Here is a 72089-nt window from a genome sequence, read left to right as displayed (position 1 = left end):
ATCTTAACTGTGATTTTTGCCTCTATATGTTCCACTTGCTCAGTCTAACTGCCTTTGATGCCTGTGAACTTAATAGTTCTTTATTTGACTCTTGTTATGTTCAAAAAAATGTATGTTTGAAGGAAATACAAATGGCTTTCCTGGCTTAGCTGCCTCCCACAGTGACTCTTCTATTTAATGAGACCAAGAACTCCTCCATCAACAGATATTTCCCATAGACCTGGGAGCCACATGGCAACCAACAGGACCTGAGGTACAGAAGGTGAACTGAAAAGCCATTTTAAAATACATAACGGATGGCTATCTTTGTTTCTCTTGCTCTCTTCTCAAGTAATTGTTGCTGTATTGTGTAACTGATCTTCAAGAAAGAAACACATAGGATTCACAAATATAGAGAGAATATTATTCAGTCTGCTATATGTTGTGTTACACTGCTATATATTGTACTACACTGTAGAATGTTTTGGCGCTTTATAGACATTGTTTTATAATAGCTTTTGTGTGCTTTGTTATGCGAGTAAATGCTTGTGTATGTCCTGTCAAACTAATTATAGTTCTTTGAATTTTGCTTTGTTTGCTCTACTTTCCCAGGCTTTTAGGGCCCTAAAGGTGGCCATACACGTGGCGATCCGACGATGTTTCGTACGACCATCGGTCGCACGAAACATCGTAAGATCCGCCACACACCATTCAGGGCTGAATCGGCAGGTAAGGAGGTAGAAACAATAGGATTTCTACCTCCTTCTGCCGATTCAGCTCTGAAGGGAGAATTTTGGTCAGGCGCCTTCTATGGCGCCCGATCAAAATTTTCAAACTTGTCCGATCGGCGAGTCGTCCGATATCGGCAGCTTCCTGCGATATCGGTCGACTCGCCGACATGCCATACACGCACCGATTATCGTACGAAACGAGGTTTCGTATGATAATATCGGTGCGTGTATGGCCACCTTAAGAGTTTCTCTGAACATAACCTTTGTTGCGTGCAGTAGCCCTTACATTAGGATTTTGAATGTTAATAATTCAAAGCCAACAAATATATCTCATAATGTTTAGCTGCCCGCCAGCCATAGCATAATCCTCTGGAAAAACAATCATTTTATAACAGCAAAACTTCTAAAGAAGCTGGGAACTGTGGCTGCAAATAGTGTTTCTGGACACTTTCCAAATATTTACATTAGATCCTACTGCAGGGAATCTTCATTTCTGTTCTCCAAAAAAATAGCTGATCTTTCAAAGCAAAAGTATAGAGCAGATTTATTCAAATTGGTAGATTTAAAGGTTCCCAGCAGGTTCAATTTTATCCCACTTTTTAACACTTTCCTGTCTGTCAGGTAAATTCTTCATTACTCTCAAGAAAGTGATTTAACCAGCTGACACATATAGCAATGCTGTCTTGACCAATTTGTCAGAATTGATTTGATTACTTTGAACAGCCAAATGCAATACTTTTTGAGAGTTCAGTGCTTATGTGGAACTTTAGCACCTGACCGATCAGTTAAATCCCTGAAGAAAGACAAAGCGTGTGCTTATTTCAACAGCGTGCTCGTGCATCAGGACTTTATGCATCAGTAGTATAATCACAACCACTTAGATTTTTTTAATCATACATAAAAAGAAAATTTTATGACTTTGGGATTTTAACCACCACTTAGGAATTAATCAACTACTAATTATCTTTTACACATTTAAAATTCAAATGTATGAAGATCAAATATTCATTTCATTTTTACTCATGGTGATGTTATCTCTACATAAATTTGCTTCCTTTCAGCATCATATAATGTGTTGCCTGTGGTGTTATCAACAAATATGAATGTTTGCATTATCCTACTTTGATTTTAATATATTTCATTTTAGGGATGCACCAAATCCAGTAATTGATTCATTATTCAGTGAATTCAGGCATATTCAGAAGGATTCTGATCCTTCCAAATCATCAAATCCAATCTCTTTTATGTGACTCAGGACAACTGAAAGTTACAATTTCTTTGTCAGCATATGATGCCATTATTTTATTTTCCTAATATTTTAATAGGCTAAATAGGGTTTATATCTGGTTTGAACTATGGATAATGCTTAGTCAAAGAGCTTTACTTTGTCTCAGTCAATTGCATAGGTTAGTTTTAGAGATTTCCAGGCTCTGCTACCAGCCATCTTCTATGTGATTCAGTATCAAATCATGTGATCTTGTCTCCTGCCCTTTATAGCTTGCAAGACACAAACCAATCAGTATTTATGAGCCTCAGCATTATTAGTCCCAGCTGATCTAGTAACGTTTCTGGGACAGGTTAGATAACCCCCTGCTTGAAGGCTCATGAGGGCAACAACCAAGTTAACCCATTTAAAATCTCTGTGTGAATAGCCTTGTAAATGGGATGTAAGGGCTCTGGTACACGGGGAGATTAGTCGCCCGCGAGCAGGGAGTTTTGCCGCGGGCGACTAATCTCCCCGTGTACCAGAGCCCTAAAGGAGGAGTCAGGATAATGATCATAAAATGAAGTACAATACTAAACTGAAGCCCAATCTGTATAAAACTGCTCCTGTAGTAGAGCTTGTTAAAGCCTTAATCCATTGGCAGAAAGCCAGTGCATAGCCATTAGGAAGTATTATTTTTAAATGTAAATTTGAATATATCTATGAAACTACTTTCTGGACTGTTTGTAGACCAAGCATTGATTAGTAATCCAATATCAGTTATATACTCACTCAGAATTCAGTTATGTTCTGCTTCATGTTTCTGTTGTAATTATGTATTTGTAAGATGTTATGTATCTGCGAGGGACAAATGGAGGTGGTTTAGGCATTATGATTAAGTCCTGTTTGGTTGAAATGCTTTAATTACAACAGGGGATTTGTGAGTCTCTAAACTTTTTAAAAAATAAAAATCTGAGTTTTTTCCAGCATCAAATATATTTTAGGCTATTAATAATTTAAAATATAATTTCTGCCTTATATATATATATGAATTATTTCCTGCTACCATACTGAAAGCAAGAACCACTCAAATCCTTCTCAAACATTTCTTAAGTAAATTACAAGCTATTTTAGGTTCATATTTATTATTTTTTTCAAGGAGAAAAAAATAAAATTTGGTCTGTAAGTTTTCACTGCAGGACAAGCTAAATGCATATCTGATCTGGCAATCATTTGCAAAGCACATATTCATTAAGCCTATTTCCCTATATCCAGCTGTTCTCACACTGTTCTTTTAGATCAGTCACTTTATGTTCAGGAGTCACTAATGCAGGGGTTCAGCAGGGTGCACTTGAAAATCTTTAAATGACACCACTGAAAAGAAAAATAAATTTTGTTTGTCAGCCCTCTATTGATTTTGCATGGATTAGTGCCAGAATTCTGTTTCTGGTGCTTTTAAATAGCAGAACGGGGTAGCAGAAAAAAACCTATAAATCCCCTAAATCAAGTGTAATAAGCTAAGAAATATTGTAGAGCAGGCATCTGCAAAAACAAAATGTTAGCCATAATTTATGTACACAGCTTCCAAAATACAAATCCCACATCCTATTACTAAAAACCCTTAGCATACACCAGCTATTATTAAATACAAATAATACGAGTAGTGGGAGTACTGCTACAGTGTTTACTGCACCTATGGGCAACAACTGCCCTTTTCATTATTGTGTAAATATTTAATTCAGAGAGTACAGAGATGCTTTCAACACTAAGGCAATAAAACAAAAAAAAATCTAATATAAGAAAATATAAGAAAATTACAGATAACTTTTCAATGGATGTGACCCCCTTTTACCATAAGGCAGTGGTACAGGTATGGGATCTGTTATTTGGAATGCTTAGGATAATGGGTATGTAATAGAAAATAAGCTTTTGTACTCAGCAACTGCTGGTTAGAGTGTAGTTCTTACTGGGTGATATTAAAGGACATGTAAAGCCTACATTTTCCTACAATGTATATCAGTTGGGCACATCACCCCCACCCAAACGGCATAATTTGTACTGCATAAATCCCCTCCATTTGCCAGCACCATCACACTTTCCTAAAATAAATAGTACCTTTTACCTGGTGCCCATTTTACCTGTGACATGTCAACAGTGACTGCAAATGGCACATTTGTGCTGTAAAATTTGGAGAAAAAAAGTTTGGAGAAAAAAACATGTTTCTTCAGCATAGTGCACAGCTAGATCAGAGTTTCTGTGGGAACCAGCAAGTCTCTTCATTGGCTACTAGACTGGAGGGAACGCCCGGAGTCTTCCCGGTGGGGGCGCCCACCTTCTGGTGCTGTTATGTGCCAAACCCAGGGGCGTGCGTCAAGCGCGGGTGTCCCTTTATTTTTGACACGCAATCACATATTTTCTTCACCCAGTGTAGGTTGAGTTTATCTAGTTCCTGGGTGCGTTTTCCTGTTTGATTTCTGTGTTTTGACTCCCTGACCTCAACCCTGACAATTTCTGCCTGTACTAACCCTTTTGCCTGCTCTTCGACTACATTTTCGGGATACTGATTTTGTACCTCACTGCTACTACCGTTTTGACCTTGGAATGTTTGTGTCTCCTTTCCCTGTACTCCTATTTATGCTTGGGTTTCCTGCCCAGAACGATTGCCTTGGTACTCTCACAGTGCTGGTGGCATTTGAGTAGCGGAGGGCTCCTCCCAAAGTGAAAGGTGGCTGTTATAGGCAGAAGAGTGAGATCAGACTGTTGGCGTTTGTTCTGGGTTTTGGGATACCGTACGTGACCTACACTGAGAAGAACTGAGCATGGGGCCAAGTTATTGTTCACCTTTTAACAACTAGAGTGGCAGTTATTTAAAGATTGAAGTAATTTTTTGTGTGTGGGTGGTTTAATGGAGAAGGGAAGGTCTATGTCTATGTAGGTCTATGTGAATACAGCCATAAGCACTCACAGAAAAGCTGCACTGAGTCCTGTATCAAAAGAAACACAGGATTTCTTGTCTCCTTTTTTGTAAACATGTTCTTAGGTATCTGACTTCCTCTGTCAGAAAAATCCTTTGTTTCTGGGGCGAGAGTCTGTGCAGCTCTCTCCTTTCTCCCTTCTCCTGCTCCCCCCTCCCATAAGAATTCATAAAACTCACTCCCCCCACCCTTAGGAATGTGATCTGAGCTTAAACAGCTAGAGCTGCAAGCAGGAAGCTATGAAGGCCAAGCTAAAATGGCAGCTGTAATCTTAAACAAACAGAGAAGGCTTCTAGGGCTCTTTACTCTGGTATGATAAAGCTTTCTGCAGAATAAATATAGTGTTCTAATTGGCAAAGCTATTGGCAGTAAAATGCCAAAATGACTTTCCTTCTCATTTAAAACCCTTTCAGGAGCCCCTTGAAACAATGCACATGTATAAAGCAATAATATATTGTAACAGAAGGTTTTTGAACTCCAGTTCAAGTCAAGTTTTATATACATACATATATATATATATATATATATATATATATATATATATATATATATAAAAATAAATAGATGCCGCACTCACAGGTCTTAATGAAAAATAAAGAAAAATGTATTATGTCAAACTAGAGTTTATTATTTATTTTTTGTACTACACTATTTTATATACTGCACCCAGGCATCTGTGACCTTTTGTGACGCGAGTGCCTGCTTCTCCTCTTCTTTATATATATATATCCAAAAAAAGACCAGCAACACCAAGTTATATTACAAAAAGATCAATCGTGTATTAAAAATGCATGAACAGCCAACGTTAAGTTTCGGTCCCAATCGGGACCTTTCTCAAGGCAACCATGCTAACCAACCCGATGTTCTATTTATCCATAGTGAACAAGCAAATAGGAAGTGACATCAGTGCACACATGCCATAAAGTGACTGTTGCAGTAAAGCATGTAACTAATGTTGCAAAGTGATCTGTGCCATAAATTATCATTAAAGCATCACACGCCATAAAGTGACCATTGCAGTAAAGTGTGCAACAAATCTGTGCCATAAATTATCATTAAAGTATCACATTCCATAAAGTGACCATTGCAGTAAAGTGTGCAGCAAATACTGTAAAGTGATCAGTGCCATAAATTATCATTAAAATATCACAAGTGCAGATCTGGTGCTATTTAAATTAATACCCCTTTAAAATTATCATTAAGGTTCAGTGAAGTAATTCGGCAAAGCAATTATTAAAAATCTGTGAAACAGTACAATACATCATGTTAAAATATACACATTACAGTGTCGTGCTTGCATAGTGTATAATATAAGATTAAAAACAACATAACATTGTATGTACGCTGCGCCAACCAATTCAAACCAAATACTATCCTAATTAGTGGGGGCCCCCAATCTAATTTAAGATCTATTATTACATTCACATGCACATATCAATTCCACAGCAAGATATACCAACTTGAGGATCCCATTTACCTATATTATATAATAATACAGTATATATGCAATTGTTATTCTTGCTCTTCTTTAATTCGTGTTATGATTAGAAACATTTTATAAATAAATATTGTATTCTTATGCATTTATATTGAACTACCATTGAATGAGAATACAACTATTAAATATGCATTAGATTTCCTTTAAGATTCTTTAATTAGTGACCTAGATTGGAAAGTATCTGTGAATAACCCAAGGCAAACACAGGGAGAAAAACAATGGTGAACAGCAAATTAAAGAGAATTTCTATGTGTTTTCTTATGCAAATAGATCTTGTGAACTGAAGCATTACTAAGGAACAATTAGGGTGTTCACAGAAATACCAAGAGTGATTTAAATAAATCATGGTTATGGGTCACAAAAACAATTGGGAATAATATGCACATAGGAACATTTAGATTTAGAATAATGATTTTTGAAATGCAAGTGCATTATATGTAAATTGAAATCATTTGGTTTGATTTATGCCAACCTAAAAATTGTATATTAAAATACTGGGAAACTAATATAATCATGAAAAAGTTGATTTATTGGATGGTTGAATCCGGAATGCTTTATTTGCATAAACATAAAAGAGAAGGGCACTGCTAATAATTATAATCGAAGGAAAAAACTGTGCTTGTGTATATCCTGCCAGTCTATTCCCATGCCAAAGGGTCAGATACATATACAGTAAAAAAACAGACTCCACCAGTCCATGGTAAAAAGGATATATATTTTATATATATGGTATACACAACATACAATGAATAAAGAAATAATTTCAATATAATAATATATGGTACAGGTATAGGACCCATTATCCAGAATGCTCGGGACCAAGGGTATTCCGGATAAGGGGTCTTTCCGTAATTTGGATCTCCATACCTTAAGTCTACTAAAAAATTAATAAAACATTAATTAAACCCAATAGGATTGTTTTGCATCCAATAAGGATTATTTATATCTTAGTTGGGATCAATTACAAGGTACTGTTTTATTTCTACATAAAAAAAGGAAATCAGTTTTAAAATTCTGAATTATTTGCTTATAATGGAGTCTATGGGAGACGGGCTTTCCGTAATTCGGAGCTTTCTGGATAACGGGTTTCTGGATAAGGGGTCCGATACCTGTATAACAGATACAGACTAAGGGCTAAGGGCTAATTTACCAGGTATGAGGTTAGACCAGGTGAAATCTGACACTCTGTAACTTAAAGCATGAGGGATTTAGTTGCAACCAGGAAACTATGTTAGGTTGAGGAAATATAACGGTTGTGGGAAAAACACATAATAAAGGTTATATGTAAAACAAGATTATTTAGAGGCATATTTACTCATTTTCGAGGTTGGGAGAAAACACACACAAAAAAAAGTTTTTCATGAGTATTTGAATATTCTTTAATAAATACAGAATATTCAAGGCTCCAGGGATTTCCATTTTTTTGCACATTTTTACTTGAATGGTAAAAAAAACCCTGCAAACTTGAATTTTGAAAAATAGGCCCCTATGTATCCACTACCATTTAGTGGATTCTTATAAAAGTGACAGTTTTCCTTAAAATTTAAGCATGGGGTACACATTAATATTCTAAGATAATGTGCAGTTAGTCTTCTTTTTGTGCTGGCTTTGAAATACTTTTACATTTGTGGTCTGTAGCTGTCACACTTGCAATTAAACATGCTGTCTGGTTGCTGGGGCAAACTGCCCTAACAGCCAGGCAGCACCTAGTAAGTCAGAAGGGAAAAATAAATAGCAGTCAGCGACCCTGACAACCAGGAAGCATGTTTGGTTGCATTCTGTAAAAAGGCTGTATGTTATTGGTACTTATTTTTTTAATATTTCACTTTTTTTTTGCAGGTACATAGTTTGGAAGTAAAATTACAAAAAATCCTATACCAATATCCCAATTTATCCCAATTTATAAGTAGAAACTGACCTGCAGGATATTTATTTCCCTGTGATATAAGCAATAGGAAAGCACAGAGCATAGACACTATTTTTCTATCTTTGTAAGAGAGTTTCCTAGTGTTTCTAAGGAAGGCAGTGATCTAGATCAGTCTCTTGGATCTTGAACCTGAAATGGGTGGTTGTGAATCCAGGAGCTATTGCAAACCCCAGCATCTGAGTAGCTTATTCAGGGACAGACACCTAGAAAAATTTCTATAGGAGCAAGAGGCACAAAGGAAAAGGTAGCCAAAAGCTTGTTATGGGCTTACTGTCCAAGTGTCAGTATAGTGGTATAGCAACAGTATAGCACTGTATTCTTGTTCTGTAAATAACTATTACCTGTCTGAGAACCACTGGCACTTATATATATATAGCTTTTATAGCTGTTAAACTGTACAACATGGCCTAAGGGCCCTACTGACCCCAACCACCAGAATGCATTATACATTTTGGTTACAGAAAAATGCAGAATATAAAGGCAAAGTAATAACACACCAAGAAATTACCTATTTAAAACATATAAGAAGAATATTGGTTCATTCTGTATCTGCACTCCAAAACCAAATTCTCTTATTTTTCAGTGTCACTTTCATTTTGAGTTATGTACTTTTTGTAGAGAAGACTTAAAAACAAAGCAGTAGGAACGGAAATATTGCAGTAAAACCCGCTACTTAAAGGATTACAAGATAAGCTGCAATGGATTTGGTCATTTAAATCCCAAATATATTAAATGGTTTTCTTTTTTTTGTTGTTAGACTTACACATCTATGCCCCATCCTTTGTAATCTTCCAGCATCATTATATTTCAAATTATATGATTGAAAGTATGCATTTAGATTATATGCAAAACACAAAGCCTAATGTTTCAAATAATGTTTGTAGCAAACACAAGCTACAGTATGATTAAATGCAATGCACTATTCAACTTCAGATATAAATATATGCACCAGTACATTGTGAAGCTCATAGTGCCTTCTATCTGTTATTTATTCTAAGGTCAAGGCTCCCTTATGGGCAATAACATATGCGGTATCCTGGCTTGTATTTTATATACAGATGTTAAAAATACAACCCAAGCAGCACTCTGCTGGACAAAAGTCCAAAACTACTCATGAAACTACCCCGCTAAGGGTCACCAGGGTCCTCACTAGGGAACCGGCAACAATTACAACTGCCCTTTATTCAGACTCATAGACATTCACATTATCTGATACAAGAGTGAGGAACAGATGGACCGGGAGGAGTAAAGGAGGAACCGTAAGTTAAGTTTTGAAAATAGTCTTCTTTTCTTTTTTTCTCAATCTTCCTAACTTTATTCAGTTAAATATCTTGTTGTTTATTATATACTAATTTTAAGCAAACAAAGGCATACTCTTTATCACTATAGAATATAATCAATAGTGGTCTGGGAACATGAAAAATGTCTGTCCCCAGACACTATGACATGGAGCTTACTCATTGCAAGGCTTAAAGGCTTATTTTGATCTAAATGGATATATAAAATTTAGAGATGCATTTGTAAGAACTGGAAGATTAGCCTTTATTGTGTTAATATTGCCTTGTATACTTTGGAATACAGAACATTTTCAATAAATAATACAATGCTTTTACTCTTTATTTCACCTTGTCCCTGTTGGTCTTGTTCTGGGTTTGTCACTTTATTTCACCCTATCTCTGTACAAATTTTCACCCAGGCAGCACCTAGCCTTACTATGAGAAAGGCAAAGTTGGGCAAGACGAAGAAACATTTTTCCAGGCCAACTTTATTATTACTGAAGCTACAAATTGTCTTTTGTGTTTTGTTCCAAGGTGAGAAACTACATTATTATTATTATCTAGCTGTGACATGTGGTATAAAAGACCAAGACAACCCTTTTGTCTTTTTTTTGTTTGTATCAATTCAAGTATACAATACTGTTGCAGCCACAGCTCACTAGCCCTGTAAGTGTGAATTATTTGACTTGCTTTACTTTCACTCTTACACCATTATGTTATTTAAAAGCAATATGCTATACATTAAAAATGGTTATAGTGGGTCACATGCCAACATACATATTTAACGTATAGTCACATGACATTTAAGTTGACAAGATAATAAAAATAAACTCAGATAATAAATGATTAGCATTGAGTTAATCACTCACAGCAGTGTTTATTTTAGACTCTTGAACCTACATTGATAAATGCATGGCCGCACCCCACAATAAGTTTTTGGAATGTTAAAGAAGTTCACTAAGTGCTGCCTGATGCACACACAATTGTACTTTTTCTTTTCTTCTGTGGAAGAAATAAATGATTAAAGGTTTGTTCCATAAAGATTTGTCCCCTGGGTATTTACTGTATGTAGTCCTTTTTCTTTATATCTTTATAATGTGAAAGCTGTGTTCACTGTGTTATTAATGTACTGCTAAAATCAGCTTACAATAGCAAATTACTGAAAGCAGAAAATTGTAGCAGACTATCTGCATTTAGCCCTGAGGCCCCCACATGCTGTCCCTGTAAAATAGCTTCAGTTGCTGAAGATCTTATTTTCCAGCATATAATGCAAACTATGTTAAGTATCACTCAAAATTAATTCTTCTGTGCCCGTCCCAGATATAAGGGAAAATTCTATCATACTTGCTGTCATTTTTTTTCCTGGACTGACGCATGGCAGTTGGCACCAATGGGTTAATCACCCTCTCAATGTGAAAGGACAGGAAGGCAAGTTTAAACATGATCACCCCCACCCCCTAACTTCCTCTCTTAGCCTTAATAGGAAGAGCTTGAAGAGAGTTGACCACATAAGCTTTAGCGATACACCCTCTGATCCACTTAGCGATAGTCCCTATCGGTGCCTGTAGGCCCATCTTAGACCCTCTAGTTAGAAGCGGCTACACTAGGTCTGTGTCAAAAGTTGAATCTTTTGAATTTTAGATGTTGCTGTTGTTTAACCCCAGCTGTTCCAGAAGCCAGAGGGAAACTTTAATGAGCACAGATTCCATCACCACTCCCACCAAGCCTTCCATAGACATGGACTCCTTAAACCATTTTTTCACCGCACTCCTGGTATATTTTGTTATGCATCCCTAGATTACTTCAAATGAAGCATTCATACTCAGTGGCCTTCTTGGAGTGGTAACTCTCTCTCTATCTTATGGACTGTTACCTTCCGTAACAATAACAGAATGCTACCATCACAACACCAATACTGTTGTCCACATGCATTTTCTCTACTTACCCCCTAACGGACAAGCTAGATCTATGACTCCTAGAACTCATCCTGTATCAAAAAAGAATAACATAAGTAGCCAGCAATAAAAACACAGCTCCCTACAGAAATCATAAAGCCTACTCAAAAGCTCCTCCAAAACAGCATGCAGCTTGGACTGCAAACTGGCATCCAGATGCAAACAAGTTTGTGACAATCCACACCAACCCAGAGTCAAATTGAAATTTTCTGCTCTGCACCGGAATGCATATGCCGACTAACTTGCCAGTAATGGTGCCTTCCAACCAAGCTTTTCACCAAAGGGATGCCCACACAAGTGATATACTATGCATCAGAAGGAGCACATCTCTTGGGCTCTGCATGGCCATCTATTAAACCAGCAGCTACAAGTAGGGCAGAGGGGCTGAGAACCCAACAGGTCTTATGGGCAGCAATTCTTCCAGCGAGGACTGGAAAAAGAGAGGAAGTAATGGGGTGGGGAGGTCATTTTTAAACTTGCTGTGCCTTCCTGCTCATTCACATTATGAGGGGATTAACAAATTGGGAAAAAGACAGGAAAATTAGTTAAAGCGAGACCACCAGGAATGTTTCCTAGTTTATCCTAGTGATTAGTGAAGTTTTTTTTGCAGGTATGGCTTTGCAGGGTTATAATGTATGTTGCCATTGGCAAATATTTTTTGCAGAACTGCAGTAAAAATTTGTGCCAAAAATTTTCACAGCAAAAAAGTCAGCTGAAAAATGCCCATGAATGCTGAACTACGGAAGAGCAGTAGGGCCACCAAAAAAAAAAAAAAATTCCGGTGAATTATGACTTTTAATCTCATAATTATGACTTTAAAAAGTCGAAATTATGACTTTAAATCTCATAATTATGACTTTAAAAAGTCGAAATTATGACTTTTAAAGTCATAATTATGCCTTTAAAAAGTCGAAATTATGACTTTTAAAGTCATAATGATGACTTTAAAAAGTCAAAATTATGACTTTAAATCTCATAATTATGACTTTAAAAAGTTGAAATTATGACTTTTAAAGTCATAAACTTTAGCTTTATTATGTGTCCATCCCTTTTTGCTTTATAAGTAGTTGTTTATGCTCGTTTGATGTATTGCTTTCTACCATGTAACATGTAAAGCTGGCTGTAAATGGGCCTGGACCTAAGCAATCCAGGCAGAAAAGGAAAAAATAAGGGTATATCAGCAAAAGGGGGATGTGAAATAAGAGTTAAGAATATATATCATCGGTCATTAATATAAAAACAATTAGATAGTAAAGCCGTAAACTGAGAAATATTTTAAAAGTAATTTGTCTTAAACAGTTTAAAATTTAGCCAGGCAGCCTCTTTGCTGATATGTCAAATTGTATAAAGCAAAAGTCCCCAACCTTTCTTACTCGTGAGCCACAGCCAAATGTAAAAAGACTTGGGGAGCAACACAAGCATCATAAAAGTTCATGGAGGGCCAAATAAGGGCTAAGACAGGCTATTAGGGAGCCTTTATACACACTATCAGCTTACAGGGGCTTTATTTGGTAGTAAATCTTGTTTTTATTCAACCAAAACTTGCCACCAAGTCAAGAATTCAAAAATAACTACCTGGTTTAGGGGCACTGAGAGCAACATCTAAGGTGTTGGTGAGCAACATGTTGCCCCCGAGTCACTGGTTAGGGATCACTGGTATAAAGGGATATTATTATTCACCACTGTTAGCCATTTTTCCCTTAGACTCAGTTGATTTCCAGTTGATAGTGATTAGTTTTTTGGTGTGTAGAAATTATTGCTAAGAGAAGGGTACGGAATTTTCAGGACTGTGATAGGATTTTCACCTGATAAAGAAGTATAGGGTTCTACGCAAACTTCCACTACATTTTGCAATGTATACAATGTATTGTATACAAAGGCAACATCACACCACAGGCATGAGCATGGCAGGTGAGTGGTAATATTTGGGACATAAATCCAGAATAATAATTGTGTAACCTGGGGGAGTCAGGTATGTCCTGTGCAAGTATCGAAATTGTACCATTTTGCCCTGTACACCTATTAATAAGTCACAGGCTGATTCCAACACATCCTCCCAATATAATTTATTTTAGCTCAAGAAACATAAGCCCAAATGCCTTTTATGTACCTTTCCCATACATACATTTCTATTAATTGTCCCTTTATCACTGAGTATTGTTTGCTATATTATGTGCAACAAAAATATCTTCTGCATAGGCTCAAATGTCATCTGTTTTTATCCCCTGTATTTAGAGAGGAACTTCAGAATGATTAAATTAAATAATTACATTTACTCAAGGTCAACATGGCATCAACAATCAAGTAGCACTGGCCCAGAAACATTTTTAAGCTTCAGTAATCAGCACCGAATCAGGAGCTTTGTGACAGTTCAGCCACCACAGTATGTATGGATAACAAGAGTAATTTCCATGACTGAAATGGCAATGGTAGATTTTATACATAACGAAATTTGAAAAGATAATAAGATTGTAGCGTGGCAAAACTCCTAATCATCCCATGGCTGTTAAGTAATTCTCCAGTTTCACTTACGTTCGCATTCAGATGAAAAGAGCTATTTAAATGCAAATTGCTGTTGCCTCATGTCATGGCTGCTTGTTGTGACTATTAGTCATTTGGATAAACATGCTCTGAGTTTGACAAGAATTTTGAAAAGGTTATTGCTCTAAAGACACTTCCTGAATTTTCAGTTCAACCATTTTTTATTGAAAATAAAAAAAAACTTTACCAGGATTTACAGACATTTTTCCGCTCTTTTGGATAGAAGACTGCAAATTATAACCCACAATAAAGTTCACAGAGGCAGAGAGAATGCAGCTAAAACATCCTGTATAGCAGTGATCCACAATCAGTGGCTCCTGAGCAACATGTTGCTCACTGACCCATTTGATGTTGCTCCCAGGAGCCTCAAAGCTCTTATTTGCAATTCCTGGCTTGAAGACTTGAAGTTTTGAAGCATAAAGACCATGTGCACTCCCGAAGGGAGGATCCTGCAGGCTACCAGCCCAGACGGTGCTACCAAATAGTCAATCACAGCCCTTATTTGCCAATCCCTACAAGCTTTTTCATGCTTGTGCTGCTTCCCAAATCTTTTTACATTTGAATTTGGCTCACTGGTAAAAAAAAAAAAAAAAGAAAAGTTTGGGGACCCCCACTGCATAGCATACATTTTATTTCAGTATTCTTTCCAAAACTGGACTGGCCTACAGATATCCCTGTCCATAGAGCAACTGTGCACCTGTTGATAAAATGGAATGCTGACTGTGATTCTGTAATAATCACCTAACATAACTGCTCTTGTGGCTTCATAGCATCAAATCCTTCCAACAATGTAGTGGCAAGTCTTCCCCGAAAAGGGAAGAGAGCAAAGGGAGGGTCTACTTAATACTAAAGGGATTCTGTCATGATTTTTATAGTGCTGGGCTGCTGGGGGAGAAGGAAGGGGGTGATATCACTCCAACTTGCAGTGCAGCAGTAATGAGAGACTTAAGTTTATCAGAGCACAAGTCACATGGCCAAGGACTCCTGAGAAACCAAGAATATGTCCAGTGTCGGACTGGGATGCCAGGGGCCCACCAGAGAAGCTTAGACCATGGGCCCACTCTCCAAACTATTTTTCATCCACTTTCTTTTTTATCTTTACATTGTATAATCTATTCTTCTATACATTTAATTGCTTTGTTCCCATAGAAAAATAAGTAATGACCATGAATTAGGCCAAATAGCTAGAAGCAGGAGGGCCCACAGATACCTGGGCCCACCGGGAATTTTTCTGGTATCCCTGTGGGCCAGTCCGACACTGAATATGTCTAGCCCATGTCATATTTCAAAATTAAATGCACTGTAAAATAATCTGTTTGCTCTTTTAAAAACAAATTCCAGTGCAGGATTCTGCTGGATGAGGTCTGAAGCATTTTGTAAAAAACATGTTTTACCTTGACAGAATCCCTTTAGCACTTTTGGTTTTAGAATAAGATGGTGGATAGGCAGCTGTCTGTAATACAGCAAATTTACATGATTGAGATTACATAGCAATTCACTGTATTGCTACTGTTATTTCCCAGTCCTAGTTTCAAGACCAGGCAGCTGAAATTACTGGCACAGGCCCCAGTGGACCTAACATGAGTTATTACCATAATGGTCATATCTGTTATTTTGTGCTAGGAGAGAAGCAAGTTGCATGTGACTTAATGCACAGTAAAATATAAGAAAAATATGCAATGTATATGTTTCATTGTTGAATTGTCAGTTTTATTGTAAAGATTTTTTTCCACTGAATGAAGCTTCCTACATTTAGAAGCAAACAAAACCATTAAGCATGTCTTGAGTTCTAATGTGGATAGCACTTGGGTACTAAATAAAAATGTCTTGAATTATGGGTCAGGATAACCATATATCAGGTGTCTTATGATGCTTGTCCAGGTCTAGGCCTTTAGCACATGAGCAATGAAGGTCCCACAGTATGGGCATAGATGTAGGCTCAACATGTGCATACTTTTACTCAAGCACAGGTTCAAGCCCTCACTGACACGTGAGTAGTGGGTTTAAAAGGATACTGACACCTGCAATTCCTTGTGAATTGTTCTGTGTCTGTTGATGAGACTGTAAGGCTACTAATTTCAGACTAACTACTCTGGTTCCAGATTCTCAGCCTGACCCCTGACCAGGTTTATTGCTGCTGGCCCTGACCTTTGACTTTAATTTTGGTTTAACTTATTTGGTATCTATTTGGTTCCTTGAAAACGTGTTCTTCATCTGTGTTTATATGCAGGCGAAAAAACAGGTTTGTGTGGCAGTAGCCTAAAACAGTAGCATCATTTTTAGTAACAAACTTAAGGTTGGGTTGGAAGACAAAAAGCAATAAGAGGAAAAAGAGAGATATGGAGAGTAGTACATAAAGCAATTTATTTTGGTTGTTTTTTTCTATTGTGCCTATGCAGCCCCTTTACCCCAACACACTGGTGATGTTGGGGGGCTGAATCATAGACTACTGTTGACCTCCAACATGTATTAAAAATATATTTTATGGGTAATGAATTGTGTTTTTTCAGATCAATGGCTGATCAGTCAATGTCAAGCATTTCAGATACCTGACATTATACAGCAGGGCATTTTTGAAGTTGCACTAAGCAGCCATACAGGCAAGGAATGCTTTCTGAATTGTTACTATGTCCCACTCACTGTCTGTCCTCCAGCAATCTGGCTGACACTGACAACTAGGACCAAAAGGTATATGTGCAATTGCTTGTCACGAAACAGGTACAGTGGTGTGAAAAACTATTTGCCCCCTTCCTGATTTCTTATTCTTTTGCATGTTTGTCACACTTAAATGTTTCTGCTCATCAAACACATTTAACTATTAGTCAAAGATAACACAAGTAAACACAAAATGCAGTTTTTAAATGAGGGTTTTTATTATTTAGGGAGAAAAAAAATCCAAACCTACATGGCCCTGTGTGAAAAAGTAATTGCCCCCTGAACCTAATAACTGGTTGGGCCACCCTTAGCAGCAATAACTGCAATCAAGCGTTTGCGATAACTTGCAATGGGTCTTTTACAGCGCTCTGGAGGAATTTTGGCCCACTCATCTTTGCAGAATTGTTGTAATTCAGCTTTATTTGAGGGTTTTCTAGCATGAACCGCCTTTTTAAGGTCATGCCACAACATCTCAATAGGATTCAGGTCAGGACTTTGACTAGGCCACTCCAAAGTCTTCATTTTGTTTTTCTTCAGTCATTCAGAGGTGGATTTGCTGGTGTGTTTTGGGTCATTGTCCTGCTGCAGCACCCAAGATCGCTTCAGCTTGAGTTGACGAACAGATGGCCGGACATTCTCCTTCAGGATTTTTTGGTAGACAGTAGAATTCATGGTTCCATCTATCACAGCAAGCCTTCCAGGTCCTGAAGCAGCAAAACAATCCCAGACCATCACACTACCGCCACCATATTTTACTGTTGGTATGATGTTCTTTTTCTGAAATGCTGTGTTACTTTTACGCCAGATGTAACGGGACACGCACCTTCCAAAAAGTTCAACTTTTGTCTCGTCGGTCCACAAGATATTTTCCCAAAAGTCTTGGCAATCATTGAGATGTTTTTTAGCAAAATTGAGACGAGTCATAATGTTCTTTTTGCTTAAAAGTGGTTTGCGCCTTGGAAATCTGCCATGCAGGCCGTTTTTGCCCAGTCTCTTTCTTATGGTGGAGTCATGAACACTGACCTTAATTGAGGCAAGTGAGGCCTGCAGTTCTTTAGATGTTGTCCTGGGGTCTTTTGTGGCCTCTCGGATGAGTTGTCTCTGCGCTCTTGGGGTAATTTTGGTCGGCCGGCCACTCCTGGGAAGGTTCACCACTGTTCCATGTTTTTGCCATTTGTGGATAATGGCTCTCACCGTGGTTCGCTGGAGTCCCAAAGCTTTAGAAATGGCTTTATAACCTTTACCAGACTGATAGATCTCAATTACTTTTGTTCTCATTTGTTCCTCAATTTCTTTGGATCTTGGCATGATGTGTAGCTTTTGAGGTGCTTTTGGTCTACTTCTCTGTGTCAGGTAGCTCCTATTTAAGTGATTTCTTGATTGAAACAGGTGTGGCAGTAATCAGGCCTGGGGGTGACTACAGAAATTGATATTGAAATTGAAAATTGAAATTGATAAACCACAGTTAAGTTATTTTTTAACAAGGGGGGCAATCACTTTTTCACACAGGGCCATGTAGATTTGGAGTTTTTTTTCTCCCTTAATAACGTAAACCTTCATTTAAAAACTGCATTTTGTGTTCAATTATGTTATCTTTGACTAATAGTTAACGGTTTTTGATGAGCAGAAACATTTAAGTGTGACAAACATGCAAAAGAATAAGAAATCAGGAAGGGGGCAAATAGTTTTTCACACCACTGTATTTGCTGCCTAAAGCTGCTATTTGCTGATTGGCATTATCATGATACAAACACATAGGGGCTGATTCACTAAAGTGCGATAACGTTTATCGCATGCTTTTTTGCGTTAAAAAACATGCTATAATTAAGTCCCGATTCATCAAAGCCATTTCGCATGTGTTAAGACGCATATCGCATGCGCTAAAAAACGCACTATCGCAATGCGGTATTTACCTCGCATTGCATTAAAGGAGAAGGAAAGACAAAGTCACCTGGGGGTACCAAAATGTTAGGCACCCCCAAGTGACTTGAATCGCCTACCTTTTACCCCGGGCTGGTGCCCCTGTTGGGAGAGAACAGCACCAGCCCGGGGTACCTGTAGCGCTTCCTCCTTCCTGTATCGCACGCGCACATGCGCAGTAGAGTGAAAAGCCGAACTTTAACAGAGATGTCGGCTTTTCACTCTACTGCGCATGCGCCTATTGTGTAGTCGCAGCGAAACGAAGCCGGAAGGAGGAAGCGCATCGCTCCAGGTACCCCGGGCTGGTGCTGTTTTCTCCTAACAGGGGCACCAGCCCTGGGTACAAGGTGCAGAGATTAACACCTAATTGTGGTTCGTGAGCTTTTGGCAACACAACATGGAGATTACAGTGGGATTTTTTCAAGTATGTGTTGGCCCTAGAGTGATGCATCCTCCAGTTTTCAGGGAAATGGTAATTTTCAGAAAAGTAGTTTTCCGAAAGTAATGGTTATGTGCGTAAAATCGTGCGCTAATATAGCAAGCACTGAAATATATCGCTCGTAACGGGAAATAACACACGTGGCGGGAATTAACGCAAGAAAAACGCTTATTGCGAGTTAAATAATGCAAAGAACATTGCGTCTTAATTATGACGCTTGTCCTTTTAGTGAATTTTATGTTAAGTCGCAACAAATAAGAAGCAAATTTTTAACGCGTGCTATAAATAGCGCTCGTTTTAACGCACTTTAGTGGATCAACCCCATAGTTAGCACAATACCATAAAGATGCATAGTTTTATATTCCCACCCTGTATAAAAAGATCCCTTCTCTTTATGACAAACCATATTTATAAGATATACTGGATTCCCAGTATACCTTTATGTTGATATACAGGAAAGTATATATGAATAATTTTCAGTTCCAATAGAGACCAATTAACCGCATCATACTTTAATTTCTGTAGAGCTGAACAGGCTCCTGGTAATTTAATCTTGCTAAGTACAACCTGTATGCCTCCTGCTGTGACCCAAAAGGTTAGCGTTTGGCTGTTAGTCAGTAAAGTCTGATGCACTGCAGGCTTTCGCGTTTAAAGCAGCCACTTGCTGCCTGAAGCAGCTAAGAAATGACTTGTACCTGTATTTTTTTCCTATTATGGCATAGGAAATGTAGGTAACAAAAGGCCCCATTGTGGCCGGCGTCTTTTTCTGCTCCCAAAATTGCACGCCTGGCAGAGGCAAGTTTGCAACAGTGTGTAGAGTGTAGAGACCTGCGGTGATACAACCCTGTTTCCAAAAAAGAGAATGGGATAATTTGCAAATCATTTAAACCCTTATATTTAATTGCAAATAAGACAACATATCAGATGGTGAAACAGAAAATGTATTTTCTGAAAAATATATATACTCATTTTGATGCCAGCAGCATGTTTCAAAAAGTTGGCACATGATTCCAACGTTGTTGCATCACCATCTTTTACAAACACTCTGTAACCATCTGGGAACTGAGGAGACCAATTGCTGTAGTGCTGAAAGTGAAATGTTGTCACATTCTTAATTTATATTGGATTTCAGCTGCTCAACAGTTATGGGCTCTTTTGTTATATTTTTCATTTAATAATGTGCTGAATGTTTTCAATGGGTGACAGGTCTGGACTCCAGGCAGGCCAGTTTAGCACCAGGACTCTTTTACTATGGAGCCATGCCTTTGTAATTCATGCATAATGTGGTTTGGTCTTTCCTTAAGGGCTCTGGCATTCAGAGGGTGTGGTGTCCATTCTTCCAAAAAAAGCCAAATTTTGACCACAGTACAGTTTTTTACTTGACCTCGTCTTAAATGAGCTTAGACCAAGAGAAGGCAGCGGGTTTCATGTTTACTTATGTTTTTAAATTGCTGCAATATTTACCTCCACAGTGTGTCACAGAGTGGGGTAAAGTGGGGTATCCCTCCCCATCTTTAATAGATCCCAGCCAATATTTCTGGCTATTATTATGAAGAATTGCTGTCATTTCCTCCAATTTTCTTCACCTCTTCCATAAGTTTTCCATATGTCGGGGGTTTAACTCTTTTCCACCACCTAGGGATAAGGGCTTTTGCTGCCTATAGCATATGAATTAATAATCTGTTCTTATTTGTTAACGAGTTGAAATATTGAAGGAGATGCTCTGGGATAGTATCTTTGAATGTCTTATAGTTTAATGCTCCAAATCCATCAGGAACTGGGCTTTAGCTAAATGGTAGTTCTTGGATGATTTTTAATAGCTCGTCTTTTGTAAATAAATATGCCCCATAGTGTATAGTAAGAACAGCTTTGGGATCAGGCAGCATTCCTAAGGCCACAGTCACACATGAGGGCTAAGTGTTTGTGAATCATGCGTTAGTATTATTTCTGTGCAAGAATTAACGCAATGCGGTAAAATTAACGCATTCGCTTGCACGCTATTTAACGCGCGCAATATGCGACTTAACGTGTGCGATAATACTTTAGCAAATCACGTGTTTTTTTGGCATCAATTTTAATGCAAAAAAGCATGCAATAACGCTTATTGCACTTTAGTGAATCAACCCTATCCCGTTCACTTTTCTCTGCCTGCGCTTTGTATGCAGATGAAGAGAAACGGAGAATCCCCGTTCATCTGTAACTTTATGTAGCCGCACTGACAGGCACAGCATCGGCTTGAGTGCAAATCTTCTTTCCTCTTCCTGTCTACAAAACACATGTACCTGTGGCCTAAGGTGTACCTGTATTTAGAATAATTATTGGTCCAAAGTTGCACCAGGTAGCTAAAATTCCCAGATTGCTGTGTTTCTTGATAAACTTGTTTGGTCTACCTGTGTTGAAGGTAGATGAACTGTACTGGAATGTGCTTTGGTGTGTGTTTGAGCCTAGGGGAGCATACAGGTAACCCTGGTTGTGAATACCTTGCAGGCTCCACCACTCTTTCTACCTGTCCACTGTGGAAGACACTGAAGTCTCTAATCGATAGTAGGGCTACCTTTGTGTATACTAGTCGTAGGATGCCATAATAAGATGATTGTGAGAGAAAATGTGTAGCGAGAGTAATTAGCGTTGTGGAATATATAACAGTAGGGAAAAAAGAAAAATAACAAATGAACATTTGCCCACAGCCACAATGTCCACTAAAAAAGTTCCATCTTGAATCCTTGCTCCATGGATAATTTAAGGAAATAGATGTGTATGTTTTATGACTTCCCTTCCAAAACATGCATTTTAGAAACTTTCTTAAAGGGGTTGTAGAGAGTAATATTCTGAGACGATTTTCAATTGGTTTTCATTGTTATTATTATTATTACAGTTTGAAATTTCAGCAGTTATCTGGTTGCTAGAGTACAAATTACCTTAGCAACCACTAGAGACTGATATATTTATAGAAGAGAAACTAAATGGGAAAAATTAGTAATAACAATACAATTTTAGACTCACAGAAAAATAGTTTTTGGCTGCCTGGGTCAGTGACTCCAATTTGAAAGTTGGAAAGAGTCAGAAGAAGGCAGCACATAATGAAGACCTGTTGAAAATGTCCTTAGAATTGGTTGTTCTATAATATAATATATAAATATATACTATAATATATATCCAAAAAAGAGCAGCAACACCGAGTTATATTCCAAAAACAATCAATTGTCCCCGATGGGGACCGAAACGTAACGTTGGCTGTTCCTGCGTTTTTAATACACAATTGATTGTTTTTGGAATATAACTCGGTGTTGCTGGGCTTTTTTGGATATTTAAATCATTTACCTTGCACCCGAGTTAAGAGCTGAAGCAGAGTGCCACCCTGGGTTCGCTGTAATATAATATATATATAATAATATATAATAGCATAAGCAGTTAACTAATTTAATCAGCAATTTCTAGAAACAGTCCATAGTGCATTAATAACACAACATAATTATTTCCCTGCTACAACATATCAAATGTTTAATCTGAGAACTGAGTGCAATTAAATATATGGTTCAAATGATTTGCAAATCATCCCATTCTCCTTTTTTTTTTTACATTTGACAGTGTCTCTCTCTTGGAAACAGAGTAGGTCACAATATGAATTATAAAGTGTTTGATACCTACATGTTGTCATACATGTCATACATGTAGAGATTACATCATTGTATAATAGATTAGTGAAGCAATTGCGGGGTGTATCTAGTAAGACTACTGGCAAAATATCAAAGTAAACCACTTTGCCGAAACAGAAGGGAAAAAAAATGAAAAAAACATTAAAATGACACCTGCACACTTTTATCACACTTTAGCCTATGCCTGCTGTGACCTAAAAAGCATGTCTGTAACTGCCCTTGCTTGTTCCAAAGCTCTCTCTGACAGCAATATTCCACTGGAACTGGCTTAGCCCGAGGAAGGAAATTGATGGGAAATGTGTTCTTGGCTTTTCTAACCAATCACAAATGTAAATGCTAGTCTGTGAGAAATCTTTGCAGCCCCACCAAAGTGCTTCCTTAAATGAGCTTTCCTAGCATGCCTTTAGCTGTTAAAGGAGAACTATAATGAAAACAAAACTGTATAAAGGTTTATTATGTGAAATATTTGGACCCTTGGGTATTCTAGATAAAGATTTTTTCTGTATCTTACCTTAAGTTGCTAAGAAACCATTTAAATGTTAAATAAACTCAATAGGATTGTTTTGCAAATAAAAGGGTGCAGCTTAGTTACCATCAGGTACATGGTACAGGTTTGCAGATGAGGGATCCAATACCTGTACAAACTTATGGAAATAACAGAGCCAAGTGGACAATTGATTGCATTTGTGTTATACCTTTCACATGTAAAATCACACACACCTGTCATCACATGAAATTGGAGTACAGTATATATTATTATATAGTATTATATACAGTATATTCAGAAGTATCACATAGTAGGCTTAGCTCTGTTTTTTTTTTACTATAATTTTTATTGTTTTTTCAAGACAAAAGAAATTTAATGACCAAAAGTTATTTTACACAATAACTATGATATAGGTTACATCATAACCAATATATAAATAATATAGAAGGCCAGTTTTTGCAACTTGCCTACACTTTGTAAATAAGCCCTCTGGAGTAAATATTTTGGCATTTGCAGTACATTTGTTTAACGCATCCTAACATATTATCATTAAATAAATGCTGCTTTTCTTCAGAGTTGTGTTTATTTGGAGCTGTGATTAACATGGATCTGCATTTGTAGCCCCATTTTACAACCCAAACGGTGGAGATTGTTTCAGCATTTCTCAAATCTTGCTTCATTAATGCTGCAGAGGCAATTTCACATGGGGCATTTTCAGCAGACAGAGTGGCACCCAATACCATGCCTGTTGTCTGACATTGAATTCGATGGGAATTGCATGACTCTACTAGAACAGGGGGATCCCTGGCTGGGGACTCTTTAAAGTGTATTTTAAGTCAAAAACCTAATGAACAAAATATGTCAAATTATTCCCACTGAAATAAGTGGGACACAGCAGTGTTAGTTTCAGGAGCTCCCCCTCTGGCTGGCTCAGGCTTAGCTCTGTTTTCTTTTTACTATAATTTTTATTGGTTTTTCAAGACAAAAGAAAGTTATTTTACACAATAACTATGATATAGGTTACATCATAACCAATATATAAATAATATAGGGGAATAGGGAAATAACTAGCTTTTTAAAGGAGAATGCAAGTCAAAATTTAAAAAGCATACTGCCCAATAGTCCTCCTATTGTTTAGTAAAAACGCCACACTTTTGGCTCACCTAATCAAATATTTACTCAGTCACACTTACTTCACATTTTCTAGAACAGACAGCCATCTCTAAAAGGTATTCTCCCTTCCTTTCCCTCCTTGCTTCATACTGCACATGTGTTTCATTCCCTCCCCCCCTCTCCTCTGCCAGACCAGCTTCTGATTGGCTGGTGGGCATGTGTAGCTCAGAACAGGAGACAGGATCAAGTTACACACATGCTCAGAGAATAGGAAGGCTGCCGCTGGCAGCCTACAGGAAGGGGAGAGAGATTTCAGTGATGTCACTGTAGTCTTCACACTGCTGTAGGCTGCCAGCACCATATCTCAGAGAAGCAAGCAGGGATCTGGGAATTTAGATATGCAGTAAGTAATTAAAAAGAATGCATTTAGACTTACTTTTAATTTATATTAACCTTTCATTGTCCTTTAAGGTAGCTTATTTTTAAGAACAAGTGACTTTAGTATTATTGCATTTCCATATGTACTTTCCAGAGTTGATAAGCCTTTTGTATATGACCTTTTCCAATAAATTCTCTTGATGTTGCTAGATCATACTGTATTCCAAATTGTTAATGACTTTTTTTTTTTTAAAATGTTTGGTATTTCTTGCATTTTCCCATTTCAAGCAATTAAAAGTCTGCAAACATTTAAGACTTGAAAGGTTAGTATTTCCAGTGCTCTTGTTGGTAGTTTATTGTATATATTTTAAAGCATTGCTTCCGGAGTCATAATAAACTTGTTTTGAGTGAACTAACGATAACGATTTTCAGAAATGTTGTATTTCTCCACAGGCCCACCAAATATGTAGCATCTCCTATATCTTTACCAGTAAAAATGTTTTGTATCGGAGTCGCACACACAGATATATGCAATCAGGGAGCTTACCCCATTTATTTTTGACCACCTTAATCAACGTTTGTGTAATATGATTTTAAAAAAAAAACCCACTGTATTCTTCATAACTTACCAATCACCTGCTACTGTATTTAACCTCAAGCCCTACAGCTGAATTTGCATGGCTGTTTGCCTAGCTCCAAGGGAAATTGTTTCCCTAAAAGATATGCTGGCTTCTATAACAAACACAGAGTAAGACTACATTATATTTTAATGAAGCTCTTTCATCTTAACATTTTAACACATGGCGTTAGTGGCATTTTAAATTAGCCCTATGCGTGCTTCAATAACTTATCTGCATTACTTTACTGGAGCAGAACCTGTTCTTTTAGAAAACAAGGCCAACCCAAAATATGCACCCATTCCATGCACCTAAATAAAGAATTGACATCTTCAAACAGAACAACCTGCACTGTACAACATGTATTGCCTCCTGCAGTGTTTTACCCGGTTGTTAGTGTTTGAGTATCACATTACACACACACCCAATGAGATGGCACAGTGGTGTACAGTGTCGGACTGGCCCACCAGGATACCAGGAAAACTCCCGGTAGGCCCAGGTGTCAGTGGGCCCTCCTACTCACCCAACCATTTGCCTTGTATACCTATACCATGGCCATTACTCAATTCTATACAAGAAGAAACGGAGGATGGAAAGGATAGGTAATAGTATGTCAAAAAGTATGTTAAAAGAAGTAATTAAGAGACTAAAGAAAGGGAGAAAACAGAGAAAGGGAGAGTGGGCCAAAGGCCTAAGGGTTTTCTGGTGGGCTCTTGGCACCCCAGTCCGACACTGGTGGTGTAATTAGGAGAGGGTAGGCTAATAAACCTGATAATGCTAAGCTGTGCAAAGGAAATGCATGGTCCATTGTGGGCAAAATATACATTGATTTTAGCCAGTTTTTGCAAACTTGCCTACGCTTTGTAAATAAGCCCTCTGGAGTAAATATTTTGGCATTTAACACATCCTAACATATTATCATTAAATAAATGCTGCTTTTCTTCAAAGTTGTGTTAATTTGGAGCTGTGATTAACATGGATCTACATTTGTAGCCCCATTTTACAACCCAAACGGTGGAGATTCAGCTTTTCTCAAAGCTTGCCATGCACCTGTGTCAGTACAGGCAGGTAAAAAAGAATGAATTATGTTTCTTCCTGCACCTCCCTGAGGTGGAACTCAGGAAATCAACCGCAAAGGAACGCAGGACGAAATGCCCATGTGTACAGACCCTCAGGCTGACCAGAATATTAGAACAACCAGAATGCTTGGATCCTTGTTACTTGTCTGCCTCAGGGTAGTTTACATACCGCATTCAAATCCATAATAAAATTATTCTGGTATGTAAATTACAAAAAGAAAGAATGTAGGTTTTTAAAAACTGTAAATGGCCACATTGTGTAAATGGTGGCAAGGATAAAGTATAGGGAAATAAACACATTTTTCTGTACACAATAACGACAAGCCATTGTTGCTCCAACACAGTACAAAATTAGCAATTGGATCTCTTTAGAGAGAGAAAAGGGTGCTAATCAATACCACAGGGGGGATAATCTATACCCAGACAGAAAACTTCTGCTTGAATTAGGTTGCTGTGAATGGATCCTTCACCAGTGTTTATTGGGGACTGGGGAGCATGTTTATAACATGTTTTTTTGTATTATTATTAGCATTTAAAAACTATGTAAACTATTTGTGTCAGACCTGGGACCCAGATCCTTTAGGAGAACTGCTGCATAGTAATTATTCAATGTTATTAATAGCATGGGACCTATAATTTATACAGTATGGGACCTGTTATGCGTAATGCTCAGAATTCAGGGCTTTTTGGATAAGGGGTATTTCCATAATTTGGATCTCCATACCTTAAGTCGACTTAAAAATCATTTAAACATGAAATAAACCCTATAAGTGTGTTTGCCTCCAATAAGGATTAATTATATCATAGCTGGGATCAAGCATAATGTGAGACTTCAAAGCAAATTCAGTGCCTTGTACACAGCTAGAACATGATCAGTGTAATTTCCTTCCAGGCAATGCTTGCAACTGTATAATGCTCCACGGGCGAGAAGAGCAAAATATATGCTTTCTTTTAGCTCTCATTATAAAGAGACTTATGAGACTGTGACTTGCATGCTGTTTATTTTGATAAAACTGAGAAAAATGTATGCAGAAGATGTAAAGGATCCCATATGGATATAGCTGTAATACTGCTCAGTGACAGACACATTGTACACACTTTTCTAATTTCTTTCACTAAAAGCAAATTTAAAGAGATCTAAATATTAATTTCTTCAACTATGCATGTGCAAGGCATGGTGCTGGTATAGCTTGTTGCAATCTAAATCAAAGCTTCATTGTTTATTTATGAATACTGGCTTTCTGTTCTTTATGGCGCCATGTTATCCCTCCTGTAAGGATTTCCTTGTGTTTTCATTCATATGCCATGTCGTATTTCTTTGTTTTCATTCACTTGAGTGGCTCATCAGCACTGATCACGTCTTTCCTTACACAAGCGAGGCACCACTAGCGGGAGATGGGACCTATGCAAAATAGTTATGTCAGCTCAGTGAAGTCAAACTCATATTTTCTATATCAGGGATATCCTGTAGGTTATGAACCAACCCCCCAGCATTTTGCACCAGCCAACTTTAGGTGTTAATATTAGAAATGTATCTGTCTGCACACTGATAACCTCCTATGTTCACAATTACTGATGTAGTTTTTTTTAGCAATGCATTGTGCAATTATTTAAGAGACGGTTCATCCTTCAGTTCCGGATGCATAATTAATGCTTTGCTTCAGCACAACAGCAGACAGAAATATCTCTGTGATCATGTTTTTAATGCTTTGTGCAAAGGGACACCAACAGCTCATTACCAGGTATCATACTGATATAAGAGAGCTTCCGGGAACAAACCTACTGCTCTCCATTGTTGTCGAGACTTTGCATTCATATTGACATACAAAAGGCAACCGAAGAAAATATATTTTGGGGAAATATGGGAGCTTTATTTATAGTGTAAATGTAACCTACAGAAGATGTCACGTGTAATATTCATTGTGGCATCAAAGAAATTATATTGAGAATGTCACGTCATACTGTTTTATGATACAGTTGAACAGCTGAGGGATGCCTATGTTTTAGTGACCTCCTGTGGTCAATATTCACACAACAATAAAATAGAGCCTTCCTTTAGAAGATTGTTGTTATTATTATTGTTATTATTATTATTATAAACCCATATTTAGAAAATCCATTATATTTTACATTGTACAGTAAATGGGTGTATGCATTAATGTGCAAGAAAACATACAAGACAATTTATAATCAATACAAGAGGTAAAGAGGATGGGCAATATTAGGTGAGAATTGTGGATCTGAGCTTTGCATTTAGCAACATACTGAAGCCATGATAAGCTAGATGAGGGTAAGCTTCTCTAAAGAAATGTGTTTTAAGAGATATTTTGAAGGCAGAGAGATTGGGAGAAAGTCGGACAGACTGTGGGAGAGAATTCCAGAGAAGGGGGGCAGCCCTTGCAAAGTCTTGAATGCGAGCGTGTGAGGAGGGAATGAGAGGAGTTGTGGAGCAGGTTGGTAGAGAAACATAACAAGTTGTTTGAGTATCTGGAGATGAGTTTAGTGATGTAAAGTGGGAGGGTTATGAACTGAATTAAAAATAAGGGAGGAGAGGCTCTTGGATCCCCTGTCATTCAGGGGAAGTTCATAGACTGTATACTGTTCAGTGACACATGGGGCAGATTTATTGAAATGTGAGTTTAGAGGTCAATACATAAAAACTCACCCATGTTCTATTCAATAATACACTTCTAAAAATCCCATAGGAATGAACAGAATGTGGAAATCAGCCCCACTGTGTTTTATACTGCTCTAATTACTTTCACTAAAAACAAATAAACTGGGTCTATATATTAATTTATTTAATTATCCATGTGCAAAGTTGCAGAATAATTTGGTCATATGATACTGGTATAGCTGGTCATCACTCTTGTAAGGATTTCCTTGTGATTCCATTTATGTGCCATGTCCTCTATCCCAGTTTAGTGTTATGAACTGCTTTGAAAGTGTAGTCATTAGTTTGAATTTTATCCTGGATGGTAGGGGAAGCCAGTGCAGAGATTGGCAGAGTGGCACGGCAGAGGAGGAGCGGTTTGAGAGGTGTATGAGCCTGGGTGGCAATGTTTATTATGGACTGGAGAGGGGACAGTATTTGAAGAGGAAAAGCCAATTAAAAATAACAATTACAGTAACCAAGGAGTTATATGATGAGAAAGTGAATAAGAATTTTAGTAGCATCTTTAGTGGTAAATGATAGTATTTTGGTATTAGGTATTGTTGTTAACTATTTGCGATGTTATGGGTGTTGGATAGGGAAAAGAAAACCATTTCTGTTTTAAGGTGGACATACACTAAAAAGATCCACTCGTTTGGTTAGGCTGCAAGATGCGAGGGTCTTTCCTCGATATGCCCACCATGAGGTGAACGATATTAAATTGATCCAATCATTTGGCCTCAGGGATCTGATTGTTTGACCCAAATCACATTGAGAGGGTGTAGGCCATTGGTGTGAGGACCACATCAATGAGCTGATGTTCTCCTCATTCGTGTCAAAAAAGCTTGCGGTCACATCAAAGAAGCGGTGGCCTCTCACTTTCACGCATTGATAAACATACCTACTAAAAATCTGCAGTAAGCTTTAGTTTCACTCTTTAAAAGATATGCACCACAGTGTCAAGAACAAGTATATGCCATGACATTTTTAAAATAGACATAATAGGGTTGATTCACTAAAGTGCGATAACGCTTATCGCATGCTTTTTTGCGTTAAAATAGACGCAAACGTGCGATTCGCTAAATTATTATCGCATGCCTTAAGTCGCATATCGTGTGCGTTAATTAGCGCACAACCGCATGCATTAATTTTACTGCATTGCATTAATTAGCGCGCAGAAATAATACTAACGCATGATTCACAAACACTTAGACGCGCTAAATATCCATGCGAAAATTAACACCTACTTGGACCAGGCGGTAATTATAGAAAAGTACAGTTAATTGCTTTTGGCAACACAATATGGCCTCTGCAGTGTGATTTATTCAAGTCTGTGTTGGCCCTAGAGTGATGCAGCCTCCAGTTTGCAGGGAAATGGGCATTTTCAAAAAAAGTAGTTTTACGGACGTAATGATGTGTATGGCTAATATGGTGTGCGCGCGATAAGTAGCGCACGTTAATTAGTGTGCGCAACAAGTAGCACGCTGCGTTAATTAGCGCACATTGCGTCAAATACCGCACGAAAATAGTCTTTGCGACTTAAATAACACAAACAGCATCACGTCTAAATTAACGCAAATATCCTTTTAATGAATCGTGCGTTAAGACGCGAAAAATGAGACGCTATTAAATTTTTAACGCTTGCTATAAATAGCGCTCGTTTTAACGCATCTTAGTGAATCAGCCCTAATGTGCCTTTAAAGAAGACAAGTCAAGAATGTGCCAGTGCATTATACTCCTCTAAACATAGATGAAATGTAGTGAGAAAAGTAGTGTTTAAAGTAGATTTATTATATAAATTATTATAAAATTTCCCCCCAAACCCTACTCATCCTTCCCATCTGTTCCACTTCCTGCTGCCTCCTTTCCCAGGCTGTGCATGGGGGCCAGCGGCACTCAGCACACTGCACTGTAGGATAGGAACCAATCAGCAGTTAGGCTGACCTGATAGGGAACTGAAGTCTGTCTTTGCTTGTGTGAATGTAATATTGCTAGTATGAAGGCAATGCAGTGATTGGTTACCCACAGGGATGGCACAGAAAACAAAGGATCAAAAGAGAGCTCCAATACAGTAATATTAGTGGCAGTTACTGTGCCCCACAGCATTGTTTGTCAGTCAGTGGCACACTCGGCCCCATGTAACTTCCCCTCCCCACCCCCCATAGTTGCACCTTCTGCTTCTTCTATAGTTTTACCCCTGTATTATTTATAAAGCTAGCAATTGTTTTAATCCCAAACTTAAATTAGGTGCCATATATCATTTAGAATTGCCTAAATTATTAAGCTAATTTAAAAAATAAAAGTCTTATGAGTCCCTTTCTCAGAACCACCAATGTACTTCAGTTACCTTATTTTTAGATTATTTGCAGTGGCTACATTTGTATTTGACAGAAATTTTGCCTTAAAGGAATAGCTTAGTGAAAAAATTAAACTAGGTAAATAGACAGGCTAGGTAAAATACAAAAAAAATGTTTTCAATATAGTAAGTTAACCAAAAATGTCATCTATAAAGGCTATTACGTTAGACATCTGCCCACTCCAGCCTTTATAGATCACATTTTGTGTCAACTAACTATATTAGAAACATTTTTGATTTTGCACAGCCTATTTACCCAGTTTTTTTTAAAGGGGACATATTAATAATTGAAAAACTGCCAAACAGTTTCCCCATCTAAAAATAAGACTTTTTTTTCAATTTACATAGTTACACAGTTAAACAGTTAAGTTGGGTTAAAAAGGGACCAAATTCCATCAAGTTCAACTCATCCAAGCGAACCCCAGCACACATAAGGGCTGATTCACTAAGGTGCGTTAAAACAAGCGCTATTTATAGCATGCGCTAAAAATTTTATTGCGTCAAATTTTTTGCGTATTAATGCGCGATTCACTAAAAAGATACTTGCGTTAATTTAGACGCGATGCTGTTTGCATTATTTAAGTCGCGAAGACTATTTTCATGCGGTATTTGACGCAATGCACGCTAATTAACGCAGTACTCACAAATTGTCACCACGTGCGAAAAAACGCACGCCATATTAGCCATACACGCCATTACTTTCGTAAAACTACTGTTCTGAAAATGACTGGAGGCAGCATCACTCTGTCAATACCATAACGTAGAAGAGATGTGGCATCAAAGAATTTCTGAATTTGTATTTTACAGTATTAATGAATAATCACATTTCATACCAGCATTAACAGGAATATTGATTGTACATATTAAAATGTTGGAAAGGTTTCAGTGGAAAACATAGACATGAAGGAAGCATTGAAGCTGGAATGCTGACTTCTTCACAATAATGAGTAACTTTGATCTCAGCTAAATCACTTTACTTTTCTGGCATGCCCTTCTAGAACAAGATCAGACAGGATCATCATATACAAAGGCACCTACATGCTGGTAATCAGGAAAAACTAGGAACTTTGGGTGGTATTGATTGGAAAGACTGAGAAACCTAAGACAATGTAAGTAAAATACATAAATACATAGATATAGTAACATCAATAACTTAACATAGAAAAAAAATGCAATGGACATCTAATACAGAAGAACAATATCTGCTATTTAGACAAATGGGGCTCTGTACAAAACCATTTAAGTTGTAACCATTTTTAGTTCCTGACACTGCATCTATTTTTATGGACTCTTTATACCCAAGATATAAGGTTGCCATCTCGGCCTTTCTGGACAGATGACATAGGAGTAGGGGCCAGGACCAAGAGGGGAAAGACCAGTCATGCATACCTCCCAACATTTGAAAAATGCAAAGAGGGACAAAAATATATGCTGTGGCAAAAATGTTTTCATGACCACACCCCCTAAACACTTCCATTTTACAACATTTTGTAGGTTGTGTAAAGTTTGAACACATTTCTGGAGGTTTTGGGTTGTTGCTTTATATGTTATTACAGTTTTGCTAATGAAGGTGAAATTGCCCTTGCAAGTCTCAGTTACCCCAAGAAACCTGTTTATCTTATTAGTTACAATTGTATCTAAGTGCAGGTGTTGAGTATAATGGACTTTCTGCCAAAAGCTACTTATCTAATTAAGTCTGATAAACTTTGTATCTCTACTTAAGGCATTCAGTGCAGGAGATGAATCCAGGACTGTGGGCTGAGCTGTTAAAATTGGGACAGTCGGGAAGTATGGTCATGTAAAAGAGGCAGATCAATGTTCTGGGCTACAATGCAAAGAGGGAGAGGCTATGACTACATTTGACAAAGCAGACAAAGAAATGTTAAGGAGGCCCTGTTAAGGAGATGATGGAGGGAAGCAGAACAGCCAGGGATTAGAAATTTACATGCAAGTATTTTGCCTACAAATTTGTAATACCTACACTGGCCTTGGCTGGTATTTTACTGGCTAAGCTTGTGAAACACCAACCAAAAAGCTAAAATCAGCTGTGCCTAATTATGGTGTACAAGCAAAACCTATTAGGACAATGCCACATGAGGCTGATTCTAGGCAAGCGGAAAAATGCTTGCTGAGAATCAGCCCCTCCACTCTAAGGCTGATGCCACACTGGGTGTATGGCGTATATTTTCGGCAAGCCAAAAATCGCTCTTACCTGTGCCTGCATCCGAATGAATGGAATACGCTCGGGTGCAGGCACTTGTAGCTGATATCCGCCAAAGATACAAAGTCTTGAGTTTTTTGGCGGATATTAGCTACATGTGCCTGCACCCGAGCATATTTCATTCATTCGGGTGCAGCCACAAGGTATAGTAAATGTAGAGTAGCAGGGCATATTCTCGGCAAGTGTTTTTCAGCTTGCCAAGAATACGCCTGGGTGGCATCAGCCTAAAAATCTTTAAGTTGTGCCTGCACTCAGAAGCCTTGAATCCGCCAGGTGCAGACACACAGCCAGAAGCAGCTGGAAACTGCTTGAGTATGCAGTTTCTGCCAGAAATACACTATATTCATCTGCACCCGGGCAGATTCAATGCAACTGGGTATTTTTTTTGTTATTAGATTAGAGGGGCTGACTCTTAGCAAGCATTTTTAAGCATGCCGGGAATCAGCCCCTTGTGGCATAGCTCTTATACTATACTATTATTATGAACAAAAGACTGGTTTGGGACTGATACACTTGCATTTTGCAACACATGCGACCAGTGACGTTGTGGGGTTAGGTAAATGACGAGCTGGCAGTGGGGGAACAAGGGTCTAAAGTAAGGGTAGGCAACAGAAGGGGTATTTGCCTAATGCCCCCCACTGTCATGCTCTATGCACATGCCTCTTCTGCCTACCCCTATTTCCAGCCCTGAGCACAAGTCTGCTATGCCTTTTGATGCAAGCCCCTCTGGGAACCCTTAAATTACCATCATGTTCAGGGTTGCAGTAGCGCCAGAGTTCTTCAAAGCTCCCAATGGCACTTGGCGTAACTAGAAGTGCAAGAAGTGTGTTTGGAAGCTAGTACATTAATGAATGCATTTAATAAATAATGTCAATAAGCACAACATAGAAAGGGCACACTGGCTGTATTCTGAAGATGGGACACTAGATGGCATAAACACACTAGCTTTAAAGGCAGACTTCATGAATGTGCAAATGCATCTTAAAGAGAAAATATATCCCCCTTTTTGAAATGAGCTCATTCAGTTGTACTTATGTGCACAAACATTATCTGATTTTCCAGAAATAAATCTAAATTTATTTTTTTACACAAACATACCTGATTGTACAGACTGAAGCATAGGCGGATTGTGACTTTTTGTTTGGGGAGGCTAATAATGGAACATACATAGACTGATCTAAAGCTAATGGGAGACTTGGTGGATTCACTGCTGGCCTAAAAAATGAAGCCCCCCCAACTACCTCTTGTAGTTCCCACTGACTTCCAGGGACACTGTGCAAAAGTGGATGCAAAAGTATTCATATTCACACTTCTGTTCTCCATCCATTTTTTAAATGTGTTTTAGTTAGTTTTATAGAGAGAAAGGCAGTGGGACATCCCAGGCACATTATATACAGTGAAATGCAGTCTATATTTACAAAACCAGCACATTATATGCCGTGAGACGCAGTGCGTACTGATGACATATTCAGACATGCACTCGCACTATAACACTGGCACTAATATACAACATTGGTTTGTTTCCCAGCTATGCAGTCTCATGAGCACTCCACTGGAACTAACTAGAAATTAACAAAACAATGACAAAAGTAAGAAAAAAGTAAGTGCAAAAATCAACAACGCATATATATTTAAGCACAATTAGTGGGATGTGGGGATGAGAGTTGCTGAGGTTCTTAGGTAAAGTTTTCAGCCTGTAGATTCTTCTTATCAGTCTTCATTTCTGCATTGCCTACATCTGTGCCTTGTTTGGCTGTCAAGAGAGATGTGCTCTGATTGGAGAATCCACTAGAAAAAAGATTCAATCAGAGCACAAAAAAAATCTAATAACAAAAAAAATACCCGGAAGCATTGAATCTGCCTGGGTGCTCCCCACCTTTCTTTTATATTTTAGTGTTGCAGGGTTAGAATATGCTGACTAATACCACCATCTAACAGTGACTAATATGGCCGCCAGATAATATATATATATATATATAGATCCAGTAGAGCAAGACCCCCTGCATATGCTGATCTCTGTAATGTTGACATCTTAATTCTAGGTACTTTATGGTTCCATATTATTGAGATTAGTAAAGAATTTAGTAGTTTAAAAAAAGGATTTGGGGAGCCAAAAGCAATGCGACCCAAGAACAATATTGGGAGTTGTGCCCACTGTGTAAGTTTGGTAGTCATATCTGTCACTATTGGGTCTATATTGTTTTTCTTATACCCTTCACCTCCAAGATGAAAGATTCTTGGCCACCTGGTCAACCTCCACTAGAGTCGATTTATGCCTATTGATTTTAACTCTGGAGACCAAACTCAGTAATGATAGGGCCAGGTTTCACTAACTATATTAGCATATCATCTGCATAAGTACAAATGGGGAAAAGAGCATATTATTAGCATGTATCTGGGCTACTGGGGTATTGTATACTCCCTGTATCCAGTGTATGAATCGAGGTCCAAACCCATAACTTCTCAGTGTTTACCAAAGGAAGGGCCATTCTATGGAATTGCACACTTTTTCAGGATCCAGCACTGCTACCACTCTAAAGCCACTATTATAATGAGTTATTTGTAAGGAGTCAACGGATAATTATGTCTATTGGTCTTGTTGGGATAAATCCTGTTTCATCCGTATGGAAGTCCCTATTCTTATCACAGCACGTGGTACAACGAATCTCTGTAAAGCAGAGGGACTTAAAATTCCAGAATACAACACTTCACAATAGAATAAGGTGAGGGAGGGGTTACATTACAGTGAGACTCTAGGAGGGGTAAGGAACTGACACATACAAACACAATATCATAGGTCCTTGCAATCTGTAGAATCAGGTCAGTCTGTGTAAATATAACAGATTTAGATGCATGCTTTACACTGAATTGATTTATGTGCAGCCCTGCACCAAACATCTTTATTAAGTGCTAACTAGCCCTTTGGCATGTGCTATCAATATGTGGCCGGTATTTAAGGGGTGAGGTTGCAACCCTAACCCCAGCATATAAGTGATGACGGGGTGTTGCTTTCAATTACCAAAATGTGCAGTACATGAATGAGCCAACATACTGCCATTATTATAATACCAAATCTGTTAATTTAATTAAGACTTCTCTCTAGTACATCTGCGGGTTGTAGCTCTCAAATACGTTACTCCAAGTCTGCAAGTAAATAACATAAGTGTTAAATTGTAAAAGTGCCAATATGTATTTTTTTTATTAACACATATTGATAAAACAGGGCTGGAACTAGGGGTAGTCAGAGGAGGCATTTGCTTAGGCCGGAACAGTGGGGGTGCTATGCAGGTACCTGTTTTGCTTACCCTCCAGTCCAGGCTCTCTTTCCCTTTGCCACTGCTACTTGTCACCGGTCTGCCTCCCCCCCACTGGCGTGGTGGCTGGCCAGGTTGGCTAGGGTGTCCGGCTGGCTTGGCCCGCCTCTGTTGCCAACATATGCCCAAAAGAGTTTACACTTTATAAAAATAGCAACCCATTGGGTCTTTGCTTTCATTTGTCTATTATAGGACACTGTTCATTTTCAAATTTGCAAGGGTTTCATGTTTTTTGTATTTGCATTCTAATACTGCCTCTTTAGAATTTTAAGTACTCTCTCATTAGGTACAGTATCCCTAGCAACCAAACAGCAGCAGACTATAAAGTTGTAATTAATTCAGTTTTTACTTTCTATGGAGTGATGATAATGTGACTGATATTCTGGTATTTTGTAACTGGTTTGTATCTCCTATATAAAGTCTTTTTAGTAGTCAATGAAGGTGAGGATTCTACTTCTACAGCTCATCAGAAAAAGTGAAGGTATGCCTGACAGGTCTGTGTGAATGTAAGCCTTGTGACACAAACAGCAGCTTGGAATAAAGCCCTAATTTAGCAGCATCGTAAAGACAATAATATAAAGGTGTAAAACATGGGTTCTGTTTGCCAAATTGTGATCCTTTACAGCTGTATGTCTAGTGATTGTATTTTACTGAGTTCTGTTTCTAATAAGACTATTTAATATCCTGACAGTACTTTGAGTGCTTTCATGTACTGGGAAAATGGAACTCACTTCAATATGAAGACAAACAATGTAATGCATCAAAAGCCTTCCTGCTGGATTGTGCAATTTCATTAAAGAAAATCACAAATGTTAACATTGTTAAACAGACAGAACATTTACAAAAGAGAGCTATCAAAATTAATTTTGGGCCTTAACAATAAAGAAGGAAAATGGCCTTGAAACAAAAACTGAAAGACACAAATGTGCTGTCAGCCAGAGACAAGTCGGAGACAAGAGCAGAATACATAACAGGCCCCAGATCATTTATTCACTGAAAAGATCCATTGCGGTACTTTCAGGGGAGATTTACTGTCAGTCAGTGGCTGGCAAACTATAGCGCCTCATTCTTCTTATCAATACTCACTGAATAAAGTGAGAAAAGGCAAATAATACTGTGTCCTTATTTAAGCTCTATCTGCAGACAGACTCTTGCATGCTTAAATAACATGAACTGTTTCACAAGTTGTGTTTGTTTCCAACAGAATAACATTTAGAGGGTGGCATTCAGGCACAATGGGAACTAAAAAGCTCAGAATAAAAGAAGGAACTCTTTCTGCTCAAATTACTTTTTAAAAAATTCAGTTGGTATTTGTTTGATGTAAATATAGAAATCATTTGCATTGCTTTTAGTACTTAGCTTTAATGAAGTTGTTGTCTATGTGAAACCTTTCTTATCTCCTCCAATTGACCTCTAATTGTGTTTTAATGCACTTACAGGAAGCTGACCAGGGGCTTGCAGCCCACAGGGAGTGGTCACTGTTACATGTATGGGACCTGTTATTCAGAACAAAAGGAAATCATTTTTTATACCTGTATTAATAGCAGCTTAAGAGCCAGGACATTTGCTCTGCTTTTCTTAGGCTACATTTTTTCTTCAGGCTTAGAGAAGCAGACACACTCCTGTAAGCCGCTCCGTGTACCTACACTGTACAGTACAGCTTCCTCCTTAATGCAGGCACATGGAGTGCAGCTGAGGTTGGCTTGACAAAGTGATAGCAGGTATTTTCAGGCTGACTTTTGCTCTGTGTGCCCAGGCCCTAAGTTTTGTAAAGACCATGGGAGCACTTACCGGACCATCAGTGTGTGCTCAACGTACAGCCCAGGCCCTAAGGGCATACACTAGGTATATTTATTGCTTGTGTCTCTGCTAAGATACATGCAACATTTAAACAAATGTACCTAGTGTATGACCTTAAGCTGCTATTATTGGCAAACATACAGTAAAGCTAACATCCAGGAGGCATGCATGATATACTACCTGGTTTACATGGAGTCCTAAAGCCCTCTTCAGCCATGGGGGTACTGGCCTGTACTTTATTTTGCCACAAAATACTTTTACTCCTAAGTTATATTGCAGGGCTTTAAGTAGAATCTATTCAGAGAAGCAGCCATACAGTCACACATAAATCTGAATGGTTATTACCTAAAGGGAGAGGTGCAAGGGGTAGAGCAGACAATATTTCACTAACCACACATTTCCTATCTTATATACATACAAACCTGTTAGAACACTTGTATTCCTCTAATAGCTGGTAGCTAAAGCTAGGCACATTTAAATCCATTTTCAGACTTGTGGCAGTGAAACCACATTATAGGTCCTATCAAATTCTCAAGTATGGTGATCCTTGTAATAAGTTTGTTCAGTCTCCTGAATGATCAAAAATACTGTGCAAGTGATTTATACAAGCACAAGCTGGATTGCCAGGCTGTACTATTATCTAAATAACCAGAGTTTGACTCTGCAATTGGCTTCCAGCTCTACAGGGTCATGCAATTTGGTATAAAACCACTGAATTTTAATTCTATATCATGAGTTTTAGCTGATACCTGCAGAATTATTCCTAATAGCATGATGTAAATTCCTAAAATAAAAATAGCACTTATGCTCGATATTAGCATATGTGTGTCATCAGGTCCCTAATCTAGGTTCTTATTTTTAAGTTTCCTTTTCAGTCCATCTTTCCCAGGTGAAATACAAAATAGAATTGAATTTAAAAGAAAGCCTTACCTCTATTAATTGTGGTATTAGAGTTATATCATGTGAGCATGATCCACTGAGGCACAATGGCCTAATTGTGGCCAAAATAATTATGTAATAGGTCATACTTGCCAATATAGAAATAAAGGTACTGTCACATTTGAAAGGGGAACATTTTCTTTAAAAAGATTCTGGTCACAGAGAGCTGCATATAAGTGACAGTGTACCTTGTTACAATTCTGTCCTTTGCACAGGGTGAGGCCAAGGAACAGACAGCAAATGTACCTGCCTTAGATGCAATTGTAATGAACCGTGTTTAAGATATCATTTTTTCTACCAACACTTATTTTTTCTCTAAGAAGGGTACATACTGGATTTAGTGAGATGGAAACCCTCTCCTCAGAATTGACTAAAGTTGGGCTGAAGTTACTACAAAATACTTTACGTTTATGATTTTATAAAAGAAATGAACAGATGTTAAGATTCTGATATGGCATTCATCACATTTACAGTGCCATCAAGTAAGGACTGTAAATAACTGTTAGATAACTATGTAGATAAATACATTTACACAAGGGGTTATATACAGACACCAAGGATGCCAGTGCAATATGCAAATATGTGCTGCACATCCGAGTTTTACCTGGGCTTCTCACCTAGTGCCAGACTTGAAATCTTCAGAGCACAGAGAAAGCCTCTCATAATTACAATAAGATGCCAAATGCAGGAATTGGCAGGCAGGGACATATACCTCTGTGATCCATTTTGGTATCATGTCTAAGGCTGTCATTAGTTCATTCTGTCTGATCACTGAGTTTCTTATGTACATTTTTGCGTAGTAGCCTCAAATTATTAAGTCTGATATTTTGAAAGGGCAGTGACGGTTCAAGTAGCATTTGCTAGAAAGCAATATACAGTAGGACTGCATGAAGTAGAAATATCCCATGGCCAAACCAAAGCTTAGGGATAAAATATAAGTGGATTAGGAAAAGGAAGTAATTCTCTTGGACCCTGTGAATAGAACTAATTATGTAAGTACTTGTGGAAAAAGAAGCTCTTGGCATTAAGCATCAGTTAGAGCTGATTATATCTAGGCTGCAAGGCTGGGTACATGCCCAGCATTGTTACACACTGAATTCATTCATCAGGCAATAGTATTACATAAAGCTCAAGTTTTGCTCTTTTAGAACACTTCAGTATCCCAAAATGTATTACTAATAAAAATATTTATAATCTAAACAGAAAACACAAATAAAGTCTCTGAAATATGAAAATATCGAGCTCGGATTAAATGTAGAGCAATACTGTCAGGTTCAATATCCCCTTCAGGAAAAAGGGCTGAATTGTGGGAAAAAACATCTTTCTGTTACTTAGTAGGGTAAGCTTTATACAATGTTCTGTTTACAAGATACACAAGTGATTAATTTGCCATTAATGGTTATTGCAAGGTGCATGTATTAAAATGTTTTTTTCTTTTATCAGTGCCAACCAAATTATTATATTTATGGTCTGACATTTATTTTAATATCTGTTGAACTAAATACACTGAATTTTGATAATGACTAGTACTTATTTAGAGAATTTCTCCGAATGCATTTTTGTATCGTAGGAATATTTCAATGTCATAACAGGATTCTGGGAAGAAATTCCTTAAGGCTCCTAGAAAAGTCCATTTACATGGGCTTTGTCCCATTTACATGGGTTTATCCTATAGGCTAAAGCTCACCCACTGGGTTTAAAGCAGAAGCCAGGATAACAGCTGATCAGATTCCCAACTACAGACAGGTTTCACCCTTTTTGGAGCTCATCAGTGTAGCGCAGGGTTTTCTGATCAGCTTAGGTAGAGCCAGGAGTGGGGATACACGAACAAGCTAAAGGGATTGAGAAGACCGCCTCATACGTATGCAAATGTCATAACAGGATTCTGGGAAGAAATTCCTTAAGGCTCCTAGAAAAGTCCATTAATAGATTTCCCTTTAGCATCTGCACCCCTCTCCTGGCCGACTACTTTGTTTACAGTCCACAATTATTTAAAATCTGTTGTCAGCTCCTTTTGTTTTCTCACCATAAATGACATTTATTGATTAAATCCTCCTTTTAGTATATCACTTGTTCTCAGCATTGAATAACAAGCCCACATGACCTCATTCCCTTACACCTTGAGCGAATTTTTTCGGCAGGCATCCTACCCACATAACTGTGGTTATACAGGTATGGGTTCCGTTATCTGGAAGCCCTTTACCCGGAAAGCTCCAAATTATAGAAGGCCATTTCCCATAGACTCCATTTTAATCTAATAAGTTTTTCTTTTTTTAAAAAAATTATTTCCAAATTTGCCTGGTTTTCAATGTGTGGTTTTCAATGTCTTTATTTTTTGTTATTAAAAAGAAAAACAATATCTTATGTTGATAACAACCAAAAAGTGTATGTCAATCGTAGCTAGTAGGTATTTATTCTGTAAAACACTGTGAGCATGTTGGTGTTATTTAAAGTTTTAAGCAGAAGGAAAGGTAAAATCACTGGGGGAGTTGTTAGGCACCTCCCTCCCCCAATGATTCTAGTGGCTTACATACCACTCCCTGACACTCTTCTTCTTCAAAGCAACTCCTGCTTGAGTTCTATTACTTCATTTTCTTTTATTCTTCCAGTTGTCCCCTGCAAAGTAGAGTGCATCACAGTACAGAGATCTCAGAAAAAATGTTGTACTGCGCATATTCTTACCAAGCCTAAAAACACTCAGCAAATGGTACCCAGGGCTGGAGTGTTTTTTGAAGAAGAAGAGAACCAGCTCAGAATAACAGGTACTAAACAGGTACTAAAACAGGCAAACTGCTAGTTTAGCTTGTGTCCTGTGTGTCCTTGAGAAATGAAGGCTTTGATCATTAAGTAATATCTTTATTGATATGTGTATTGGCAGCATAAATACAAAACACACTAATGGACATTTGAATGTATTTTTAATGAGCCAGTAACAAGGTATGTTATATAATGTTTAAGTGATCATAAACATGGCAAAATCTTCTATTCTACTAGAACTCCAGCCTGATGCAGTGTCTATTTTTGACTTGTTCTCTTGCTCCATTAATAGAATTTAAAGAAAAGGTGTGATCATTTCCTGAGACAAAGAATGATAGCATGAATTGCAACACTAACATTTTACAAACCCATACACACACTTATGAATACAGGGCTGCTTATATTTATTTAGGACAGGCCTGTATCTGCATCATGGGTAAAAAATTCATGGTGATTTATAGCCATAAAAATGCATTTTGTACAATATATTTGGTTTGTAATTGAGCATTATTATATGCAAGTACTTGGGACACTTTCACTTTCTAGTATTAGCGTGGATGTGTGTGCAAAAGTGTGTGTTGGAAGTGTCAAAGTCTGTGTTGAAATGAATGTCATAGGGGGAAAGGCTGCTTGCATTCTTGCATTAGTAATATAGGATATACCTTTGTATCAAGAGGGGTAATTCAGATAAAATACTTAGGAGAATAAAAGAAGCCTAGTAATTCATTTATACAGCCTAGTAATTTATAGAATCCAGATATTCAGAAGTGTGAATCTGTACATAGGTTTCCCTGTTGTGATTAAAATTTGTCAAGTAGACATTGACTGAAAACACTTATTCCCAAGTGTTCCTGGGGTGACAGTACCAGCAGCTATCTTACCCTCTCTACATGTTTACCTGTACTGTAACTAGAGGTTAGTGAGCCCCACACCAAAGTTGCTTTATGGCACCCCTAAATCTCAGAAAGGAGACATTTTGCATAAAGACATAAAACAACTGTTTGTCAGGACTACCTGCTTTCATGGTGGACTAGTAAAGATCTAAGGTACCTGCAGGTTCATTTACTTACAGTACAGGCTGCAGTGTTCAGTAGTCTTTCTGGAACAGTGGCTTCTCTCCTGCCCTGCCAGGTGGTAGTGATGCACAATACACTTACCTGGCCTGCTATTTCAGTGTGCTACACAGGGGCTGAGGCCTTTCCATGGTCTCTATGGGGTGTCTGGCCTGTCTATTTGCCCTGAGTCTTCCTTATAGTGCGATATACAAAAGGGAAACTGGTATTTAGAGACACTGAGATCTCCCTACACTGAGCAGCAAGCACTGGCCGGTAGGAATAACTGTGCAACAATGCGTTTGGTAATTAGGACAGAGAAAATTGCCCCCTAGTAAAGTGTACCTCCACATCTGCTTCTTTCCTGTTTGGCAGCCCGAGCAGCTTTTTGGGCTGCAGGAGGGTCGCGGCTCTAAGGCACTAGCGCTCGTGGTTTGACTGCATGAGGTGACGGGGTGGGGTGTTACTGAATCGCACAGACAAATCCGGCGCACATAAGGAGGAGCGCTCAGCGAGAGCGGATTGTACTACCCTATTGCACACAGGTTGTACCATGCAGCTCTGACAGGGACAGGCGCTAATATACTGCCATTAATATAGTGCCATTCGCTCCCGCGGACGACCATGGGCAGGAGCCAGGGCGCATGGAGACGGCAAGTGGTGAGAGCTCGGCCAAAGGCTCCGCTACCTGCAGCCACCCTGACTGCTGTCCAGCCCCTGCCCACATGGATGAGACTGTATTTCTATGGCATGCACGGCCTGAGCCTGGATGTGCTAAGCTCCTGCGCCCGGCTCTTCCCTCACAGCCAGGATTACAAGCTGCTGGGCTTCTCCTCCCCGTCCCGCTGCCTGCTGCATGCCCTTGCCCACTTGGCACTAGAGAAGATCTACCTGCAAAGGAAGAGCTTCCCGCACAGCTCCCTGGCTTTCCACTTTGTCTTCTACCCGTCTGTGGCCGCCGGCCTACACATTCTGCTCCGCAAGACTCTGCTCCATGAGCGGCCGCTCAGTGCCCTGGAGCTGGCACTTCAGTACGGGCTGGCAGTCTATCACTCCCAGGTGTTCCTCCGGCGCTTCTTGCGGCTCACTTACTGCCAGGGTGGGGAACCGGGGCAGGACAAGCGCAGCGCTAGGACCGACGGCTCCCCACTCCATCCCGGGCTGCCGCTTGTTCTGCGCTTCATCTTCTTTGGAATGCACGGATTTTTGGACGAGGTCTTTTTCACATCCATATTCAATGCCCTGGAGAGACCGGAGAACGCTCTGAGCGGCCACACGTCTCTGTGGTCCTTTCTCATGTACGGCAGCTGCAGCCTAGTGGTGGAAAAGCTCTATCTCTACCTGGGCTTCAGCAGGGGGTGGGCGGCCTGGCAGCGGCTGCCGGTCTATATCGCCTTCGTCTACACATGGGAGTTCGTGTGGGGCTTGGGGCTGCGCTCATGCAATGCCTGCTCCTGGGACTATTCCTATTACCCGCTGAATTTCATGGGACTCGTAACCCTGATGTATTTGCCTGGCTGGGTGTTCCTTAGTTTCTACCAGGATGTGCTGTCCAGGGTGCTGTTGCGGGTGCGCTACACATAAGCACAGGGATCCCCACCTTTGCCTCCTTCTCCCATACACACTGCTGCAGTGCGCGATTTCTGGACGGATGACACAGTAGAAGGCTGATGGGCTGCACATTGCTTGGCCGGCTACTCATGTCCCAGTTGCTGTCACTTCAGAGAACATGCACTGTAACCGATAGGCTGTGGGGATACAGCTAACATGGGGATGCCCCTAGGGATGAGGTCCAGGCCGCAGCCCCCCAGCTGTTGTTGAACTACTGAAGGCCACTGAGTGTTCTGGAACATGACCTTCAAAGCAGAGGCCCCTTTGTTGCACTAATAGGTCCTTTTCTCGCTTACCTTTAACTGCATTCTGAGCATCCAACTGGGAGTCACTAACACTGAGCCCAAGGACATGGACTGGTCTGCAGCGAGTCAGTGCCACTCAACTGCTATCCCTCAGCTTACTCCAAGATGTACCAGAATATCCAGAATACTAGTAATTAGTGCATTGTATTTCAACAGCATGTTAGAGGGCTGCAGCTTATGTAGCTTCATTGGCAATTTACTTGGTAGCTGCAGTTAGGATATAATTTATAAAGTTCTGTAGTTACTTACCAAGTATTGTTACCTGAAGCTATGGACTGGAAGTGACTGCAAGCCCTAGGCTTTTTTTAATCTGCATTGAATTTCTCAAGCACACAGGAACATCTAACTAGGCTGCTCACTTGTTGCACCCTAAGAATGATTATTATATCAAGCATCCTTTTTCTGTGTTGGCTTCCTTGTTACTGAGAATTTACTGTATGTTGGGACAAATGGAATGATTTTTACTATAATGAATTTTAGATGAAAAGTCTAACATATGTTGCACCAATACATTATAGGTTTGTATCAGACAAACAATAGATATTGATTTACATGCCTTGGACTCATCGTATTTAAGAGCATTTGTTAGATTCATGTGTGGCCTGCAAATTATAGATTATAAATAAAACCTGCTGATTGAACTCAGTTAATTTACACTTGTTGCCTGCTTTAAATGTTTTATAAATCTTTCTAATTATCTTTCTTATTGCTCTAGTAAAATATTAATGGTTACCATTGCTGACAGGCTTTTTTAATAATGCATCCAGCTCATATCTATGAAATTAATTATTCCTTTTTCAGCCAACATCTGAGCATGGCTTTGCCATGTGGAGCTCCTGCTCCTGCTCATTAGGTTAACAAGGTGTGGGGATGAGAGGAGACTTTGGAGGTAGTTACAGGAACTACTTGTGGACAGAACAAACTTTTCTCAGGAAGTTGGTACAGTCCTGAGTAAATCATAGGTAACTGACGTAAGAGTGCAAGAACCTTGTTTGTGAGCTCATTTAGGGGCATAGGTTTTGAGCATGCAAGTAAGCGGAGACTGCAAGTTTGAATATAAGTTAGTAGTAGAGGAGATAATGTTGTCAGGGTCATAACTACAGAGAAAGCAGACGCTGCCCAATAAGGTCCTAATTATAGAGCAATTTCAATATATTTTGATAGCATAGGTCAACTAAAGGGACCCAAAACGGAATTTGCTGTAGGGCCCAGTAACATCTAGTTACGCCACTGAATGTTGTTATAGTTACTAACCAGATTATCAGGATAGGATGAATACTTCAGTAAGGAGAGACTGGACCTGGAAAGGCCTAGGACTGGGAGGTCAATAAAACACATTCTGAATTTAAGCAGTAGGTGAAGGAGTAGATAGGGTAGAAGAGTAAGACAAAATGTAACATGATGATAATTGGAAAGAGAGATGGGTTCATGGTTAAAAGCAGAAAGACTTTTGTATGGACTAGATCTATAAAGTGAGCACAAAAGAAGAAAAGGAAATGCACACAAAACGATTTGCGCTTCACACGCTCTTCATCAGTGGAAAAAGTTTGGTCTGTATGTGCACTCCACAATAAAGGTTGGAGTATTTTTTTTATGCTATATATATTTTTTTTTTTTTTTCAAAAAAATACCTGATTCCACCTTCATCCCTATCTCCACTTTCCCTAATGTTTTTAATATTTATTACATCTCCCTGTGCCCTCACCTTTTCACTATTACTTTCTCTTTTCCCTGCTACCATATTCCCATATACACCTTCCGCACTTGTTGTTTCATGCTCCTATTTTGCCCCCATTAATCAATTTCCCTATTCTGTATTGAACAGAAAATAAAAACCATGTTCTTTTCTGTTTTATTGCAATGTTTTTACATAGACTTATGCATAGAAAAAACAACATTTTATATATTTGTAAAGCTTACAATGTTAAGTGGAATACGTTCCCAATAGATCATGTATCACACAATAAGGCCATTTTTTATCGTACAGATTTCATTAAAAATAATGCATTAATTATGACCAGGGCAATGATGAATAATGTCATGCTGTTCAATAAAATGTGTAATTTTGCCATTCTATACGGTTAACCACTTTAACTCTCTGTAGCATCACCTCATATGATGCGGTTACAGAAAAGAGAAAAAAAGCAAAATGAAGGGGATGAGGGCTTTGACCACTCTAAAAGAACAAGGAAACCAGTTACGGTCATCAGTGATCTCCTCAAAAAGCAGAATATGGCTGCTTGGGAACAATGACAAAATCCAAACAGTAACAGTTGTGACTTCAGGGCAATGTTTAATTTATTAATAACTGCAAAAGCAAAGTCTTCAGCCATGTGGCAATTATCCTTCAGATATACTTCATAATTTATAAACGGAGAATAAAGGTTTGGCGTGTGCTAACAGTAATTAGTAGTTGTTGCTAGACAAAGCCTTTATGCAGAACTCACACCGCCAGCAACATCAACAGGTAAAAAAAAGCCCTATTTAAGAAGTATACTAGCGTAAATAAGCACAATTTCTACTTCCATATAAAATGCATAGTAATGGGCTGTAAAGTGCTTTCATAACAGTGGTAAAAGATTTTGAGCAGGCGTGAGTAAGCATTTATCTAAACAAAAAAAAGAGTCAACCTCTCTCTCATCTTTTCATTGTTGAAGTGTTGGATTCTGAGATGTAAAATCCTAACACTTTCGGCACAGTGAGCAGAGAGATTTAAAGGGGATCCAAACCCAAAAAAAGAACAGATGTAATTGATAATATATTTAACATTTCTGAGATATCAGCATTTTTATACTGCAAATATCAAGCTTCTGGCTCAATTGGAATTCAGCAACCCAAGTGTTAACTATAAACAGGAAGTGCACAGACAGGATGGCTGACACTCTGGGCCTTCACAGAGAGCTGTTGAGCTGAAACCTGCCTAGTAGTACAAAACTGTTAATATCTTAACCCACTTTAAAATGGAGCGGTAAAATTGGGAGTTTAGACCCCTTTAAAGTCCAAGAATCCCCCACTTTCAACATGAAAGCGGAGGATTTGAATGTTTCTGCGTGCCTAAAGGGAAGGGGGTCAGACTGTCCATTTCCTCTCACTTGGAGGAACCATGTATCCCATGTAAGAAGTTACTAATGTGACCTTTTTAAGATTTATTCCCGTTGTGTTTTTTTTTTTTTTAAGGCAGTCCAAAATACTTGAGAGTTTTACTATAACCTCAGTGTAATTTTGTATAGCATACAGAACCATTTTAAGTGCTTTTCAAATTTGATAAAACAGCATGGCTAAACCTTTTCAGTTGTCTGTTTTATGGAACCTACTAGCTGTTCTTTACACTAAAGACTTCCCCCATCTCTGTAGTAGGATAATGGATTATATGTGTACTTTAGGAAATTAAAAAAAAAATTATCTGACAAATATTTTTATACTAGAGAAATTAAAGGCTTACCATAAAGTGCCATGGGTCAAAAATTATAGATTTCACACTTTACTTAAAAAGCATCTTAAAAGATTAAATTAAGTGAGAATGACCAAAAAAAAACCTGAATGAGATGGAAGTTCCCATAATCTGCTTACCAATTGTAAAGTTAATTAAAAGAAAAAATGACTGCAAATATATTGATACATTAAGATAATACCTTCGGAAAACCAACAACATTATGTAAGGAATACATTCGATGCAAAATATATGGACAGCTTGTTCTTATATTTACAGAAAATGAACTAAAAATATAGAAGACAAAATATGTACACGTTCAAGTTTTTATGGAATAATTCAGCTAAACATTATTTTTATACCTCAATATGTTTTTAACAGGATTTTAAAAAGTAGATTTGGTATATAGTAAATGGGGAGCAGACTAGAGTATACTGCTTTCAATCTGTTTGTACAGGGAAAATGATATATTATTATAATCCACTCAAAAGAAATTAGGTGGCTTTCTGTAATGAGAGAAAAACAGTCTGTACCGCACAAGACCTTTTCACAGAGGGATAACCATTTAGGGGAACCTCATATGATCTTTACTTTGGGATGCAATATAAAGGTCTTGAAATACAGTTTTAAAAGATGTACCACCAACCTATGATTTCCAAATGAAAAAAAAAGGGAAATCAAAACTGGCAGTTTGCATAAATGGCATCAACAAAAATATGAATCCGGGTAGTGACTTTCTTCATTCCCTTAACTGCCAGCATATGATAGGCAGAATCGAATGAGACTGGGAAAGAAGATTCAACAGTGCATTCTTAGTAATGTCTTGACTTGGAATGCTGAATAAGCCACTGCAATGTTATGTCTGAAACAATAAAGAAACAGAAGTTAAAACATTGAAAGGCAAACATGCACAATTTGAGTCAATATCAAATGTAGATACTGGCAGCATTTAAAGAAACTTTTTGATCATTTTCTGCACTCCAGCTGCCAAGATCTATGTGAGCAACACAGTCAGCTAAATTGAGCAGGTTTGCATTGTGTTCCAAAGCATTTTAATGCATGGCCTTAAATAAGTATATGTCATGACTTCAAGGTCTTGGAAGAGTTTAAAGGGGTGGTTCACCTTTAACTTTTAGTTTGTCATAGAATGGCTAATTCTAAGCAACTTTTCCACTGGTCTTTATTTTTTCTCTTTTATAGTTTTTGAATTATTTGCCATGTTCTTCTGAATATTTCCAGCTTTCAAATGAGGGTCAATAAGGCTCCAAATTTATTGTAACTTTTTATTACTAATCTTTCTATTCAGGCCCTTGTCTATTTGTATTCCAGTCTTTCATTCAAATCGATGCATGGCTGCTAGGGTAATTTGGGCCCTGGCAACCAGATTGCTGAAATCGCAAACTGGAAAGCTGCAAAATAACTCAAAATCCAGAAATTAAAAAAAATTGCCTCAGAATAGCACTTTCTACATCATACTAAAAGTTAATTTAAAGGTGAACAACTCCTTTAACTTCAACCTGGTGTTCATGAAGCCTCTTCAATTGTTTTTTGGAGTCCTGCACAGTCCAGTACCAGAGCAATAGCAGCAAACTGGTAGGGTTGCAGGTGGGAAATCCCTAATTTTTTGAGTGTGTGAGCGGTTCTAATCCGGGGGAAACTGATCCCATAGACCAGTGGTCCCCACCCAGTGGCTCGTGAGCAACATGTTGCTCTCTAACCCCCTGGATATTGCTCACAGAGGCCTTAAAGCAGGTGCTTATTTTTGAATTCTTGGCTTGTAGGCAAGTTTTAGTTGCATAGAAACCATGTACAGACAAATAGAACATCCTGTAGGGTTCCAGTCCATTTGGGGCTACCAAATAGCCAATAACAATATTTATTTGGCTCCCCCAGGAACATATTTTATGCTTGTGTTGCTTCCCAACTATTTTTATCTTTGAATGTGGCTCACGGGTAAAAAAAAGTTGGGGATACCTGACATAGACAGACTTTTTTGGTAACGTGTTTGACCTGCCTTCAGGAGGTATGCTGCTTTAGGTTCAGGTAGTTTCAGGTTATTCTGTGTTGGATACTTATAGAAATCTGACCTTTACCTATATATGCCCCTTACTGTAAAACAGGTACAGATATAAAATGGCAGGAGGAAAAAGTTTTATTTGTCGAGTTGGGTTAAGGGAAGCCACTCTGTCTCAACTGAGCTATGGGAATTTTAGGAGACAACACACTACGTGAGTATGAGAAAGCAAATGTAGGAGCCTAGAATAGTAAAGTAATGAAAAAGCAACCTGCAGTGCAATGTAAAAAAAAAAAAGGGGGTACATAAAGGACATTTTCATTATTTGAAGAGTAATGCTCCTATAAATACCAGGTGTTTGCTGGGGTAACTGATCTGCTTTTACAGCACACTTACCTATGTTATCTTTTTCCTTACAGGAAATTGAATAGCAACAGATTTCACGGTCTTGAATAGCAGAAAGGTTACTAGAAAAACATATAAGTGAGATTACATTAAAAAAAAAAAAAAATACAATAATTACAGTAAACACTGCTTTTATAAATAACGATACAACCCACTGAAAGGTGGGAAAGGTTACATAGGTTTGGATCAAACTTTGTTTATTTTTGAGATCACAGTATTGTGGTATTTATCAAATATTCTGTTCAGTGGATTTTGACTTGCAACCACTGCTCCTCCAGCTGGTCTGTTGAAAGTATGCAGTCATGATTTTCTGTCTGACTGTTTCTACTGACAAATGATTTTGCAGTTTTTGTGATTGATGTACCTACAGTTTGGTCACTGTGTAAATTGGCTCATTTATTTTGAGAGCTCACACATGAAAGTGCTAATTGGCAGACTTTGTTTATGGCTGACACACAGCTAACTAGAAATTAACCTCAAAGGCTTACAGTGTAAGAGGGATTAAGGTGCTTCACCAACAAGTAGATGTAAAATTTCAAGCTCCAACCTAAAAGTTAATGCACTTACGATATGTATGTAAAAAAAAACAAAAAACCCCAACGTATACACACACACGACCAATATTCAGTATTTTCTGGCTTTCATACTATCTCTCGAATACTTATCCCATTAATGCTTCCCACTAACGGAAAAGCCTCCTGTGCAGATGTCAAAAACTCTCTATTGGCGACATAATCAGAAAGGTACGGGTCTCCCCTTGCATCTTCTGTCAGGCCCACGCTTGCCTTCTGTCCATATCCATTAAGTTAAACTGCTGATCTGGCTGACTACTTTGAGACTCAAAAAGAATGCAATCGTTAAGTCCTGAACTGACTTCAATGAGGACCATGTGGAATTGCAGATGTAAGAGTTTAGTGAATGATTACAGGTTAAAAAAAATCTCCCTTATGTTCATTTACCATTAAAGTCAATGTGAGCTGCGGGAGGGGTCACAGACATTTCTAAATAGTTTGTGCATCAAGTGATGGGACAGATGTGCCAATAACACTACCACCCCTTTGCCACATAAGAATGTAATTAATTTCTGGGACAGGGAAGCAGCAGATGCAGAGCCACGTGTAGACTGACTGTGCCACATGCAAGTATAGTAACAAGGGAAAATAAGTTAACAACATTGCCTGCTTTGCACACTTCATCTCCATAATAAATAATCCCCAGAATATCCAGGGATCATTTTCTAAAACATAAATCTTATCTACAGAATATAATACTGATATTAAAAAAAAAAAGTTATGCTGCCAAAAATTGTTTGTGGATATGTTTTTATGTACTGACTTTTCTAAATAGATTTGAAAACTTCTAGCAAACGCAATACCTCTAACATACATGACACCAGTATACTCACAGTTTTTCAATGAGCTGTTTTTCATCCAATGCGTTCGGAAGATCTCTCTTGTTTCCAAGTACTAAAACCTAACATACAAGAAAAATATTACACTTGGCCAAAAATATTTTGGTAACCATGAAAACTAATGTAAACACGAGTCACACATGCCCTCCATTGCACAATTACACATATACAAACATTTTTAAACGGGGAATGGCCTCAAATACAAGGTATTATATGAGCAGAGCATGGCCATTATTGCGAAGGCTAATGTTTAAAGGCTAATGGTTACCACTGGTTGAAAATGCTCAACAAAGAAATCACTACACATGACATTAGCCTACAGCTCAAAAACACTAGCGATGAGCAAATTTCTTCACCAGGCATGGATTCGCATTGAAATTCTGCATTTCTCCATCAACAATTTTTTTGCAGCATCCAAAAAGTCACTGACGAGTAAAAAAAAAAAAGTCACGGTTGCATCAAAAAGGTTGCGTTTTGAGAATATTTTAGAAGTTGCACAAAATTTTCAGTAAAGTGAAACGGGACAGATTCGCTCATCACTAAAAATGCATTCAGTGGGGCATATTCCTCAACAGGGCTGGCCTTAACAATTGTTGGGTTCAATCTGAACCTTTTTGGTGATGTCCCTTAGCTTAAAGAAACAATGTCTTGACTCCCAGGAAGGCAGCTACTGCAGCTGGCACAGCCAATTACTTATAATAACAATGTTTTTTTTGTTTTTTTTTTAAAAAAAGGGGGGGGGGGGCAGCACAGTCGGCAGCTTTTATCAGCCTGTGTATGCCTTTACACTATTACACCTTTAGTTCCACTGGTTTGGCAATATTCCCACCTAGCTGGCTGATCCTCTCCTACAAAAATCAACCAGATCTCAGTTTGACAAGTCCAATGCATGGGCCAATAAGCTACCAACTTGGCCAGAATAAGTTAGTCAGTAATTTTTATAAGGCCGTGTATAGCCACCTTTACACTCTACTGTAAGGCAGCATATATAATGGACACACAGATAGGTTAAAAGGCCTGGAACTCCATTTATCAAGAGTTGTCATACACACAGCTGTATGCTTTAGTTATCAGAAAAAGAGATACTGTTGTAGACTTTGATATCTCTTAAGCAACATATATGTAATGTTATGTGGAAAGCAAGATATCAGGGAACTAAGCACATGCCAATTTATGGTAAACAATGAGCCTTTATGGTATGATAAAGGCAGGGAAATGTAAATCAATATTTATCAGTCCAATGCAACAATCTCATAACAAAGTTGTACTTTACTCAGGAAAGGAAGTAGAAAAATGGCTTTCATTTTCTTGCATTTAGTCTAACACATGATATATAGCATATAGCTTACAATATATATGCTATATGAAAGGAGACAGGACACCTGTCTCTCCAACATCATAATAATATCCTTGGTTTAAGAATGCAAAGTTGATCCTATAACAACCTCTACTCTTCTGGAAAGGCTTTCAACTAAATGTTAGAATATTGTGGGTTGGGTCTGTATAGAGTCCACAAGTCCAATGAAGTCCAACCCTTCCAAGAAAACACAGCACACACACAAACCTATACTGACCTATCTATACACTCACATACATAAACCATATATACCAACATCAATACGAACTGTAAATTTTAGTATCCTTGGGTATTATGTTTGTTTTAAGAACTCATCCAGGCCCCTCTTAGGGGCGTGACACATGGGAAGATTAGTCACGCCACGACAAATCTCCATTGTCGCGGGCGACTAATCTCCCCACAATGCCATCCCACTGGTTTTGCCGAAGTCACCTCTCGTCTGGTGGGATGGCATTGCGGGGAGATCCTCAACAACGGAGATTTGTCACGGCGCGACTAATCTCCCCATGTGTCACAGCCCTTAAAGGCATTAACAGAATCTGCCATCACAACATCACTAGGAAGGGCATTCCCCAACCTCATCGTAAACAAACAAACAAACAAAAAAAAAAAACACCTATGCTGAAATGAAAGTTCCATTACTCTAAACGGGTGGCCTCTGGTGTGCTTATTTTTATGGGAAAACAAAAAACATCCCCTATTTGTCTATAATCCCCTCTAATGCACTTGTAACAGAAAAAGGACTTTACCAAACCGTTGCCACAAACAAGCAAGGGATTCTCAAGAAACTCTGCACCTATATAGACATCAGTATGAGCAAAATAAATAGAATTTATGTTGAAAACATATTCTGCCTTTTATTTTGTGTCCAGGTACTTTTCGCTAAAAATATGTAGACATAAATTTTAGATAAAAAGGTAAGTTTTGCTACAAAAAAGCCTAACAAGCTTTTAATACATTTATTTCTACACATCATTTGTTAGCCAAATGTGCAGTGGTTGATCATTGCATTAGTATACACTTTAAGTCGGTACTTTAAATGCACTTTTGGCAGTAATTTCAGCCTTGAGTCTATGTGGATAGGTCTCTATCAGCTTTGCACATTTAGATACTGGATTTGACTTTGCAAAACTGCTCATGCTCTGCCAGGTTCCATGTGAATTGTGACCAAACATCCTCTTTAAAGTGCAGGCACATATTCTCTGTTGGATGGAGATCGCAACTTTGTCTTGGCCATTCTAGGACATTACTGGTTTTATGCCACTTTCGTGCAGTTTTGGCTGTATGCTTGGGTTCATTGTCTTGCTGGAAGACATTTTTTTGCAAGGCTTAGGTTTCTTGCAGGCTGCATCAGGGTTTCCTCCAGGATTTCACTCTGTTTTTCTGCATTCCTTCTACACTCTACCCCAGTGTTCCCCAACCATTGGCTCGTGAGCAACATGTTACTCACCAACCCCTTGGATGTTGCTCCCCATGCCCTCAAAGCAGGTGCTCATTTTTGAATTTCTGGCTTGGAGGCAAGTTTTGAATGCATAAAAACCAAGTATAATGCCAAACAGAGACTTCTGTAGGCTGCCAGTCCATATAGGGGCTATTAAGTAATAAATTATACCTCTTATTGGCACACCTAGGAACCTTTTTCATGCTAGTGTTGCTCCCCAACACTTTTTCCATTTAAATGTGGCTCACAGGAATAAAAGGCTGGGGACCCCTGCTCTACCCTCACAAGCCAGGGCTTGCTGCAGAGAAGCAGTCCCAAAGCATGAAGCAGAGATCTGCTTCTATTTCAGTTGACCAGTGTAAAAAAAGAAAAATGAAAATAAAAATCACTTTGATTCATGAACACTTACTTTTTTGTAGTACTGTATAATACACAAAGTAACTGGTGTGGTAATTTGTTAGCATTTTAAAATGATCCCTTTGTATGTTTTCAAAGTTACTGTCACCTCAAAACCACTAACTATTGCAAAAGCAACTGCTGTAAGAACATACAAAAGAGCATAACAAATCCTTACCTCCTCAGCATAGTTATGTTCATTGTATTACTAACATTTCTGAAATTTTTAAAAGCTTTCATTATATGGCCAAAAGCATTTGAACACCTGCCTAAAAACATCTCAGCCCAAAACTAGGGGTATTAATATCAAGTTGGCTTTCCCTTTGCTGTTATAACAGTCTCTACTCTTCTGGGAAGCATTTCCACTACATGTTAGAAAATTGTTTGTGGGAATTCCTTCTATTCAAAGCATTAGTGAGGTTAGGGAATCAGGCCTGGCTAGAAAGACGACACCTCCTCCAAAAAACTCACTCGTTTTATATCTACCTCCTCCGATTACTTGAGTATATAGTGTTATAATATTTAAAACAAGAGCATACCCGTTAAAATCTGTTAAAATACAAACTGTGAAAACATGGTAAAATCACCTTGTTCTGCCATATTTTTAATTTCACACCAAAAACTCTTCTTCATGAATGGGTTACACCAAGGCAAGAGCAGTATAAAGCAGTGCTGTATTTTGAAACTGGCATTAAAAAATGTATAAACCTTTGTAAATACCCTGTTTAATGGATTTCTGTAATTGTCCTGTGTGGAATTAATTCAATAAACAGATGATTGATATTCTGTGTATTTTACCATTACTGCTGTGGTGGAAGAAATTCAAGCAAAACTTGTCATGCAACACTTATTAGAGCCTGGAAACTTTAGGAATAGGAACACATGCCACGGACTGGAATTTGTAGTAATGGCACTTAGTAATCATATGATCTACTGAACTTGTGACTTTTCTGTTGTTTTGCTTTGGGCATTTGTCAAGGCTTCAGTTCCCTCTGGCCTGCTCCCTGTGCAAGGGAAACATTATGGAGCTTCTGGTATTAGATCTCTCGTTTTTCCTTTTTAACACAAAATACACAACAATAAGGAACAACATCTAAGTTTCTAACTGGGTAGTTATAGATCATGCAAATAGTTGGATCATCCAGACTGCACAGTTCAGTACATGTCCAAAGGTGTTGAACCACCTGACCAGAAGTAGTGGTACAATGCATTTCAATCAGTAGCCTTACTACAGAAGTCTCCACAGTTCACTCAATGTATGAAAGATGGCAAAATAATTATTTAACGCATACAACAATAAATTACTCTTCTGATTGCATATTTACAAGAATATACAGAGAACCTATGATTGAGCTAGAAGTTACATGTAATGAGCCAACCCCAATATGCCATATTTATGGTATTTTAAGATACAGGCTACAATGACAACAAGCAACTTAAGTCATCCAATTTGTCTCACAAGCCTTCAACTTCATTACTTTTTACAAATTATTTGGTGAAACAGGACAGATTCGCTCAACTGTATGCGTATCCAGTAAGTCGATAAGCAATGATGAGAGACATAGCCAATGCAAAAAATTAGACACAATCCTGGGATATTGCTGTGGATAAAATGAAAGGCTCAATAGAAGTAGAAAATACAAGTACAATAGCTAGTGACATGTTCAGCTTGCTGGAAATTCCTATCAAGTATTATATTACTAAAAGTAAATTGTTCAGTGAAACATAAGCTACAAAAATATAATTAAAAAAAAAAGGATAAAAAGAGATGACCATAAAAACCACAATTAAAATAGCCTTAAAACTTACAGGGATTCCATGCAACTGTGGTTTGTCTAGTAAGTTGTGCAGTTCATATTTAGATGCTTCCACTTTATCCAAGTCTGCTGCATCAACCATATACCTATAGATGGAATATTAAATTTATTTAATAAAATCTCTTACTAAACACCAAATACTTTGCTAATAAGCAAAATAATTCTAGAAGTATCATTTTTATTTTGATGCATGGTTAAAAAGGTTTGCAATAGAATTACACAAAAATACATTTTGTGCACTATCATAAAGGCTTTTCCCTGCTATATCCTTTTCCCACACTTACCACTGTTGACAGCTCAAATCATCACTGCCACTGCCAAAACTTTTCAGAAGTCCACTGATATTTAAATTGGAGGGTTTGGCATCAATTTAGTTAGTTGCTTCCCACTGTAACTGGCTTGGAAAAAAGGCCATTAACTTGAGGGATGAAAACTTAATTTTGCCTCTTTAGAAATCCCTGCCTGCATTTAAGTGTTGTTTATCTTCTCACTGGTTATTCACTTAATTGTTGGTGGGAAGGCATTTTGGGGAGATTAGTTGCTCAGAGTAGCCAAGATTTAAACCTGGGCGACTAATCTCCCTGTGTGTAAATGCCCTAAGAAGAATTTTAAAGAGCTTCAGAGTGCGGAGACATGCAATTAAACTAGTTAAAGGGGACCTGTCACCCTAAGAAATAATTAAAAATTCCCTTCTATTGTGTTTGTTAAGCAATATAAACTTTACTTACACTATATAAGTAATATAAATCTTGTTCTCCTTCAGTCCTGGAATTACACAATCACAGCAAATAGGCAGGTGCCATTTTGTGGACACTGTTACTAAGGCAAGCTTTGTATCACCCCAAAATCTTGTGTATGTGCCAGAATGGGGGACCAGATGCCCAGGCCCATGCATTGGCTACAAAATTAGATGGATAGGAGGGAGGGGGGAAGTGACAGCTGAAACTTATAGTACAGGTATCGGACCCCTTATCCGGAAAGCCGTTATCCAGAAAGCTCCGAATTACGGAAAGCCCGTCTCCCATAGACTCCATTTTAATCAAATAATTCAGAATTTTAAAACTGATTTCCTTTTTCTATGTAGAAATAAAACAGTACCTTGTAATTGATCCCAACTAAGATATAAATAATCCTTATTGGATGCAAAAGATTCCTATTGGGTTTAATTAATGTTTTATTGATTTTTTAGTAGACTTAAGGTGTGAAGATCCAAATTACGGAAAGATCCCTTATCCAGAATGCCCTTGGTCCCGAGCATTCTGGATAATGGGTCCTATACCTGTACTTGTCTGCCCCACCTCTATGCCTAAGGCATAGAGGCGGTGCAGGCAATATATGATTGACAGCTGGGATTTTTAAATGCCTTTATAATGGGTTTGGATGTATTAATATAGAAATGAATTTGGGTTTCTTGTTTAATTTAAAAAGTACTTTTATTATACAGCTTTTTATGTCTGTGTGACAGGTCCACTTTAAAGGAATGAAACAATTAAACTATAAGGAAAGACTGTTGATGTCTGGGTTGTTTTCCCTTGAAAAAAAGTTGCAGGTAAGGGGACATTATTACTCTTTACAAGCACATTAGGCAGCATTAGAGACAAATAGCGAGGGAATTTTGTCACATGTAAAAGAACAAAACAACAAAGAACCAGGGCCACTGATGCTATAGATACTGGAAAAGGTTACAAAACTATATCTAATAAGTTTGGATTTCACCAGTGTCACCGTCAGGCAGATCATGTACAAATAGAGGCAATTCGACACTATTTCAAGCTCCCCAAGAGTGGTCCACCAACAACAAAAATCACAGAAGGTGTGATTTTTGTTGGTGAGATCTCAAAGAACCCCAAACTAACATCTAAGGAACTAAGGGCATCTCTAGCATTGTTGAATTTCAGTGTTCATGAGCCTACTGTCAGTAAAAATATTTAGCAAACTGTTTTTCCTTGTAACCTTGCCACACTCACCAGTATTGCTCAGTTTTTTTCCTGATGGTGGGTTCATGGACACTGAAATTCAACAATGCTAGAGAGCAACGAAAAGTCAGAAGGCTACTAGAAGACTGTTCTATTTGTGATCTTACCCATCCATAGAACATTCTGGCTGAATGAAAAGTGTTGTTTAGCAAAATGCAAATGCTACATTCCAGCATAAAATTGTCAGCAGAGTCATAGTTTGGGACAACTTGCCATCATTAATGGAACTGTGAATTCTCAATTGTACAAGCAATTCTGCATTAAAGTGGGTCATGTAGCACAACGCCTCTTAATCTATATGTGGGTCTACCAAAGAATTATTAAAGCAACGTTTTGACTAATGAGTGAAAGTCCTGACCTTAATCCTATAGAAATGTCGAGAAGGACCAAAAGCAAGCAGTAAATGCAAGGAAGCCCACCAACATCCCAAAGTTGAAGCTGTTCTGAAGAACAACTGGGCTAAAATGTGCAGGACTGATTAACAGTTCCCCAAAACATTTAGTAGCAGTTACTGCTGCACACCAGTATTTGACATAAAGGGTCACATACTTCTGCCAAACATAAATATGTAACAAATAATTTTCCTCAATAAACACACAAGCATTAAGTTTTTGACTTGTTTGCTTATTTGTTACTCAGTATCTAGTTTTAATATTTTATTATTGAAAATCCATATGGGTTTACAAACTTTCAAGTACCAATGTATATACACACACATATATTATACTTTTTTGAAAATACAGTTAGGCTGTACATTCATTATTTTTTTCTAAAAATAAATATTCAGCTAGACTGATTGAACTAGGAAATCTTATATAGTATGTTTTTAAAGGGCCAGTTGCACCAAGAAATAACCATATTTTCAAAGCATTTATCCATTATCTTTACTTAAGGGGTGAATATTTCAAACTGAGATGAAAAAAGTCTACGAGAACACTGAAATGCAAGAACCATTTCCATTTTTGGAATCTACAAAAATCATGGGATAATTTATGAAAAATTGGTTCTTCGGTCTACATTTTTAGAAAATCCACCATTCCTAGACAACATAATATTTTTAGTTTGAAAGATATGTTCTGGTATGGCTTCTGGGTATACTTCCTGTGCTATCTTAAATTCTACTGAACACAAAGACCTGGTGGGATTTTTTTTTTTTTTTTAAAGGATGGTTTAACACAGAAAAAAATGATATTATATAATATAATCTTTTGTTGTTTGTTTTCTTGCTGTTTAAATGCCTGACAGCAGCAATGCTACTTTAGCCAAATTAAATTCTTCCAAAAACTAAAAACAAACACAAAGATTACTGTTGGCCATATTTTCTGGACTGCTTGCTGCACATATTAAGAGATTACATTCTCAAGAATGCAACCTCGAACAACTTTCCCAATCTCGATGCCCCCTAGCTCCTTTACGGATGTTGTCCAATTCCTACACCTCTACCAATCTCCATGGTTAATGCCTGCAAAAACGGTGTAGGTGACTTAAAAGGTTAGTACACTAGGGTGTAAAAACCGGTAAAAAGGAAGATGGCATAAAATGCTTGTTTATATACTTACACAACTGCATTAACACCTCTACAGTAACGTTCCCACATGCTACGAAATCTTGGCTGGCCTCCAATGTCCCAAACCTGAAAGAGTAACGAAAAACAACATTGGCCTATTCAGTGTACAGAAGAGACAATGCATTCTCTCTGCCTTTACATATCTGCAATCAAGCAATGACTGTAGTCATACAATTATCCTCCTTTAATCTACAGTTCGAAAAATGTAAAAACAGATTTTTGCAGAAAAAAAAAAAATCAATACATACAAAGGGGTAAAGGGGTTATGAAATGCAGAGTAAAGCACATATTTCAACCCTACTACATGACCATTGGAGTATGCAAGACAGGTTAATGGACCATTTTGACATATCATTTCAATTGCAGATGATCTGTACTGTTTGAAAATGTAATCTGCAGTAGCAGGGGCTGCGCAGATTTTTATGTGTCTTTGCCCTTATAATGATAAGCACCTCCCTTGTTGAAGGTGGCCTTGGTGCAGCAAACATATAAGGAATTCTTGTGCTCAAGAGGTGAAACTGTGCATATGAGACAGATGCCATTGATGAAACCATAAGCCCAACGGTCCTTTGTAAAAATAATTGTTTTGTGCCCAAAATTATGCAGATGAGCTCCATCCACTGACTTGAAATCAGAAAGGACTTTTTAAGGTTCAGACTCCATCCTAGTTGGCACAACAGAGACATGGCAATTTTTTTTGATGCATTCCTTTGCTAAAGCATTTGATACAGTACCTCACAGAAGGTTAATGATCAAATTGAGGAATATTGGCCTAGAACATAATATTTGTAATTGGATAGAGAACTGGCTGAAGGATAGATTACAAAGAGTGGTGGTAAATGGAACATTTTCTAATTGGACCAGTGTGGTTAGTGGAGTACCGCAGGGGTCAGTCCTTGGTCCTTTGCTTTTTAACTTGTTTATTAATGACCTGGAGGTGGGCATAGAGAGTCCTGTTTCTATTTTTGCTGATGACACTAAATTGTGCAAAACTATAAGTTCCATGCAGGATGCTGCCGCTTTGCAGAGCGATTTGACAAAATTGGAAAACTGGGCAGCAAACTGGAAAATGAGGTTCAATGTTGACAAGATCGATGTTGACGATCAACGCACCAGATGTCACCCCTTTAGATTAGAGGAACGGAGCTTCCATTTGAAGCAGCGTAGGTGGTTTTTCACAGTGAGGGCAGTTGTGGAATGCCCTTCCTAGAGATGTGGTAATGGCAGATTCTGTTAATGCCTTTAAGAGAGGCCTGGATAAGTTTTTGAACAGCAGAATATCCAAGGCTCTTGTGGTACTAATATCTACAGTTAGTATTAGTGGTTGTATATATAGTTTATGTATGCGAGTGTGTAGATTGGTAAGTATAGGTTGTGCGTGCTGGGTTTACTTGGTTGGGTTGAACTTGATGGACTTTTTTCAACCTTATGTAACTATTCCTAAGACATTCCTTTTATTAGGGGTTTGTCTGCATGGTGTTATAAAAATACCTTGAGTGCAAAGATGTGCAGCATCTACTGCCATTACTTACTTGTCAACACACTTGGGGCAGTTGTGAGACCAAAAGATAATGACACAACTTGTGTAACAGAAAAGATGAGGATGCCCTAACTAAATGAGAATGTGGAGGTATGCATCCCTCTGCACTTGCAAGACATGCAACTGGTTTTAGAACCTGCATCATTAACCTCAGATTCCACCTCTTAAATCTGGCAGTCTGTTGCTGCATCTGTCAAAGCTATTTCTTGGATAATCTGAACACAGGAGGGTTACCTATTTTAGCTTTTTTTGACACTGGATAAGAATTTTGATACTATCTTGGCAATCGTTGTCCCCATCGGAAGAATTCTTAGAAGGAACTGCACTCTGAATTTGAACCCTAAACATTCAAGGTATACAACAAGCACTATTCTTCAGCTTCCTCGTCCAAATTGAGAGAAAGCAGCAAGACAATGTCATTAAACTGAGCCTTGGCTGTCCCTCAAGGTGCCATGATTAACCTAGGATTCTTGGCAGAAGGGTCAGCTATCTAAGAGACCACTGTGAGCCTGTCCAGCACTCCTTACAAAAATTACACAGTTTTTATACGTTTTGGAGAAAAGTTATTGAATGCATAAGGGCTCTAGACCATGCTGGCTTCTGCATATTTTTGCACTAGATCCTGAACCACCAGTTGTGATGAAAGGGCAGCTCCTAGATGCTAGCAAGATTAACTGATGCTTTACTGAAATCACCAGTAGAAAAAGAAAAGGAAGAGGGATCCACAACACAACTATTAGTCAAGAAGGCCTGCAGAAGAAACTTTCAGGATGCAAGCAAAAAGAGGAAAACAGGAACCATAAGAAAAGGTAGTAGTCCTTAAATACTTATGGCAACAAGGCCTTGTCCACTGATGTAGTCTCTCTTGGAGACGATGTACATATGTAGCCCAGCACTATTAGACTGACATTTAGGTACCCCAGTACCTAGATTATAAACTGAACTAAAATAAAATAATGAAGCCCTTAGAGCTTCCCTGGTCTCTTGCAGAAGAGGCCACTACAACAACAGAGGGGCTAAAGTTCTCACTGCCTCTTACTGTAATCAATGTATTTTGGGTGTCACTACATTTGTCCCTCACGGTATATTATAGTTAGGATCTGAAATCATAGTTCATTTGCCATTATTTACAAGTGCATACTGTGTATAAAAAGATTAGCTGGTACTCAATCAGTTTAAAAGTAAAAAACGATCTTATTAAAGTTTACATGTCCATAAAAAGCCTTACACGTTTTGTGCTAAAAGGTACTTTATGCATCCTATTTGTATCTCAAATTAACCTTACATTCATCAACAATAAATTTCAACTGCCACTTAGCTGCCCAGTCTTCTAGTTTGTCCAGTTCCTCCTGCATGCATGCCACATCCTGGATAGAAATAATTGTCTTGTATAGTTTTATGTCATAAGCACACACAGATGCATTGCTTATGATGCCCCACCCCATGCCTTGATTAAAATAAGTAAAAAGTATGTTCAGCACGGCCCTATTCAGTTAACTCATGTTGAACAGGTGGTATACTGCTCCTTTAAGTGCCAGAGCATGAAAAAGCCCCATTCAACTTATCAAGGTTAAATTTACTACAATTTTAACTAAGCAGTTCTATAAAAAATAAAATAAAAATTTAAGGCTTAACCGAAAAAATATACTCCCTGGTTCCAACTACCACAACATCCTTTAGTAAAGATTTATTTTTAAATTGCATACTACAACTAATGACTTTCAGTTGCCTTATATTTTTATATGGATTACCTTTTTTTTTTTTAATACAGGTTTTAAGAGTGGATTTGTTTCATTTCACTTTTTAACAAACTTTTTAAGCTATGTCAACAAACCCTTTCTGTTAAAAATAGATAGATTAATTGATTCACATTTTAGATGCATCACCAGGTGCACTGTTACAGGTTTAGTAAAACTAGAAAAGGATACTCACTAATGTACGAATTATAACAGTGCTCTGTTACAGATTTTAATAAAGCTGGAAGAGAATGCATACTAGGAGCTGAAGTTTCTGCAGGAAATTGCTCCTGCCATGTTTGAAAATATGCTTGCCCCCCACAGAGACACCCCCTTCCCAACTGCATCAACCAAACCCCACTGAGACTGAGCCCTTCCCCTGTACCTGCCCCCTTAGAATGCAGAGCAGAGAAGTGGGATTGATAGCCTCCATCTGATCTGCATCCTCTAGTACACATAAAATAATGATATATAGCTAACTATATAGGATGTATCATTTACAGACCCTTTATTCAGAAAGCTCCTACCATAACGAAAAAAAAATCTACACTTCTTTCTCAAGAATTAGATCTTGGCCTTTATTTCAAGCCACAATTTGACATGTTTAATTCAACATTTGGGGGAGGGTAAATTCTTTGACCTCCCCCCAAAAAATATTGAATACTTAACACAAGTCATTTGGCTTAAAATAAAGGAAAGGAGCCTAAAAGGTATATATACAGGTATGGGATCCGTTATCCAGAAAGCCCGTCTCGCATGGACTCAATTTTAATCAATCAAATGGTTCAGAATTTTAAAACTGATTTGCTTTTTCTCTGTAGTAATAAAACAGTACATCGTAATTGATCCCAACTAAGAAATAAGTAATCCTTTTTGGATGCAAAACAATTCTATTGGGTTTAATTAATGTTTTATTGATTTTTTTTAGTTTTTTAGTTTTAGACTTAGGGCTGTGACAGATAGGGAGATTAGTCGCCGTGCGACAAATCTCACTTGTCGCGGGCAACTAATCTCCCCAAAATACCATCCCACCAGCTAGAATGTAAATCGCCGGTGGAATGGCATACGTGGCGAAGTTTCCTCTCAAGGCTACTTCACCGATTTCGGCAAATCGCCGGGCCCCGTATGCCATCCCACCGGCGATTTACATTCTAGCTGGTGGGATGGCATTTCAGGGAGATTAGTCGCCCGGCAACTAATCTCCCCATCTGTCACTGCCCTTAAGGTATGGAGATCCAAATTTCAGAAAGATCCCTTATCCAGAATACTCTTGGTCCCGAGCATTCTGGATAATGAGTCCTATACCTGTACTTTCATGTTTGCATTAAAGTTTTAACATACATGTACAAAAGAATAGGAATATTCTACTGCTTTATAGGTTTCACAACAGGAAACAAACACATTTCACATACAGAGGAAGCAGTGTGTGGCTGTATGAAGATTGCATACCCTTTAAAGAAGATATGGCACAAAATTAATGAAATTAAAAATTAATTATACATTGATGAGCTGGCAGAGTAAACTGCTCAAAAAGCTCATTAAGCTTACTCCAAGTCTAGTTATTAACTTTTTAAGCCTGCTGTTTGCACCAGGCACACCCAATACTATGTGACATACTCCGCACATAACAATGAGCAGTCACGTGACTAAATACAAAATAGTTTTAGGTTATTTTTTTCCCAGTTACATAGCTTATGGTTTAGCAACTATCTGATTGCAGTTAACTGGCAGTTACTTTAACGACAGACTGGAAGATGAAGAGGAAAGGGTCTGAAGAGAAAGACAAGTAACTGAAAGCTGGAAAGATGCAGGAGGAAAATAATCCAAATGCTATAACAAAAATAAAAAGTTGCTAAGAATATATAATTTGATAACATACTGAAAGTTAACTCAGGGTGAACTTCCCGTTTACCTTTTAGTATGTTTACAATTTAAAATGCTGTATCGGTCGCTGGGGAAAGGGGAGTTACTGAACCCAACAGCCAGAAAAGCTTTTGCTTTTTTTTTTTTTGCTTTTGCTCAAAGGCTACAGTTCTATTGTTACATTTTGTTACTTATCTTTCTATTCTGGCTTCCCTCTATACATCTTCCAGCGTATCATTTAAACCACTGCCTGGATGCTAGGGTAAATTGGACCCAAGCGACCAGTTAGCTGCAGCTACTCCAAAATGAAGAAAGGTTACATAATTCAAAAACACACAAAAAGTAAAAAAATTATACTATGGACCATGTCACAGCAGACATTTTCTCGGCAAGCATATCTACACTGAGGGAAGATCCATACTTTTTGCATTTCTGTGAAGAAAAACAGGCCAACGCCATATTTGTCCATGCAAACTAATCTTACTACAGAAGGAAGTGGATCTGTGTTTCCTCTAGTGCAGATATGCCAGTGGAGATAGTGTCTGATGTGAATAGTCTCAGAATATCACGGTCAACATTATAGTACAAGTTCTTTTAAAGATAAACTAACCCATTAATAAACAAGAAGGTGCACAATCTGTAAAAATGTGTAACTGCTAAGATGCAAAAGAAACACTTACCTTGATGGTAACATTTCCTTTGGTTACTTTTCGCATATTGAATCCAACTGTTGGAATCATGTCTTCTGTGAACTGACCAGACTGTAAAACATTTTATTTGATTTTAAATAGTATTTCCTCAAAGGTTTTAAAACTTGGCTCAGGGACAACATATGAAATGCAAAAATTCCAGCACATATAAAACTATATACGTCAACTTTGTAGAACCCAATTGCCATAAAGAGCTTTTAAACAGTGCCAAAAATCTCTAAGGCCTCGGAATATTTGGAAGACAAGCCTGTGGTTGGAATACACTGCTATGGCCCAGGCCTGACATACAAAGTGTGAGGCACTCCTATCCTATGGTTGGACTACAACTCGTCGAAAGGTTCTCGTTGCTAGAGTTGTAGTGAAACACTAGGGGAGTGCGGCAGGTTGCCTATTCCTGACACAGGCCCAAAATGAACAGAGAAAAGGGCCCCACAACTGGCCGGCTGCACAGGCACAAAAGCTTATGTTTAGGGGTCTGGACTTCAGCCTAGAACGGGCATTTACCGCTATGACGTTGACGAAGGTAGTCTTCCCAGAGTACTGCAGTCCCACCAGTGTTAGCTCCATTTCTTCCTTCCAAAACAGCGACTTGAACCAGTCCAGAAGTTTGTTGATGAGGGCGAGCATGGTGCCACAATCCGGCTGTGAGGTAGGAGCGATACCACCGCCTCAGCCCTCGTGATCTTTCAACTCCCGGAACCCAAAAGGCTGCACAACTCCGAGGCGGCGGCGGTGGCTGCTATTGCTGCTAGTGCTACTGCTTTTGGTCATATGACCCGCGTGACGTCAGCCAGTCTCTCACACCGGCAATAAGGCCAGTCGGGAAGCATGAGACTCGCCTCACGTGATGTGTTTGTCACATTCTGGGTCATATGATACAAAAAGTCTGCCATAGAAGTCCGCAGGGACGGGCGACTTAACTCAGTAATCTGTACGTCGCCCGCATAGTGTTATTCTGCGGGGCTACTCCCATGTTTAATAGCTGTGACTAACATTGTAGTACAGTCACTTCCGAAATATTGTCTAGATATGATTGCCAGTGGATACGGCTCGGTTTTATAAAGCGCGTTGTTATCGTGAGGTATATAATAAACTCAAAGCTACTTGTCGTCCTTTTTGTCTGTTAGGAAGGAATGGTCGAACTGGTTCCAGCTAAGTTCTTCCCTTGGAATTGCTGTGCACCAAACAATTCTGCTGCGCCCCTCATGCTTTATAGTGCGACTGGCATGTACTTTATATGGGCCCTGTCAAGCACAGCTCAGCCAGTCACAGCCATCAGAAACTTTGGTCCCTTGTGGCCCCCATGAACACAAGGGCGCGGTACCAACATTTTTATCTATCCACACCCTTTGTGTGCGCTGTACAAATGAGCAACAAGCAGTTCTATAGGTTTTGTCAGAACAAAAGGTTGAACTTGATGTGTGTGTTTTTTTTTTCAACCACAGCTACTATGATGCAAACTCACCAATCAATTTACTGAAAAGCAGAGGTGTAACTATAAAACAAATTAACTGCAACTGCTGGGACCCAGGGACTAGAGAGGGCCCTATGGGACTGATATGTAGTTGTAATATATGTTTATATACCCATAGTTTAGGGGCCCAGTAAGCCAGCCAAGGGGCCCAAATACTAGTCATTACAATGCAGAAAGTTTATGTGATAGTTCATACTACTCAGTATAAATCTGAATAGCTGATGTTACTCTATAATAAGTAAATAGTTCAATTAATTAATGTCCTAATAAGTCAGTTTGTTGGGGGTCAGTGGAATTCCCCCAAAGTCTAAACCCCACCCCCATACTTGCCCCTGTTACACTGTTCTCTGCTGTCATTGCTTGATACGGATATTACGTTTTTGCAAAAGTTATGTAAATTGTGTAAGTTTAGGTGCCAGTGATCCTGCTAAAGGGTCCAGTTACTAGTCAGTAGTAGTAGTTCATATAAATACTAAAAAGAATTGATGTTCTAATGAGTCAGTCATTATACTGGGACAGTGTAATTTTCATTATGTTTTTTAATTTATTGGCATCAGTAGAGTTTGCCTTTTCATTGCATAATACGTAAACTCTACATTAGTTATATAAATTGTGTAAGTTTAGGGGCCCAGTGATCTTCCTGCAATCATTCCACTGCTGAAAAGCATGTAGGAGATGGCTCATATAATTCAGTAAATAGATAACGATATAAAAAGCTGATGTTATAATCAGTTTATATAAATAGTTTAAATGCTTAATTAGTAAGATTATAAGTCAGTAAGTTGATTGGAATTTACCCACTTATTTATTTTATTTAGTTATTTAATTTATTGGTGGTCAGTGGATATTGCCAGTGCCTGCCCCTGCCAAGCTTCTCTGCATTGTCTTTGCTTGATACGTAAGTTACATAAGCTTCTGGGTATGTTAAGTAACTTTCCATGAAAGGCAGGATAGTTATTGTGAAAGTTACGCAAATTGTGTAACGTTTGGCATAACTTTACTTATAACTTATGCAGTTTGCTTAACTTCCACACCTGGGCCTCTTTTTGGATAAATGTTTCATGGAAACCGGCACAACAGTACCCCCCTCTCCCCCCAGTGGCAGCCCTGATCACACCTCACTAATTCTCTCATTTATGGAATAATAATTTCTTCACAGAACTTCATTTATCTGTGGTATTTATTGTTTCCAAGTGCTGGAATTCAAACTCAGTTTCAAATGTATTCTTATGTGATGTTTTATGCTTAGAAAAAAAATATAGAGTATATCCTTGTGCTGTGCATTATACCCAGTCTCTGCTGATGGGAACAAACTCCACAGAACAATTAGTATTGCTTCCTTGCAGCAGTGGGTTATTAGGTTCCATTCCATCCAGGGAACCATCTGCAAAGAGTTTGTATGTTCTCCTTGTGTTTGGGTTTCCTCCCACACTCTAAAAGCATTCAAGAAGGTAAATTGGCTCATAATAAAATTGACCATAGTGGTCACTAGACCAAATACAGTTTCTTTGGCTGTAACCAGAATAATTAGGGATTCTGCTTTCTTTTTCTTTATGTTGTCCTCCTTTCATCCTATGCCATCTTCTCATTTATCTGTTTTCTCACTACTTCTCCTATGTTCTCCATTTCCTGAGGAAAATGTTCAGTACCCCGGCTGCCCTTTTTGTTTTTGTTACAATATGTACCAGAACACTGTTACAATTCATATATTAGTTACTTTCACTCCTAGTGAGTATCCTTTCCTAGTTTTACTAAAATCTGTAACAGTGCACCTGTTACAATCAATACATTTGTTTGTTTTTATGATGCTTCTAAAATGTGTGTCAGCAATCAACAAAAAAGGTTTGTTGACCTAGCTTACAAAGTTTGTTAAAAGGTAAATTAAACAAATCCATTATTAAAACCTATATTTGAAAGCAAAGCATTGTAATACATTTTGTAGCATGCAATTTAAAAATAAGATTTTAATAAGGTTGTTGTTGGAACCCGCAAACTGTTTGGTTGACAAGGAGTATATGATTTTCTACTTTCTCTATTAAGACTTGAAGTTTTTTTTACTAGAACTGGTTAATGGAAATCAAGGTAGTGCACATTCTCTAGCACTTAAAGTAGCAATATATTCCCCCCATTTATTATGAGTTAAATCAGTGATCCCCAACCAGTGGCTCGTGAGCAACATGTTGCTCACCAACCCCTTGGATGTTGCTCCCAGTGGCCCCACAGCAGTTGCCTATTTGTTTAATTTCTGGCAAGGGGGCACGTTTTGGTTGCATAAAAACAAAGTATAATTTCAAACAGAGCCTTCTTTAGGCTGCCAGTCCACATAGGGGCTATTAGGTAGCCATTTATAGCCCTTATTGGCACCCCCAGGAAACTTTTTCACGCTTGTGTTGCTCCCCAACACTTTTTTCATTTAAATGTGGCTCATGAGTATAAAAGGTTGGGGACCCCTGAGTTAAATGAATGGGGCTTTGCTAAACATGGTTTTTATATGTGTGTGTGTGTGTCCTGTTTACTTAAAACTATGCAGGACAAATAATTCCATCCAGGATGTGACATCAAGAGTAACTGAACAAACTAGTAGACTGGGCAGATAAGTGGCAGTTAAGGTTATTGCTGACAAATGTAAGGTTAGGCATTTGAGATACTAAAATAATGCAACACACTTATAGTGCAGTACTGAAAACAAACCTGAAAGAAAACTGAAAAAATCTTCTTCATCTTGAAAGAGAAGTAAAGCTTTGGCAAAAGTTTACCTCAACAGGTGCTTATCTGGGTCTTCTGCCACCTTAGTAAGCAAACCCTGTCACCTGCCTTTCTAACCTCCATTTCACAGGCTACTGTGAGAGACTGCTGAGAGAAGCGGATCCACTTCAGTTCACTCCTCTGTGTGCTGGCTATGGCAACTGCCCGAGTGTGGGCACACAGAGCGGAGTGGATATACGCTTCGTCTGTCCTCCCCCTAAAATAGGTTAATTTAATTGTCATTTGCTAAATTCCTGAAAATGCTTTGCAATTACAGTTTTAAAACAAACAACCGATTTAAAGAAAAATGTCTAAATAAAGCATATGCGCAATCACTAGGGTCAAATGCTAGGGACAGTACTGTGTATCAGAATTCTAATACAACAACATGATGTATCAAGACTGATCTAAGAGCATTAAAATACTGAGTAAATGTTAGTACAAATCACTACAAACAAGGGTAAATATTAGTTTATAAACAACAAAAGTGGGATTTATGCTGCTCTATGGACAGTGGTTCATAGGTCCTTGTAGTAAACTTTTAGTAAGTTATACATTGTCCTATTCCTAGAAACTTTGCAATTGGTCTTCATTATTTTTTATAGTTTTTGAATTATTTGCTGTCATCTTCTACATCTCTCCAGCTTTCAAGTGGGGGTCACTGACCCCAGCAGCCAAAAAAACTATTGCTCTGTGAACTTACTTTTTACTTATTATTCCTTTTAGCAGACCCTAGCAAACAAATAGATGCTGAAATTTCAAACTGAA

At 38.3% G+C, this 72089-nt stretch overlaps 2 protein-coding genes across 3 annotated transcripts; one reads left to right on the top strand and one right to left on the bottom strand.

Moving 5' to 3' along the window:
- The first annotated feature begins 43956 nt into the window (after positions 1-43956).
- Positions 43957-48839, top strand: tmem229a (transmembrane protein 229A). The gene has a single exon (XM_031898992.1). The coding sequence runs from the start codon at positions 44148-44150 to the stop codon at positions 45105-45107; it is 960 nt and encodes a 319-aa protein (XP_031754852.1). The 5' UTR covers positions 43957-44147; the 3' UTR covers positions 45108-48839.
- Positions 47276-67925, bottom strand: arl10b (ADP-ribosylation factor-like 10B). Of its 2 annotated transcripts, NM_001016111.2 has the most exon segments (7): positions 48000-49731; positions 51280-51350; positions 52694-52761; positions 57703-57796; positions 61246-61319; positions 67073-67153; positions 67607-67856. In NM_001016111.2, coding segments are annotated over 7 exon segments (561 nt in total). In that variant the 5' UTR covers positions 67730-67856; the 3' UTR covers positions 48000-49681.
- Positions 67926-72089: the final 4164 nt, after the last annotated feature.

This window comes from Xenopus tropicalis, chromosome 3 (assembly GCF_000004195.4).
Source record: "Xenopus tropicalis strain Nigerian chromosome 3, UCB_Xtro_10.0, whole genome shotgun sequence".
Lineage (NCBI taxonomy): Eukaryota > Metazoa > Chordata > Amphibia > Anura > Pipidae > Xenopus > Xenopus tropicalis.
The sequence above is the reverse complement of the archived record's forward strand: the minus strand, read 5'-3'. Positions and strand labels throughout refer to the sequence as shown.

What these genes read in the sequence shown, in the direction of transcription:
- tmem229a (XM_031898992.1), top strand. Translation starts at nt 44,148, where the DNA reads ATGGGCAGGAGCCAGGGCGCATGGAGACGGCAAGTGGTGAGAGCTCGG.
- arl10b (XM_031897926.1), bottom strand. Translation starts at nt 67,729, where the DNA reads ATGCTCGCCCTCATCAACAAACTTCTGGACTGGTTCAAGTCGCTGTTT. An exon ending in CACAGTTGCATGGAATCCCT is followed by an intron (nt 52,762 to 57,702) that starts GTAAGTTTTAAG and finishes CTTGTATGTTAG; the next exon opens with GTTTTAGTACTTGGAAACAA. An exon ending in AAACAGCTCATTGAAAAACT is followed by an intron (nt 49,732 to 52,693) that starts GTGAGTATACTG and finishes TTATTGTTTCAG; the next exon opens with ACATAACATTGCAGTGGCTT.